A 72,089-nucleotide genomic window follows, 5' to 3' on the forward strand; every position below is an offset into this window, starting at 1 on the left:
CAATGTAAGGAACATTCTTCCCACTGATCACCAATGTAAGGGACATTCTTCCCACTGATCACCAATGTAAGGAGCATTCTTCCCACTGATCCCCAATGTAAGGGACATTCTTCCCACTGATCACCAATGTAAGGGACATTCTTCCCACTGATCACCAATGTAAGGGACATTCTTCCCACTGATCACCAATGTAAGGAGCATTCTTCCCACTGATCACCAATGTAAGGAACATTCTTCCCACTGATCACCAATGTAAGGAACATTCTTCCCACTGATCACCAATGTAAGGAGCATTCTTCTCACTGACCACCAATGTAAGGGACATTCTTCCCACTGATCACCAATGTAAGGGACATTCTTCCCACTGATCACCAATGTAAGGGACATTCTTCCCACTGATCACCAATGTAAGGGACATTCTTCTCACTGATCACCAATGTAAGGGACATTCTTCTCACTGATCACCAATGTAAGGGACATTCTTCCCACTGATCACCAATGTAAGGGACATTCTTCCCACTGACCACCAATGTAAGGAGCATTCTTCCCACTGATCACCAATGTAAGGAGCATTCTTCCCACTGATCACCAATGTAAGGGGCATTTTTTTTCCCACTGACAACCAATGTAAGAAGCACTCTTCCTACTAACCATCAATGCGAGGTACATTCATCCTACTGACCATGAATGTAAGAAGCATTCTTCCCACTGACCACCAATGGCATATGGCATAGGTCCACTTTAAGTTCATTTTTGCTACCACTACATACGTATACACTCACAGATTCTTTCAGGCAAGCTTCCACCTTCCCCTTCCTTCTACCTCCAGGTCATTTACTAGACCAATATAATCTCCTACTACTTCCCAAACCAAAACCCTCCTCCTACCTGCTCTGTGGATAGGCATAACTATGTATGGCCAGCAACATTGTGTCTTTGCAGACATCTATCTGTTGACACATTTCTGGTTGTGTCAGTAGACCCTCTGCAATGGCACCTGAAAGTGGGTGGGATATATCCCCTTGCCAACCACCCTCACGTAGGAGTTTGGCGGAAAAGCGGCTCTCCTGTGCTGGATCATGTATCTAGTATGTGATCCGGCACTTCCAAGTAGGGAGTGGGCATGAGTACCGCGGGGCGCCGACTGTGCTGTGATTAGTCAGCAATAGTCAGTTAAAGTAAGGCAGTGGCAAAAAGCAAAAAATGGCCTGGTCATAAAGGGGGTAAATCTTCCAGAGGTCAACTGGATATTAGTAAGAAAAAATGTTGTCCCCCCTGAAGTCGATGTGTTAAAAGAAGAAAAAATAGGCAAGAGTAAGGCAACGACTTTGACAAGGGCCAAATTGTAATTGCTAGATGACTGGGTCAGAGCAAAACTGCAGCTTGTATGGTATGTTCCCAGTCTGCAGTGGTCAGTGCCAGGTCATGGGTGGCCAAGGCTCATTGCTGCATATGGGGAGCAAAAGCTGGCCTGTGTAGTCCAATCCAACAGAAGAGCTACTGTAGCTCAAGAGGGAAGGGGAAGGTAGAAGCTTGCCTGAAAGAATCTGTGAGTGTATACGTATGTATTGGTAGCAAAAGTGAACTTAAGGTGGACCTATGCCATATGCCATTGGTGGTCAGTGGGAAGAATGCTTAAAAAGTTAATTCCAACAGAAAAGTGTCAGAAAACACAGTACATGGCCGTTTGTTGTGTATGGGGCTATGTAGCTGCAGACCAGTCAGGGTGCCCATGCTGACCCGTGTCCACAGCCAAAAGAACCTAAAAAAAAAGCAACCCGAGCATCAGAACTGGACGACAGATCGATGGAAGAAGGTGGTGTGGTCTAATGAATCCAAGAATGGTTTGAGGAACACAACAACCAGTTTCAGTCTTGACCTCAGCCTCCAAATTCTCCAGATCCAAATCCATCAAGCATCTGTGGGATGTGCTGGAAAAACAAGTCCGATCCATTGAGGCCCCACCTCGTAACTTACTGGACTTAAAGGATCTGATACTGATGGCTTGGTGCTGGATGCCACAGCATGCCGTCAGAGGTCTAGTGGTGTCCCTGCCTCAACAGCTTATGGTGGATGGACTTAATGTTATTGCTGATCGGTCTATGTGTTTATATATGGTAATCATATCCCCCCTTAATTACTTTTTCTCAAGTTCTGCTTTTTGAAACCCAAACTAGGTTTCTTATCGCTGTTTGGACCCAGTTGGTGAGGTTCCACTGCCTGTCCTGATGATGGTTGACTTTTAATACACATTAAGAATATAGGGTAAAGAGCAGTACCCTCTGCCAACCAATGATAGTTCTCTTTTTGCTGGCCCATAAAGATCTGTTCACCATTTTCCCGTAGACTCAGGAATAATTCATGTCCCGTATTAACGCTCTCGTTACACCTGCGGCTCCTGACGATCTCATCAGACACAATCTAACCACTTAAGAATTAAGTTGATTAAGCTCCATTTTTTTGGGGGAGAATATCTGAAATTAAATTACTCTTAATCTCATTGACTGCCATGATTTTAATATAACGCTTATTAACATTACACCTCCTGGAAGGAAAAAAAATATCACCCCATTTGTCTAGTAGGCCCTTATGTTAATTCCTCTTTTAAACTGTATAATACAGGCTTAATTATGGGTCCTGTCTACAGGTGTGCGCTGGAGGGGTGAGCAATGCAATCAGTGTAAATGTGCTACTTTATTTATTTTAATTCTGGTACCGTATCAATAAAATATGAGATTCTTTCAGCTGTCTAAACCTTCACCTGTGCTGATTATTGAGATGTTTTTTTGCAGATTAACCCGTGTGATAGCGAATAGTGAAGATATACCCTGGACATAATTAAAGGGCCACATTTACTACATTGGGGGTGGGGGGGGGGCATCACTAGCACAGCCTTTCTCCTCTTTTTTACCCTAGAGGAACACTTGAAACAATTTTCATATCTCGGGGCACCCCTGATACAACCAATTCATGCGTCACTTGATGCCTCCTACATTGGTGGTCAGTGGGAAGAATGCCCCTCTCCCAGTGGTGGAACTATAGCCCTCCAATGTATGGGACTGAGTTAGCAGCCTGAGAGAGTCCATAGAAGTAGTGAGGGCATCATTGGCTTAGGATGCCTGGGATCCATGAAAAGTAAGTTCAGGGGCAAGGAGTAAGGCGGTGCTTTACTGTACAGGGGCAGTGAGTGTAAACCCCCTGGAGATATTAAAGAAAGGGAAGGGTGACCCCTAGAAGTCGCACATCTATGGTGTCCTGCTGCAGTGAATGGAGTGGCAACCTTGGAGTTCAAGCTGAGGTTGCCACTCCATTCACTGCAGCAGGACACCATAGATGGGTGACTTCCAGGGGTCACACTTCCCTTTCTTGAACCTTTGAAGGAGCCGGAATGGGCTCCATGCCCTGTCAGCACTCTAACAGCAGCTGGGGATGCACTACATACCCCTTCCACATCGAGCCTGAGCAGCCCACACACTTTTCCCAGGCCCCTGGAGATGGTAGCCAGAGGAGATAGTCTGCAGGAACACAAGCCAGATGGATGAAGAATCACAAGTGGAACCAAGCTCCAGGGAATGCCATGTGATGTGTAAAAAGCTGAGAATAAAGTGGGTGCAGGCTTGAGAGGGAAGCCCCAGGGCATTGTGGGCCTGACCCCCTGAGACATGCCACCAGAACCCACCATAAAGACCAGCCAAAGATAAATTGTGGGATCCCTAGAAGCTTCTACACTAGAGAAATCACTAGCAAAAGGGAAAAAGGTTCTCATCGCACTATATTGGAGGTTTAGGTAGTGGCATTGTAATATTGTGGTACCCCTGATAAAACCAATTTATCAGGGGTCAATGGGAAAAATGCCTCTTACATTGGTGGTCAATGGGAAGAATACACTCCTCACAGTGGTGATCAATGGGAAATATGTCTCTTACATTGGCAGCCAGTGGGAAGAATGCCTCTTCCCATTGGTGATCAGAATGCCATCCTTACTTGCGAAAAAGGTCATTGGTGTTGTGCTTCTAGCCATGACAAGCAACTTTGGCCCCAGCAATACACCAACACCATCAAATGGGAGGTTAATCAGCCACAACTGAAGGATTCCCTAGAAGCCTGTAGAGGAACCTTCGAGTTCCACAGACCCTTGGTTAAGAATGGCTACTTTTGAGGGCTAACCAGAAAAAGGAAGGAGGTCTTCATCTCACTATATAGGATTTTTATTTAGACCCAGGGGTATAACAATTGCTATAGCGGCTGAACCTGGGGTAGGAGTGGGGCCCCATTGGCGAGGCTGTTGAGCGAAACTAAACCGTGAAGTTTCTAGCATAGAAGGGGCAGAGTCAGACCTCCGGATCATTGGTGTCCTGCTGCTGGCTATGACAAGTGGTGTTGGTTTTGGAACCATGCAGGCACCATCAAATAGGAGGTCAATTAGCTACAGCCCCCCTACCAACACTCCACGATGCATGTGCAGTAAGATACCCTGCAGCCTTCTGGAATGGGTGACGTGGGTATCCCAGAAGGCTGTGTGAACTGAAACATCATTCTCACCTACATAAGAACCTAAGAAGTAAGGAGAGAATTTCCAAAAAGGAAAAAAATATATATAAGAAAATGCAATTTGCAAATATGAGAGAGGCGGGTGGTAGGGATGAGATAGTGGAAGGTGGCTAAGGAGGCTAAAGGCCAGTTTTAAGGACAATGCAACTTATTGCCACATTTCACCCTGCCAGTAACATCATTGTGTTTGGCCGAACGTTGGAAGAGCATGAGGCCTAATTAGAGAAAGTTTTCCAGCAACTACATGGCGAGGGGTTGAAGCTGTCGTTAGAGAAGTGCCAATTCTACCAGACTTCAGTTACATACCTAGGGCACGTGGTATCTGCCGAAGACATAGAAAATGACCCCCGAAAGCTGGATGTGGTCACTTCTTTGCCTCGTCCAACTACTGTCACCAAATTGAGGTCATTCTTGGGCTTCTGCTCTTACTATAGATGATTTGTGAAGAACCTCTCCCAGATTGCTCGGCCGTTGAATGAGATGTTACAGAAGCAAATGGAGGCGGAACATGAGAAAAGCCAGAAAGGAGGAGCCAGGAAGCCCCGGGAATCTATCTGGAACAATGAGCATTGAAGTGTGAGAGGTCCTTCGAGCGGTTGAAGGAGAGCTTATTTGAAGCACCAGTGCTGGCCTACACTGATCCCTCAAAGCCCTATGAACTACATGCGGATGCCAGCAGAGATGGTAGTGGGAGAGTGTTGTACCAAGAGTCAGAGGGGAGACTTCATCCAATGGCCTATGCCCCCCCCCCCCCCCCCCCCCCGAGAAGAACTATCCTGTGCACAAGTTGGAGTTCTTGGCTCTCAAGTGGGCTGTAGTAGATAAACTACAGGGCTATCTATATGGGGCCACCTTTGTGGTGAAGCCTGATAACAACCCCCTGACTTATTTACTATCCACTGCCAAACTGGACGCCACTGGACATCGGTGGCTAGCTGCCCTGTCTGAGTTCCAATTCAGCTTAAAATATCATCCAGGAGTGGGAAATAGAGACGCTGGCGCTCTTTCTCGAAGACCTCACTTCACCCAGAATGGTCAGAAGAGTTGGGTTCATTTACCCATCAAAGTAGTACAGGCTGTGTGTCAGGGAGTGGAATATAAACATAGAGGAGCCATAGGGGCTGAAGCAGCGGGAGTCAATTCTGCAGGAGTGCCAAAGCACTACTGCAATCTGACCCAAGTACACAGCCAGGAACTGCCTCAATTGACTAAGGAGGACACAAGAAAGGATCAATGGGAAGATCCATTAGGGAATCTAATAAGGAAGTCGTTGTCCACCAAAGACCCTCAGATATTGATGAATAGCCCCTTTGAGATAGCCAAGGTGATTCATAGAGCATAAGAGCGAATAAAGGTGTCCGTTTAGTAAACTTTGATAAGCTGAGATCAGGATGATCTCTGCTTATCTCAGAGCATTGCAGGTTTAATATACCGAGATGAGTGCTGGAGAACTATTTTTTCTCTTCTCATCTCAGTACACAGAACGGCTGCATTGACTGCAACAGAAACGGCATGTTTAGTAAACAGAGATGCCACTTTTTCTCTGTGATTCTCTTTCAAGTTCTCCTTTCTGGCTTCTCCAGCCCAGAGGTGGAGATATCAGGAGATCTCTGCCAGAGAATAGCTTCTTCCTTCTCCCGTGGCCAAAAATGAAAGTAAAAACTTTCTTAACTGCAGTGAAAAATACACCAACAGCAGGTTACAAATACAATAACTATACAATTACACACAGAGATTATATATATATATATATATATGTATATATATATATATACATATATATATATATATACACACACATATACATATATTTATATGTGTATATATATATACATACAGATATATATATATATATATATATATATATATATATATATATATATATATATCTGTGTGTGTATATATTTATATTTGTGTGTGTATATATTTATATTTGTGTGTGTATATATATTTTCAAAAAACTCACGGAACGGATCGTTCCTGGGATCAGAGTCACGGATTGGATCATTTTTCGGATCAGCAAATAATAATTGGCTGAGCATGACTGGGTATTGCTGAGTATGGCTGGGTATTACCGAGTATGGCTGGGTATTGGCAAGTATTGGCTGGGTATGGCAGGGTATGGCAGAGTATTGGCAGGGTATGGTAGAGTATTGGCAGGGTATGGTAGAGTATTGGCAGGGTATGGCAGAGTATTGCAGAGTATTGGCAGGGTATGGCAGGGTATTGGCACGGTATGGCAGTATTGGCAGGGTATGGCAGAGGATTGGCAGAGTATTGGCACGGTATTGGCGGAGTATTGGCACGGTATTGGCAGAGTATTGGCACGGTATTGGCACGGTATTGGCAGAGTATTGACACGGTATTGGCAGAGTATTGGCACGTTATTGGCAGGGTATTGCAGAGTATTGGCAGGGTATTGGCACGGTATGGCAGTATTGGCAGGGTATGGCAGAGTATTGACAGGGTATGGCAGAGTATTGGCACGGTATGGCAGAGTATTGGCAGAGTATTGGCAGAGTATTGGCAGAGTATTGGCATGTTATTGGCAGGGTATTGGCAGGGTATGGCAGTATTGGCATGGTATGGCAGAGTATTGACAGGGTATGGCAGAGTATTGACAGGGTATGGCAGAGTATTGGCACGTTATTGGCAGGGTATTGGCAGGGTATGGCAGTATTGGCAGAGTATGGCAGAGTATTGGCACGGTATTGGCGGAGTATTGGCACGGTATTGGCAGAGTATTGGCACGGTATTGGCAGAGTATTGGCACAGTATTGGCAGAGTATTGGCACGGTATTGGCAGAGTATTGGCACGTTATTGGCAGGGCATGGCAGGGCATTGCAGAGTATTGGCAGGGTATTGGCACGGTATAGCACTATTGGCAGGGTATGGCAGAGTATTGACAGGGTATGGCAGACTATTGACACGGTATTGGCAGGGAATTGCAGAGTATTGGCAGAGTATGGAGGGATGACTGTGACTGCAATTGTTACAGAGCAGCGCTGTGGACACTACAGATCCAGCCCACAGCGCTGCTTCTATCCGATCTCTCCCCTCCACTTTACAGAAGGGAGAGAGGAACCGACGTTTGTTTACAAGTGATCGCTCCATCATTTGACAGAGTGATCAAATCGTAAACGGCTGATGGGTGCACCAAGATAGCTGCCGCTCCAGAGCTAGGCCGAAGCCATGACCTTTCCTAAGGCCGAGACCGCAGATCGCTGCGTGTGCCGATCCGAACAGGGTGACCCATTCGAATCACGGATCAGTGACGATCTGTTGCACCCCTAATATATATATATATATATATATATATATATATATATATATATATATATATACATACACACACACACACACACATACACTCACACAGATATACACATATATATAGGCATATATATAAAGGCAGTGTTGTGGCTACAGAAGTACAACTGATGCTGTAATTTTGACAGCTGTGCAGATGATGCATCGCTGATAACGCAAGGTGGCTGTAAAATTCAGAGCATCAGATGAGTCCAGTACACACTGCGTTTGCATAAGTGTATATGTTAATACGCCGGTATTATTTATTTTTTATATTTATTATTATTATTATTATGTATTTATTTATTATTATTTTAATTGTTAATTTAATATTTTTAATATTAATTAATATTAATATTAATTAATTATATAATATTAATTAATTAATATTTTTATTGTTATGCTTTTTTAAAATTACTTTGAACTATTTAATATATATATTTATTGTTTTTATATGAATGGTGCATATCTGCATGACAAATAGGGTACTATCATTTCAGAATACACCATTCGCATAAATATGCACATATGTTATGTATTAATTAGAATGTTTTACAGTTATGGGGTGTCTGTTTATTGGGTAGGGGGATTATATCTTTATTATTAACTTAATATGTGCAGTGCTTCGTATTTCACTTTGGGATTCTGATACTGAAATCTCCTGAGCTATTGTGAGATTACAGAAACAGGGTTCTCAGAGCGTTTGTAGATCACTTCTATTCTCAGTGGGAGAAGTGATCTACATGATATATTAAACTGCCACATGGGTGAGAACAAATATCTCTGAGAAGAGCAGAGAACTCCAGAGATGTAAAATATCAAAATATACTAAACGGACACCAAAACTGGAAGAGGGAATAATATATCAAAGAGGTCCCTCTGAAGAGGCGGAAGGTGTGAGCCAGCTGTTCCTTCCAGATCGTTTGACTGTGCTAACTGCTCTCCATGATGATCATGGTTATTTAAGCCCAGATAGAACTTTTAAGCTGGTCAGGGATCGATTTTTCTGGCCGTCCATGAGAACGGAGGTGGAAAGCTACTGTGGCTCTTGTGTCAGGTACATCCAGAGAAAAACTTTACCTGACAGGGCAGGCACCATGGGACCTCTACAAAGCCAAGGGCCAATGGAGTTGGTGTGCATTGATTTCTTGTGCCTGGAACCTGATCTGGCCGGAAAGAGTAATGTCCTGGTTGTGACAGATCATTTTGCCCGATATGCTCAGACTTTCCCCACGAGGGATCAACAAGCTAGTACGGTGGCCAAGACACTAGTGGAGAAGTTCTTCGTCCATTACGGGTTGCCTCATTCAGATCAAGGTCGGGACTTTGAGAGCAAACTGATCGGCAGACTATGTGAACTCTTAAACATAAGGAAATCCATGACTACTCCTTACCATCCCCAAAGGTATCCCCAACTTGAGCATTTAAACTGCACTCTGTTGAACATGCTGGGAACCCTCCCATTAGAGAAGAAACAGCATTGGGGAGACCATATCGTGGCAATAGTTCATGCCTACAATATTACCTCAAATGATTCGAACGGATACTCCCCCTACAGCTTGATGTTCGGGAGAGAGGCTCTCTTACCCATAGATCTGGCCTTCGGAACATCAATAGATCACACCTCCCAAGCCTCCTATAGGGGATATGTCGACAGGCTCCGGAAGAATTTAAAGGTGGCTTATGAGAAAGCCAGGGAAGCCTCCACCATGAGAGAACAAAGGAACAAGAAAAACTTTGATCTTAAAGTCAGGGTTCAGAAACTACAACCTGGAGATCAAGTGTTGTTGCATAATTTAGGGGTGCCAGGAAAACATAATCTTGCCAATTGATGGCGTTCCCAATCCTACATTGCTTGCAAACGACTACCTGGACTCCTTGTGTATCAGATTTTGCCTGAAGGGAAGACTGGCCCTCTCAAGACTTGGCATCAAATCCTGGTGAGAGGGCAAATTGCCCGACCTTTATCCATCCTTTGTCACAGTTACAGGGGGACACCTTGCACAGACACCTTCACTCCAGGAATATGTTACTGAACCTTTTGAATATTGTGTTTAAGATAACTCTATCCTTCCACACTACAAGAAATCCACTGTTTCTCACCACACCTAATCGGATTACAATTAACGAGCTCCCACGTACCAGTGAAGAACATCAGATCTGCAACTTGGACTTTATTACCAGTAACGATAAAAGGGCTCAACCTTGTATTATAATTCTTGAAGCTGCTCTCCCTCCTTATGATAGCAGTATAGGCTGGCCAGATTCCATCTCTTTCAGAGTGTCACTACAGTCAGTTAGCTGTAACATCCATTAGGGAGGTAGCCCTATTTCTCAAGGAAGTGTTTATACAGTATTGTCTTTGTTAATATTGTCTTGTGTCTTTTTGGAGGAATTCTTTTGCTTAGTTGGTGCTGTTGCCAAAACTCAGCTGATCTATTACCTCCCCCTCCCTTTTGTAACAACCTTCTTCTTTATTGGTTCCAGTGAAATATTTTTAGAATCGAAATACGCAAAGTGTCTGATTTATTACTCTACAGCATACCAGGATGCCTGAACCCAGAGTGTCAGGTGGGTTGGAACGTTCACTAGGTCACGGCCATGCAGATGAGCAGGAAATTCTATGTAGTCCTCTAAGGGGCCGTGCTACATACACAAAAAAAAGAAGAAAAAAAAGACAGACTCTTAAATCAATGTAAAGTCCCTTTAAATGTTAGGAATCGCTCAGCCTGGGCACTTTTCCTCCCTCCCTCAAAGGAGCACTGTGATTGGTTGCAACTACAGCTGGGAACTATAGCCCAACCCCCCCCCCCCCCCCCCCCGATGCATGGGACTGTCCTAGCAGACTGGGAGAGGCCAGAGAAGGAGTAAGAGCAAGAGACTTTGGCTGCATGGGATCCAAGAAAAGTAGGTTCAGAGGCAAGTAGTATGACAGTACAGTACTGTCCAGGAGGAGCAAGTGTAACCCCCCCGGAAGTAAGAACCAGGGGAGAGAGTCTGCAGGAACACAAGCTAAACAAAGTACCACAAGGGTAACCAAGCTTCAGGGAATGCCATATGATGTGTACAGAAGAAAGGGGTGCAGGCTTGAGGGGGAAGGTCCAGGGCATTGTGGGCCTGACCCCTGGAGATGGGCCACCAGAAGCCATCATAAAGACCAGCCAGAGAGAAAGCATAGCCTACATCTTTTATCCATCACCATCTAGCTAAATTGGCACTGCAAGTGCGACCTACATCTATTTGCCTCCACACAGGCTGCAAGAGTGGCCATTAAGGGACAGAATGTTGGCAAAAGGACGTCTGCATAGCATCGGTGTGGTGAGAAAACTATGGGCCAAATCTGTGTATTTAACTGGTTTGTTCACATTAAAGCATTCCTCTTAGAAGGTGGTATCACCATTTTCTTGCTCTTGGATTATAAGTACCTTCACTTTGAGGATGAGCGCACCAACATGAGAACAAGGGCCCCACCGCCAGCAGACTTGATTGTTATCCTCACTGAACAGTGATTAGATAGGGTATGTACACAGCAGTTAGACAGTACTGTTCATTGAACTGTTTGTATTGTTACTTTATTACATTATTTAAAAAAAAGGGACAAGTGAGGGAATCTATAAAGTACAAGAATGACAAAAGTAAAGAAAATGATTGCATAAAAGCAGTAGTAGTGTATATATTGTGCGTTTCTCCCAAGAATATTATGCATAGGCAGCTCGACAACTTAGAAATGGCTCAGAGGTGGGGGTTATATTTGAAGTGATTTTCTGTATAATCATCTTCATTTGCCAGTAATGTATTTATCATTATACGGCGGCTCTGTGATTCTGCAGGTGTGCTGGGTCATTAATTAGAGGCATAAATCATTCGTTACTAATCAGGGGTTAATGTGAGGAGCCTCTGCTCATGCAGAAAGTCTTCATATGGAGGCTTTTAGTACTGCAGGGCTAATTTACCATAAGGTGGTGTCTTAGGCAGTAGGGTTGTGTAGATACCTATCCAAATTATGTTCAGGTGTATCCAGTGAAGGGTACTGTTAATGCCAAAGCATGCAAAGACATTGTAGAAAATTGTGGTCTTCAATAGTAGATTTGGGCTCTTTTATTATCCTGCATGACTGTGCCCCTCTGCATCTGCACTAAGGCCTGACCTCAACCGTACTGAACATCTTTAGGATGATTTGGAACACGTATGGCCAGCCAGGCCTACTCATCCAATATCATCCAAATACCAGATGATAAAACCCATTTAATATAGTTCAAGTTAAAGCTACCCTCTGTCTGCCTATTCAGATGATCCTCCTACTTGGTAAAACACCAATAGTGGACGTGAGCATCCTTGAGTCTAAGCCCTTGTACACACGGTCGGAGATTCCGTCGGAGCGTTTTGTCGGATATTCCGACTGTGTGTGGTCTGCATCGGACTGTTTCCGTCGGAATATCCGTCGGACCAACTTTTCCAACTTGCCGGAAATATTTTCCGACAAAATGCTCCGATAGGACATACTCCGATCATGTGTAGAGAATTCCGATCGGACAAAGTGCCACGCATGCTCAGATCAAATTCCTACACCAAAGCTATTGGCTACTAGTGTGAACATAGTCCCGTCGTAACGAAATAACGTCATCACGTCAGATTTTCCGATACCTTTGTCCGACCGTGTGTATACAACAGTTTCGGATAAAATCCGTTGGAGAAAATCCGACGGATTTGGTTGTCGGAATCTCCGACCGTGTGTACAAGGGCTTAGGGTTGCCCTATCACCAATAAATAAATTAATTGCTACAAAGATCAGTTTCCTCTGGATTCCTGTATCTCCTTTGTATATAGTCATTTCTCCTCTGCTTAGAGTGAAGTACTCATAACCTAGTGCCTTCTCAAGTTTTCTCTAGGGACAGCCCACAAGGAGCTATGGGTTTCACAAGCTAACACTCTGAGGTCCCAGGTTGCACTGTCCTTCAGTGCTGGGACAAGGTCATCTAGAGTCCAGGGCGAACATGTCAAATTGCACCCCCCGAAGATGAATGAGCATTGTGGGTCAGCAAAAATCCCCCCAAAAAAAAAAAAAAAATCGACCACTATTTTGCATGAATTCTCCCTCCTCCCAATAAAAATCCACCCACTGTTGAAATCCCCTTCCCAGCCTCAATCTTTGCCCCCCCCCACCCCACCAGTTCAAATCCTCTCATTCCCCATATGCTCCAGCATGAATCCACCCCCCCACAAAAAAAATCCCCTCTCCTAGTACAAATCCTCTACCCCTCATATTTCCTCTCTGATCGCAAATCCTCCCCCACCCCCTCCCAGGACAAAATTCTCCCCGATCCCCCATATTAGCACCCCCCCCCCCCCCCCCGGCCACATTCCCTCCAAGCACGAATGCTGCCAATCATCCCTGCTAGCACAAATTCACCCCCCCCAAAAAAAATCCCCTCCTAGCGTTAATCCCCTCCCAACTTTTTATAGCACGAACCCCCCAAAATTCCCCCTTCTAGCACAAATCTCCCTTCCCCCCCCCCACCCCCCTCTCAATGCAGATTCTCTCAAATCACTACTCCTAGCACTCCACCCCAACTTTCCCTCCTTGAACAATTCTTATCCCCTGCCGTCGCCCCAAATTCCCCCCTCCCAACACAAATCCCATACTCCCAAACTCCTTGTGCCCCCCCCCCCCACCTCACATGATAACGCAGTGCCCGGGACAGCCGCCCCTCCTACCCACCCCTTGTCCCGAACCCTGTTGTCCTTAGCCATAATATATTATTAGGCGTGCCTTTTATGTGCTGTAATATATTTTATTATGATTTTAACTGGACAGCTACTGCAAAAGTAACAAATACTCTTCCAAGGTCATCCCCTCTACAGAGGCAGGTAATGCTCAGACAGAGTTATGTAGCACCCCCTGTGTACAGTAGGTAAATTTAGTTGGGCTTCTGCTGTAGCCAGAGGAGCCAGGGTAAATTTCTTGTTGTTAGTTAGGTTGGCAGTGCTCCAAGGGCTGAGTCTCTGCTGCCTCCCCCTGCCTTCTAGAGCTTAGGAAAGTTCTGGAACATAGAAGGCGGAGGGGCAGAGATAAGGCCTGAATATTTATGGAGTCTCCTCCAATCCCTAGGTGAGGAGGATCCAGGAGGTGGAGAGATAGCCCATAAATATTCTGGAGCCTGGCCATGTGGGAGTCCAGGATCCAGGGGCCTGGAGGGAACCCATATGCTGGGGGGCTCTGAAGGGGCCAGAGAGCAAGAGTGCTGAGAGAGAAAGAACAGTGGAGGAAGCCTCACACCCTTCACCTGAGCTAGGCCACCCTGGGAGCCATTGAACCTGTCCAGGAGAAGGCCTGTTCAGTAGTCAATACATGTGCTGCAGGATCTTTCTTACACCCCAGAGGAGAAGCAGCCAGGTTCAATACCCAACTGGCTAACTACAGAGGGGCAGCTCAAAGCTATTTAGCATATTACAGCTACCCTACAACCCTACTTGGGAATCCAAAGTGTGTTTCTTGGTGGTGATAAAGTACCTGAGGTCAGAAGTGGAATTTATCTTTGCCTGTAGGCTGTATAATCTGTCCTGCAAGAACACAGTTTTGTGACATTTCTTGGAAGCCAGAGACAGTTCGTTGCATGTGCTCAAGCCCTACTTTATCACTGTTCTGGGCAACCCATACCACCCCTACCCTATCCAAGTTCATAACCCCTAATAAACTAAAAACATAACAAAGCCCTTGGACTGGTTTATGTCTATGAAATGCGTGCTGAAAATATCTGCTGCCTATCCGTGCATGTAAAGGGGGACCCAAAATCCAGCGGCTCCTGCAGGGGTAGGGCTACAGTTATAAACAAGGCCGAAAAAAAACAAGCTTAACTTACCAACCAGCTCGCAGTAGGGCTACAGTTGTAACACAGAAGGAGGACAGAAACAAATAAACAAACAAAAGAACCTGTGAAGCTAAAGGGCCAGCATGGTAATGATGCACTTACCAAGAACCTTTGGCTCAAGCGTTTTCCTATTTATCTGCTGCTTGATGACATACCTGCATTTTCTATATCAGCCAGCAGATGGCAGTAGTGTTCTACAAGAAGGAGAACATGCTGAAACACCAGGGGAAAAAATCAATGTAAAGGTGGGGGGGCGGGCACCAAATGGCAATTCATTACAATTAGTCTATATTCAATAAAATGGTAGATTGATCTTCCCCTGTATCATTTGTGTTTTGTAGTGGTTTTCAATCAGTTTTTTTGTTTTGTTTTTTGTTTTAAAAATATTTTTTTATCTAAAAAATTTTTGCAAAAAGATATTTAAAGCAGGTCTCCTTCATAGCGATAACTGAGAGCATACTAGATTTCAAATAAGAAATCTCAGCATTTCTTTTCCATTTCTCAAATGGCTAACTAAAAAATATATACAGTAGGTCCACAAGGGTCCATCCAAGGTCCACATGAGCTAGGAAAAATGGAGGTGGGTCCTTCTTCTGACTTGTTTAGATGTGAACAGACCTCAGTAGCAATAGATCAAAAGACATAGGCTATTCACAGCATACCAGTACAATCACTACAGACAGCCTGCAGTCACAACAACTAGTCCAACCTATCACCATTTTAAACAAACAATTGCAGGTAAAAGTACTGAAAGAAAAAACTATTTTAGATGTTTACTTACAGTGTTTTCCCTTTCCATTTGTTTTTTGTTGTTGTTTGTTTTGTTTTGTTTTTCGCTTGTAATGTGCCTTTGAACTTGCTAGCAAATTAGACTACTTCAGGAAGAGTCAATTCCCTAACACAGACTCCCTCCATCCTTGCACCTCATAGCCCTTTCCTCTTCTGGAAGGGTCTAATCACTGTGTGTGCTGGGCCAGCTCCTCGGCTCCCATTGTAATCTTTTATGTAGCTGCCGGGGGGAAGTGTGAAGGGGATACTACAGCGGTCACTTGAGTGGCATCACTGGGGCTTCTGGCATCACTTCATCCAAGATGGTGGCATCCAGCAGCAGATCCAGAGCTTTTGGATGTCTACACAATGGAGGTTTTCACAAGTAAATACCATGGACAAAATACATGAAATGCATATTTAATTTTTATGAGAAGATATATGTTGAAATGAATGGTCTGGTGACAGGGTCTGTCTAAGCACGCACGTGCAACATTTCATATTTTACCTGACTTAATAATATTCAGCTCATAAGAAAAAATATAAGAAAACACTTAACAATGTCTTTAAAGTAAATGTCAAACAGATTACAATGTTATACAAGCTTTAAAATGATGGTGTAGTTACAAAATACATTTTCTATTTTTAAAATCTGCAGTTTTTAATAAAATAATCCCTGATCCTGTTACAGTGCTCTGTCCATGTCTGCCGATTGTGCTCCTGTGTTGTCAGCCTGTCACTATAATTATACACGTCCCCTAGTGGATGCTTCATAGGAATATATGGACGCTCCTCCTAGTGTGGTGATCTCCAAACTGCAGACCTTTGTTTGCCTTTATCCGGCCCTTGAGGCATTTCTCCGGCCACTGACACCAACAATGGGGCATAATTCCTTCCACTGACACCAACAACAGGGGCACAATTCCTTCCACTGACAACAAAAATGGGGCACCATTCCTCCCAAGAACACCAATTAACAACAATTTCTTCCCCTAATACCAAAGATCTGCCATTGTTTACTTCCACTGGGCACAAAACAGCCCACTGAAAGTCTGAAGAACAGTAAACTGGTACTTTCAGTAGAACGTTTTCGAGATGCTATTGCTAGTGGATGTTCCATAGGAATATATGGAAGCTCCCCCTAGTGGATGATCCAAAGGAATATATGGAAGATCCCCTTAGTGCAGTGGTCATCAACCCTGTCCTCAGGGCCCACTAACAGGCCAGGTTTTATGGATTACCTTGGGGAAATGAAGACTAGGAAACTGCAATCACGGAGCAGCAAATGATATCACCTGTCATGTATTTCAGTTATCTTGCAAACCTGGCCTATTAGTGGGCCCTGAGGAAAGGGATGATGACCACTGCCTTAGTGGATGCTCCAAAGGAATATATGGACGCTCCCCCTAGTGGATGAGCCAAAGGAATTTATGGACGCCCCCCTAGTCTAGCGGATGGGACAGTCATTGACGACCTCCACATGGAAGGTAAGTCACAAAAGTTCATTGCTCAAGAAGCTGGATCTAAGCATATTAATGGAAAGTTGACTGGAAGGAAGAAGTGTGGTAGAAAAAGGTGCACAAGCAACAGGGATAACCGCAACCTTGAGAGGATTGTGAAGCAAAGGCCATTCAAGAAATTGGGGGAGATTCACAAGGAGTGGACTACGGCTGGAGTCAGTGCTTCAAGAGTTACCACATACAGATGTATCCAAGGCATGGGCTACAACTGTCATTCATTTTCCAGCAGGACTTGGCACCTGCCCACACTGCCAAAAGTACCAATACTTGGTTTAATGATCATGTTATCACTGTGCTTGATTGGCCAGCAAACTTGCCTGACCTAAACCCCATAGAGAATCTGTGGGGTATTGTCAAGAGGAAGATGAGAGACATCAGACCCAACAATGCAGACGAGCTGAAGGCCGCTATCAAAGCAACCTGGGCTTCCATAACACCTCAGCAGTGCCACGGGCTGATCGCCTACATGCCACACCGCATTGATGCAGTAATTCATGCAAAGGGAGCCCTGACCAAGTATTGAGTGCATACTATAATGTAAAATGGACATACTTTTCAGTAAGCCAACTTTTCTGTATTAAAAATCCTTTTTTTCTTATTGGTCTTATGTAATATTCAAATTTTCTGAGATACTCTACATAATATATGAGTTTTACTTTTTGAATTGAATTAACCACTTGCCTACCGGGCACTGAAACCTTCTTCCTGCCCAGGCCAATTTTCAGCTTACAGCGCTGTCGCACTTTAAATGAAGCTTGCATGGTCATGCAGCACTGTACCCAAATTACATTTTTATAATTTCTTTTCACACAAATAGAGCTTTTTTTTGGGGTGGTATGTAATCACTACTGGGGTTTTTCATATTTTTTCTAAACAAACAAATAAGACCCAGACCAGCTTTCATAGCTTGTTCGAAATTTTTCTCCTTCATTGATTTGCGCTGCTGAGGTGTCACTAATAAGGCGTTACTGATGGGCACTGATGAGGCGGCACTGGTGGGCACTGATAGATGGCACTGATGGGCACTGATAAGGCTTTACTGATGGGAACTGATGAGGCGGCACTGGTGGGCACTGATAGGTGACACTAATAAGTGGCACTGATGGGTGGCACAGAAGCGCACTAATAGGTGGCACTGAAGGGCACAGATAGGTGGCACTTATGGGCGGCACTGATGAGACAGTACTGGTGGCCACTGATAGGTGGAACTAATAAGTGGCACTGATGGGCGTCAGGGAAGCACACTAATAGGTGGCACTGAAGGGCGGTGTTAGGTGGCACTGATGGGTGGCACTGATGAGGCAGCACTGGTGGGCACTGATAGGTGGAGCTAATAAGTGGCACTGATGGGTGGCACTGAAGCGCACTAATAGGTGGCACTAGGTGGCACTGATGGGCACTGGTAGGTACTACTGATAGGCAGCACTGAAGATGAGGCACTGATGGGTACTGTATGGAAGCAATGATCGTCACTGATAGGAGGCACTGGTGGGCATTGCTAGGCGGCACTGGTGGATACTGATAGGGGGCACTAGTGGGCACTCTTTTACACTGGTAGGTGGCACTGGTGGGCACAGATGAGGCGGCGGCTCTCCATGTTCGGGACTGATGCCGGTGATCAGGTTTTTTTTCTCTCCTCACACTGGAGAAAAAATTACCAATTGCCAATTACTGGAATCGGTCCCAAACATGGAGAGCCGCCGCCTCATCTGTGCCCACCAGTGCCACCTTCCAGTACCCACCAGCGCCACCTACCAGTGCCCGCTAGTGCCACCTATCAGTGCCCACCAGTGGGCTCTGTTTACATCACGTAATGAGCTGTCATTGACTGACAGCTGATCCCGTGGTAAGGGGTCAGGGTCAGCCCTTCACTTCGATCTATTTTCAGCCCAGACTCTTTGACTCGCTGATCACAGAGAGCGCCCCGCACATGGAGGCCCTTCTGGCAATTTAGGCCCGCGGGCGTGAAGGAGTTGAAAAATGAAAATGAAATAAATTAACTTTTTGATTCTAATTCTTTGAGCTGCATTTGTATATGGAAGAAGGACGTGTGGCTCACAGCTCTAGAAGAAGATCCTGAGGGTAATGAAGTTTAGGCAGGAATCAACATTCCCCCCACTTCACTAAAAACTATTAAAAAAGAAGAATTCCACTTTAAATCACAAAGGCACCGGCATTTTATCACTTCCATTGCAATTTGATGGAAATTTATTCCAACACAAAGTAATGAAAGGTTTGGGCCCCTGAACGAGCCTCTCTGTAATCAAGCCGCAATACAATCAGGGTGAGAAGAGCAGTATTGATTTTTCCAGCTGCCGTTTTAGCAGTTAAAGTGTGGCGGTCAGTTATCGCCCGTGTTCGGTGATCTCACTCTATTACTCAGCGGCGCGGCTGATAAAAGGGATTGATTGTCACGGCCTCTCTCCCGGAGGACACGGCCACGGTGCGTCACTCGGCTTTGTCTCTATTAACAACGTCTCGGTGGCCTTTCGACCTCACACCAGGCGATCGCTCATTCACCTACATCAGCACAGAGCAGAAAGGTCAGGAGGTGACTTAAAGGAGAACCCCGCTAAGCATGACCTGCCTCTAGACTGATGACAACACAACCTGAAAGCTGGTACTGACACAACCATCAGTGTGAGCGATCGCTGCAATCCACAGATCTCTGGAAGAATTCTTTACCCCGCTTCCTTAACCACTTCAATTCCAACCACTTTCACCCCCTTCCTGCCCAGGCCAATTTTCAGCTTTCAGTGTCACACTTTGCAACACTGTAGCAATAAGACATTTTTATAATTTTGTTCACACAAATAAAGCTTTCTTTTGGTGGTATTTAATCACTACTGTTTTTTTATTTTTTGCTAAATAAACAAAAAAATTACAAAAAAAACACCTTCGCTTCTGTTATAAAATTTTGCAAATAAATAATTGTTCTTCATAATTTTAGGCCAGAATGTATTTATTACATTTATATTTACTATATATTTAATATTTACTATATTTACTATATACAGTGCCTTTAAAAAAGCATTTATACTTCTTGATATTTTTAACATTTTGTCATGTTACAACCAAAAATCGTAAATGTCTTTTATTGGGATTTTATGTGATAGACCAACAAAAAGTAGCAGGAAAATGATAAATGGTTTTCAAAATATTTTACAAATAAATATATGAAAAGTGTGGTGTACATCTGTATGGCGCCCCCCTGAGTCAATACTTTGTAGAACCACCTTTCGCTGCAATTACAGCTGCAAGTCTTTTTGGGGATGTCTCTACCAGCTTATTGTAATGCATTACATTGCTATATGCAAGCATTGTTGTGATTATCTGTGATTGGCCCAGTCTGTACCATCTGGTCACACTGACCAATCACAGCTAGCAACACAATTGTATACAATGGCTGGCTTGAAAGGAAGCCATCAGTTGTGTACAACTGTCATGTGACCTTCTGTGATTGGTCACGGCGGTCACATGGTACCAGCAGCGAGACGGTACACTGATCAGTCATTGGCTGTGTCCCGTGGACCGGCAGGACGTAATTTAATGTCTGCCCGGATCGACAAAAGGTTTCCGCCAGCGCCATTCTGCTATACGCTGGATGGGAACTGGTTAGATCTATTTCACACCTGGTCTTCTTTTATGGGCACTGTACAGACCTTTAACCACATGCCGACCAACGCACGACGATGTATGTTGGCACAATGGCACGGCTGGGCAAATGGGCGTACAGGTACTTCCCCTTTAAATCGCGGCATTGTGGGAGCGCGTGCTGGCCCACTGCCCAATCCATGTCCGGGGGTCCAGCGGACTCGATGTTCGCCGGGTGCTCGCGATCGTATCACGGAGAAGAAGAACGGGGAGATGCTTTTGTACACAAGGCATTTCCCTGTTATGCCTAGTGACAGAAAAGGAGATCTACTGCTTCCAGTGATCAAGAGCAGTGATCGCTGTCATGTCAGTGGTAGTCCATCCCTCCCACAGTTAGAATCACTCCCTAGGACACACTTAACCCATTCATCGCCCCCCTAGTATTTAACCCCTCCCCTGTCAGTGTCATTTACACCGTAATCAGTGCATTTTTTTAGCACTGATCGTTGTATAAATTACAGTGGTCCCAAAATAGTGTCCGATGTGTCCACCATAATGCCGCAGTCACTATAAAAATCGCAGATCGCCGCCATTACTAATAAAAAAATACATTTATAATAAAAATGCAATAAATCTATCCCCTATTTTGTAGACGCTATGACTTTTGCGCAAACCAATGAATATACACTTATTGCGATTTTTTTTTTACTAAGAATATGTAGAAGAATACGTATCGGCCTAAACTGAGAAAGAAATTATTTTTTTTATTTTTTTTGGGGGATATTTATTATAGCAAAAAGTAAAACATATTGCTTTTTTTTCAAAATTGTCGCTCTTTTTTTTTGTTTATAGAGCAAAAAATAAAAACTGCAGAGGTGTTTAAATACCACCAAAAGAAAGCTCTATTTGTGGGAAAAAAAGGACAACAATTTTGTTTGGGTGCAGCGTCGCACGACCGCGCAATGGTCAGTTTAAGCGACGCCGTGCCGTTTCGCAAAAAGTACTCTGGTCGGGAAAGGGGTAAATCCTTCCGGGGCTGAAGTGGGTAAAAATTACAACATCATGTGACCAGTGCTGTGACAAAGTCTTCAAGCACCCAGGGCAAAGATTACAAACTGTGCCCCCCCTCCCAGGGTGGCCAGCAGGGTGGAACGGCTGCGCGAATCGCCGTAGGTGTACGTCAGCCACTTTAAGAGCAATAGCAGGCGCGTGTGACACTGGAGCTGATGCATGGGGTCGGAGGCCGCGATATTCGCAGACGACCCGCGATCGCTCCACAGAGAGCCAGAACGGGGATCTGTCCATGTAAACAAACAGATCTCCGTTCTGTCAGGGGAGTTCAGCGTGATTGTCTGTTCCTAGTGTTCAGGAACAGCGATCTCTCTGTACTCCCTGTCAGTCCCTTCCCCCCCCACAGTTAGAAACACCTCCCTTGATCGGCCCCTAGTGTTAACCCCTCCCCTGCCAGTGACATTTACACATTAATCAGTGGCTATTTTTTGTTCGTCAGATTAGGCGACATCTTGTAACGGGAGTGATGTTCCGTCGCTGCCATCTTCCTACACCCCCCACTCATCCACAGTAAAGATACAGTGAGAAGGCGGCAAGCGGACATCTTTTTACACCCACCGGAGTCTTGCATTTATTTTTAACAGTAAACTCAGCCTATATAGTGAAATTCAGCATTTTGAAATCCGTAAGACTGTTTTGATGTTTCAAGTTCTGTCATATTAGCAAACCTGTGAGATCAGCAGGCTTGCCGCTGCTTTTAAAATTGAACATGTAAACAGGTAGACTGAGTTCTAAATACTGTATTTGACTATATAAACTCAAGTTTACTGTTAAAAACAAGTGTGAAATGCATGACTCCGGTGGGTGTAACAAGATGTCCCCTTGCCCCCTTCTCACTATATCCTTATTGTGGATGAGTGCGGGGTGTAGCAAGATGGCGGTCACAGAACGTCACTTCCATTGCAAAACCTGACGGGTCGCCTAATGTGACTAAACACTATATCGCCAAAAAATGGCCTGGTCATTAAGGGGGGGTAAATCCTTCTGGGGCTGAAGTGGTTAAATGAATTAAAAAAAATTAAAATGTTACCATTTCTATTTGTGATCATTGTTTGATGGTTCCTCCTCTACTCACAGCTCACACTTATCAGCTTGAGAACAACAGGGAGTGCTGAGTGGACATATTGCCACAAGTCTATGTGAAGCGCGCAAAATCTGCATACGTGTATTTGGAGCGAATGGTTATTAGCGTGTCACCGTATCAGTAAAACCCTCTGCAGTGCCCTGCTCCTGATGTTATAAGTAGAATTTTTATGGGCTGAACTTGTACAAAAACTGTATAGAAGCAGGGTTGCCGACCGCAAGTAAATTTACTGACAGTTTGTAAAAATCAATGTTTTTTTCTGGCAGTAAATATCAGGGGCTGATAATTTCATGCTGTGTTGACTTTTTAAGCGTAAATCAAGCAAATGATTTTGTTATCGGTATTGTCAGTGTTTCCATATCATGTTTATACTGTTCAAATATTCACTGTGTTACTTTTCAATAGGAGATCTGCCATTTCTCAGGTTGCCAGTAAAAAAAAATGTGCTCCACCAGTAAATTTCCCATGTTTTGTCAGTAAAAAATGCTGCGGGAGGTTGGCAACCCTGTATAGACGTGTCATGATTTGTGGAGCAGTGAGAGGAGACAGGTCCACTTTAAGTGATTGTTTACGTTGCAGCCATCACTTCCTGCTTCCCTCCGCAGTGTCAGCTGACATGAGGGTCACATGACCAGGCAGGTCTGGGAGAAGCACCATGCCCGTAGTGTATGGAGGAGTGGAGGGGTAAGATCTTCTATTTCCTGATCTATACATGAATTTTCTATTGATTCTTATTATTGTTACTTTGTATCTGAAACATTGGAACAGGAAATCTGCTTCCTACTCTTATCTGGGAATATTAATGATCATAAAATCTGATCATTTCCTTGTGCTCCGCATTCCTCCCATGTAATAACAGGACACAGCGCCTTCCTTCTCTTCTCTCCTTTTATAAGTAACATCCTTCAACAGCTTACCTTATTACCAATAATATTATTAATACTATATTACTATTATTATTATCCCTTTCATGCCTAAGCCTATTTATAACATTTGTTGTTTAAAATTCGTATTTTTTGATAGAAAATTACTTGGTACTTCCAAACATATTATATATATATATATATATATATATATATAGCGTTTGTAAGACCCGCTGTGCAATACCGCTAATCACAGGCAGTGAGACATTGCCCCTATGTGTGGCTGCAGAGATTGGGCAATGTCTCACTGCCTGTGATTAGCGCAGCGCTGCGCCGACTTCCCGGCGGGCTCCGAGCCCTTACTTGAACCCTGGAACTTGACCCGGCAGGGACGTGATGCCTCTCTCTCCACGAGGTCCCGCCTCTTGATTAGATTGATAGCAGTGCAGCCATTGCCTCCCGCTGCTGTCAATCAAATCCAATGATGCGGGGGGCGGGGCCGAGTCATACATTCGGCGGCTATGGGCGCCGAATGCTGGACTCGGGGGGCGCATCCGTAAGTCTCTCACGGCTCCTCCGCACATCAGATAACCTCCCTAGGTGAAGCGCTCTCCTAAGGGGTTATCTGATGTGGGGTGGAGCCTCGAGAGCCGCTGGGGGGACCCCATAAGAGGTGGATCGGGGGGGGGCCCTATAAGAGGTGGATCTGCAAAACAAACTGCACAGTGGAGGTAAGTATGATATGTTTGTTATTTAACCACTTCAGCCCTGGAAGATTTGGCTGCTCAATGACCAGGCCATTTTTTGCGATTCAGCACTGTGTCGTTTTGACAATTGCGCAGTCGTGCAACGTTACACCAAAACAAAATTGACGTCCTTTTTTCCCACAAATAGAGCTTTCTTGGTGGTATTTGATTACCTCTGCGGTTTTTATTTTTTGTGCTACAAACAAAAAAAGAGCAACAATTTTGAAAAAACACAATATTTTGTACTTTTTGCTATAATAAATATCCCCTTTTTTTAAAGCAAACTTTTTCCTCAGTTTAGGCCGATACGTATTCTTCTACATGTTTTTGGTAAAAAAAAAAATTGCAATAAGCGTATATTGATTGGTTTTACACAAAAGTTGTAGCGTCTACAAAGTAGGGGATAGATTTATAGCATTTTTATCATTATTATTTTTTTTTTTTTACTAGTAATGGCGACGATCTGCAATTTTTATCGGTACTGCGACATTGTGGCGGACACATCAGACACTTTTGACACATTTTTTGGGACCATTGTCATTTATACAGCGATCAGTGCTATAAAAATGAACTGATTGCTGTAAAAATGTCACTGGCAGGGAAGGGGCGATCAAGGGTTCAACTGTGTTCCCAGTGTGTGTTTCTAACTGTAGGGGGGAGGGGAGTGACTAGAGGAAGTAACGGATCGTGGTTTCTACTTATTAGGAACGCACGATCTGTCACTCCTCACAGAACAGGAATTTGTGTGTTTACATACGTACACACACACACACACACACACACACACACACACACACACACACGTCCCTGTTGTGCTTCTCGTGCCCGCAATTGTGCGTGGCCGGCGGCCATGAGCACCGGCACCTCCGAATGCAGCCTGTGCGCCTGCTATCCCGATCCCATAAGCCGACGTATAACTACGATGACTCGCGGGATCGTGCTGACCTCCCACAGTATAATGACGGTGGCTGGTTGGCAATCGGTTAAAAAAAAAAAAAGAACCCTTACAATCACTTTAACCTTAAATAAGGACCTGTGCGGTCCAGTGCAGTTTTTGATGCGTTTTACAGCGTTCCTGCTGTCCACTGCAGGAAAAATGCAGCATGTTCTACTGGAACTGCAAGCACTGGTGTGAACTATGCCATTGAAAACCATATAAACTACTTTCCATGCATTGGTGTGAACGGGCCCTAAATAAGGACATATGTGTGCTCCAGTGACTCGCTCCACTTACACCGTGCGTTCCAGAACAAAAAGTAGAACATGCTGCATTTTTTTTCCTGCACTGGACTGCTCTGGAATGCTGTAAAACGCACCAAAAATGCACTGGAACGCAGGTGTCCTTATTTAGGCTTTGTTCACACCTAGGCGTTTTTTGGGCGTTTTTCTGCTCTAAGCCTCAGCAGGAAAGATGCCCAACAAGACAAATCCCATTCATTTCAATGGCCCCTGTTCACATCTGTGCATTCTGTTGTCTAAAGCAAAATGCATTTTGCTCAAAAAAGTACATGAGCTTCTTTTTTTTGGCAGATTGCAAGTGTTTTACTGCTTTTTACATTGGTGACCTGGTCTGTACAAAAACTCTGAAAAAATGTCATTGATGTCATTCTCTTCTCTCTGTGCAGGGGCGGGACTCACTCCAAAGCTGTGCTGATCGCAGAGGATGGGCGGATCCTGTGTGAGACGGAAGGCCCCTGCACCAATCACTGGGTAACAGTTCACCACTTACCTTTTAATACAAATACAGGGGGGTGCAATGTCACACCAGGAGGTTGGTGTTCTCTGGATATGGAGCTTGGATGGGTCCATATATGTTACGGGGAGAGACCGGTCCTCTTTCAGACTTATGTTGAACTTGTATTAAGCTTGTGTGCCATCAACCAATATAAAGGAGGCTTTAGGGGGTACACCTGTAACAGTGTTAGTGTGTAAAGAGTGTAATACTGGGGATCTCTAGCAGTCCCGTGTCATGAGTCTCCAGTCTACGACTGTCTCTGAAAGCATGTCTACAGTCTCTGATCATCTCCGATATCATGTGTGCAGTCTGACCATCTCCCATATAATGCCTACCCTCTCTGACCATCTCCCATATAATGCCTACCCTCTCTGACCATCTCCCATATAATGCCTACCTTCTCTGACCATCTCCGGTATCATGCCCACCCTTCTCTGACCATTTCCCATAGCATGTCTACACTCTCTGACCATCTCCCATAGCATGTCTACACTCTGTGACCATCTCCCATAGCATGTCTACACACTCTGTGACCATCTCCCATAGCATGTCTACACACTCTGTGACCATCTCCCATAGCATGTCTACACACTCTGTGACCATCTCCCATAGCATGTCTACACACTCTGTGACCATCTCCCATAGCATGTCTACACACTCTGTGACCATCTCCCATAGCATGTCTACACACTCTGTGACCATCTCCCATAGCATGTCTACACACTCTGTGACCATCTCCCATAGCATGTCTACACACTCTGTGACCATCTCCCGTAGCATGTCTACACACTCTGTGACCATCTCCCGTAGCATGTCTACACACTCTGTGACCATCTCCCATAGCATGTCTACACACTCTGTGACCATCTCCCATAGCATGTCTACACACTCTGTGACCATCTCCCATAGCATGTCTACACACTCTGTGACCATCTCCCATAGCATGTCTACACACTCTGTGACCATCTCCCATAGCATGTCTACACACTCTGTGACCATCTCCCGTAGCATGTCTACACACTCTGTGACCATCTCCCGTAGCATGTCTACACACTCTGTGACCATCTCCCATAGCATGTCTACACACTCTGTGACCATCTCCCGTAGCAAGCCTACACTCTGTGACCATCTCCCGTAGCAAGCCTACACTCTGTGACCATCTCCCGTAGCAAGCCTACACTCTGTGACCATCTCTCGTAGCAAGCCTACACTCTGTGACCATCTCTCGTAGCAAGCCTACACTCTGTGACCATCTCCCGTAGCAAGCCTACACTCTGTGACCATCTCTCGTAGCAAGCCTACACTCTGTGACCATCTCTCGTAGCATGTCTACTCTCTGACCATCTGCTATACCATGTCTACACTATCCACCCTTCTCTTGTAGCATGCCTACACCTCTCTAACCATCTGCTATAGCATGTCTGCACTATCCACCCTTCTCTTGTAGCATGCCTACACCTCTCTAACCATCTGCTATAGCATGTCTGCACTATCCACCCTTCTCTTGTAGCATGCCTACACCTCTCTAACCATCTGCTATAGCATGTCTGCACTCTCGGACCATCTCATGTAACATGTCTACTCTCTGAGCATCTCTCACTTTCTGTTGCGTCTACAGGACAGGAGTTATAGAAAAAACCTCTTCCATCGCACACAAAATGTAAACCCCTTCCCCCACACTAAAATGGCTTAAAAAAAAAAAAAGATGTGTATGCTGATAATCTGCTCAAAAATTGATTTATTGAAAATTCTTTAAACCTGTACAGTATGTGTAGGTGGCCAGATAGACCTAGGACAGCTCCCCCTTGTGGCGCATTCCTCACCATTTTTTTGTTTTTGTTGTTTTTTTTTTTTAAATGGTAATGACTTTCTCTGCTGGAAACAAAAATGTCAATTTACAAAATACACACAAGATGGCGCCAGGTAATATCAAAACCAATGTCTCAAGGTACATTACAGTGTATCTAAAGCTATTTTTTCAGATTGTGCTAGCCATAGGTGCCATAAGACACCCCCAAATACTGGTATGCACAGCAATATACTGGGTTATAGGCAGACATGTTTAATAGCAGCACCAGGTGCATTGGGCTAATTAAATAAGGCTGATTTTATTTTCTCTCCTTGCAGCTGGTTGGCGCAGACCGATGCATGGAAGCGATCTATACCATGGTCACCGAGGCGAAGGAGAAAGCGGGGCTGGATGCCCAGGTCCCCATCCGATGTCTGGTAAGAATCCTTAGAGACCACTAGAGGGTGCTGAGCATTTTCCAGGAAAAGGATTTGCTGTATGTCAGAGACAGTACATGTCTTGTCACCACCCCCTTCTGTAGTTTTCTACAGGCAGCCTGTAGTGGGTGGAGCCTGCTGGGGCCCCTCCTACAGCTCCGCTGGCTGCACAGGCCAGCGATTGATGTCATTGCTACTTTTACAAGCTAATATCTGGGCTTGCAAAGACAGTTCATGCAGAGGGTGGTACTTACCAGGAAATCTAAAGGTACAATATGGCATCATGCAAGATGAGCCTTAATCCGTCATATAAACAGTACACAGCTAAAAGGCCAATCGATAGGTGATGGGTTAAATAGATGTATTAAAGCAATGCAGTTAAACAATGCATAAACAACTAACTGGCAACCAAAAAAGTTTTAAGATACTGTTCTAAATAAACGAGCACTAGCCTATAGGCTAGCAATAAATTTACCTGTAGCAATACTAAACCACATTATATATCTGGTGCAAACAGGGTAAAGTATTGGCATTAACTAATCCAAGAAATATAGGTCCTTATGTGCACACTATGCATACAGCCCAAATATCAGGTGGGCGTATACGTTCCTGACTAAGGGGTACCCCGGGGGTGCTTGCTAAGTACCTGGCATCTAACTGTCAGTGTTGGCCGGCTTTGGGGCCCTTCTGTAGGTGATGCACATGTAATTGTCCCTTTTAAGGGTGGGCTGCTAATCATGATTGGGGGGTGGGCTCTCTTCAAGTAACTGTGTCAGTGTTGAGATACACAGATGTTTAGCTCACCCATCCAAGTACACAGGAATCCAATCCAGATCACTTGGTGATCTGCAGTCCTCTGAAGTCAGGTCCCAGAAGGCTCAGTCTCTCTGCTCGGATCCTCACAGGTTCCATTCTCTTGGATGTAGGCAGACAGGTACACACAGCAGGTCCTCAATCTCTGTCACTGTCCATTTGGTGTGGCTCTGGCAGATTCCAGTGACAGGTCCTCTTAAGCTCAGCTTCTGCTTGGCAAAAGACCCCAATCGCTCCATAAAAATATTGTGTACCCCCAAACCTGGGCCACCTAATATGCAAGTGATGGCTTCCAGGTCCAGTCAGTGATCAGCAACCCTCTCTGACCATCCTTCAATAAAATCACTTTGCCTCAGGAACTTATAGAGAGGTGTTCACTGCACCCCATCAATGAGGAGAGCAGTTCTTTGCTTATTGTCCATTTTTTACCAATATTAGTGTTATTCCTGTCCTCTGATTCTCCGCAGGGTATGTCTTTGAGTGGCGGGGAGCAGAAAGAAGCCATCGGGGAACTCGTCAAAGAGCTGAATCGGCGCTACCCTCAGCTCAGTGAGAACTACCACATCGCCAATGACACCTTTGGTGCCATGGCAACTGCGACAAAACTAGGTAACGTCTCTCTAATGCTTCTAAAACCATGTCCAGGTTTTTATCTCTAACACATCTGCTGTGCATATATTGCCTCATTGTTCCTGGTAAATTGCAGGGCATGCACAGTGCAGCTTACAGTGGGCTCAGGAGAGAGGTGCTGTTGACTGTGTCACGACTGAGAACCAAGCGATTGGCTTGTGGTTGCCATGCGGCCCCATTCGTTTACATGGGGAGAGTTTGACAATCCAGCTAAAATTGCCATAATGCAAATCATGGCCATGACAATGTGTACTTCTCCAGGTGGGGCTGTCTCCGCTGGTAGGTGGGTGGTCAAAAGAGAGGTAAAAACGCAGATCAGCCAGCTGTTTTGTTTTGTTTTCTTCCCCTGGCCCCCGTGTGAAAGGATCCTAAAACATAGAACCCACCATTGCTGATTTTGCCTTCTGAAAACGTTGGCGGTCCTGTTTCTGAACAATGCCTCCTCTGACCTGGGACCAATATTCCAATCAGTTCTGATTTGCGTTTAGTCACCTGGTCATGAATAAACATGGTGATTCGCGTGAAACGCATCAACCTTTCTTGTGTTTATGCCTGGCTTGGTGACAAATAAAGAACTTGACTTGGTCTGCGGCGTGCCATCATTTCCTTTCTTTCTTCATTAGCATGGCAGCTAGGCAACCGGCATTTTCAGAAAGAGGTCAGTAGGGTAGGCACAAGTTGCTCGGTTTAGGGTTTCCTTCCATAACACCGAAATAAGTGAAATCTGTAAAGTCATATAAGGGACCCATGTGTCAGAAGCCATTGAAAAATAAGATCCATATCTAAAGGTTCCCAAAGTATTTTTCAACTTCATTTAAAGGGAGCGTTCACTTTACTTTGCACCCCTTGTAGTAAATATAAAAAGTGAAAAAATAATTACCTTGCAATTGAATGATGGACTGATCAATGTACCAGGATTGTTCTTATGCTGGTCATCGGGTGGTGTGAGCAGTGCTGACCTGAGCAAACCTCTATTCATGTTATAAGTAATTGATAGAATATGCTAAAGGAAAGTTTCAGTAGACTAGTTTTGGAGGGGGGTGGTATCTTGGGACGAGGATGGGACCCGCTTTCATTTATATGCCGAGGACAACTAACTTCTTAAAGTGGTTGTAAACCCTTACAACACACTTTGACCTACAGGTAAGCCTAGATTAGGCTTACCTGTAGGTCCAAGAAATATCTCCTAAACCTACACGGTTTAGGAGATATTTGCCGAAAGACAGGCACCGTAGACAGCGGCGCGCAGGTGCACTGAGCGCTGCACCCATCAACGGCGATATGCTGCGCGTGGCGGCTCCCGTGCGCATGTGTGGGAGTGACGTCATCGCGGCTTCACTGAACGACAGCGGCGGAGCGGCAAGACCCACCGAGAAGATGGATGCGCCGGACTACAGGGGACAGCGGTGACTTCGCTGGCTCCTGTGTCAGGTAAGTGACACATAATGGGCTACTATGCAATGTATAGTACTCCATTATGCTTTACCTTTGCAGGGAATGAAAGAGGAAGTAAACTCATCAGGGTTTACTTCCTCTTTAAAGTTCACGTATATGTACATATTACACTGTATTATCATGGGATAGGATGCATTTGCTTTGCTGTTTATTTCTCTTTCAGTTGTTCCTGCACCATTGCGTCTTCCTTGGACAAGGAGAGATAGTGAATCGACATGGATAATAATGTTAAAATATCCGTTCCCTTTATTACTGTATGTATTAGATAGATATTTAGGATATAAGGCTAATGTTGATATGTCTCCCTTAACACCACACGTCAAATGGTGTATATATACACAGCCTGTTCTTTATCTACCCTGTGTGAACTACCATTCGCTCATGCATGTGTTACGTGTGTTTACTTTCTGTGATATGATATGTGCATTACTTGTTGTTGTTTATTCCTTTCCTGTTTCCCACCCATCCCAGTTTTTGCCAGGACATTCTCTCTCAGGTTTGAGAGTTTAAATTATTTTTCTGCAAACTCCGAGACATAGTTTTGTAGGCAGGGGGAGGATGTAGCACCCTAATGTTTAAACAGGGTTGCTAGTAAATTTACCTGCCAGGTATAATTGCCTTGGCCAATTGATAGAAGATCAATTGATTCCACCCCAATTCTGGAATTGTTGCACATCTCTCTTCTTTCGCTAGATGGCCAGGGAATCTGGTGGCATTAGATAAGACGAGGGCATTGCAAGGACACATTAGGAATAGGGGTATATCAGCCAATGGGCAGGGATCTTATTGGGTCCCTTGGCCTGCCGGGAGAGCCTATTTATTTGAGTGAGGTCAGGTGATCTGGGTTTTGTGCCACCTGGATGGCTGTCTGGGTGGACGTGTGTTGTGCTGCCCTGGGCTGCTAGGCCAGAGTCTGAGGCCTATCCCAGGGACATCTGGCTGCTAAGGCTGTCTGAGGGCCTATCCAGAAGCAAGAGAGCAGCATAGGGTTGGGATTGCGGCTTGCAGTCCAACCAGAAGTAATGGTTCTGCCGGCCGGAGAACCTGTCGCGGTCGGAGGTATAGGGAAAGCTGTCGCCACTAAGGAACTGACCACCTTATTACCAGGGACCACAGTGAGTAGCTGAAGAAAGTATAAGAGCAGTATTCTCACCAACCGGGGATGGTGAAAAATTGGGATACTTGAGCAGGTGTCAAGCCAGGGACCCGGTCAGCGGAGGTGACGCTTGCAGAGCAGCCTTGTGTGTCAAGCCATGGACCAAGCAGACCAGAGGGGCGACGCTTGAGCAGTATCCTGAATGCCAAGCTTAGAACCTAGCAGAGATGCGGGGTTGACGCTGGAGGAAGATACTCCGTGAGGAGATTGGAAGAGCTCAGGAGATCCGGTGGCAGTGGATCAGCAAGTCTAGTGAGAGAGACTAGGAGCTCAGTTGAGTAAAGATCTACAAGAGGAGATTGTAGAAGAAGTGAAAGAACCTTTTGTAACCTTTGTTAGGAACTGTTCAAGATTGTTGCCATAGGAGACAGTGTGTCTACACATGCAGATGTGCTGGCTGGGTGTCTTTACCTGCATGGCTGTCTACCTATAGAAGTCTCGGAATCTGACAATTAACATTGCAACTACTAAAGGGTGTACTGACCCTAAACCCTCTCTCCCACAGTTCTGTTTAAGAGACAATAAATCTCTTTGCATTCAAGAAGTGTCTGGCGCCCATATATCTACTTTGCACTACACCCACCATGCCTTGTAACCCACTCTACACAGAAGGATGTCAGCTATCCCTAACTCTGGAGGTTCCCATTAGACCAAAGGGGGCCTGGGACCTTGCTACATACCAAATTGAGGACATTGTTTACTTCCACTGACACTGGGACCTTTTCTATTTCTTCTTTCTAGTCCGTTGTTTAGAAAGTTTTGAGACCCCTGCTGCACACCTTCCCTGGGACTTTTTTTGTGTTTTTGAAAGTTGCCTATCATAAGTTACTCTAGTACAAAACAAACTATCATATCTAACCTAGTTGGCATCCAAAGCCTTTAAGCCACAACCTCTAAAACTGCACATCACTTCTATTTGTTTAAGGCATCCTTACTAAATCCTCCTTCTTTCATTCCTCCAGGTGGAGTGGTCCTGATCTCCGGCACTGGTTCCAACTGCAAACTGGTGAACCCTGATGGCACTGTAGCTGGCTGTGGTGGATGGGGTCACCTAATGGGTGACGAAGGGTCAGGTAAGTACTTCTGTGTCAGTAAAAGGCCAGTAATCCAAAGTTCCAATAATGGTACAGTAATTTTAGAAACACTATATGGCCAAAGGGTTGTGGACCACCATATTTACATGAGCATATTTATATGGCATTTAAACCCCCCACCGCTTTCCCACCATCCTGTGGCTAGAACAGACTTGACTCTTCTATAAAGGCATTCAATTGGATTATGGATTGTGCCTGATGGTATGTACCAAAGATCATTTGTGAGGTCAGGTACTGATGTTGGACGAGATTACCTGGTTTATCCCAAAGGTGTTCAGTATGGCTGAGGTCAGGGCAACTCCAGTTTCTCTACACCAAACTCATCATACCATGTCTTTATGGAGTTGGTTTTGTGCATGGAGTACAGTCCTGCGGAAACGGAAAAGGTTCCTTACCCAAACTGTGCAGTTTGTAGGTTGTAGCATTAATAACGACTTCAAGACCACAAAATATATATATATATTGACCACAAGGTTACATGAAAAAAGTGATGTGAAATTTACACTCAGACTAAAGTCCGTGTTCCATCATATAGAGGTTTTTAAACCATGAATACAACAGTCCATGGATAAACATTGAAAATAAACTATATAGCCAAAAAGGGGATTCCACGTGCCGTCCGTACTGGAGTGAAGACACAGGCAATAAAACCACTACCGGTTAGTAAGGAGACTCAAATGGGCATATGCTCAATGAGTTATCATCTGGATGTCTCTGACGAAAAGCGTCAGAACGAGCCCTGCTGATGTCACTGCGTTAACCAAAACCATAATTGTTCAATCGCTTGATCTACGTTCTAAATGTTTCCAACTTTTAATACATTTCTATGTTTATACGGATTCACACTATGTGGAGTATATTTTCTTTTTTGGTTGTGCTATTTTGAGCACTTGAGAGGATTTGGTCTGACAAGTTGGCTACATGTGAGGACTGCTTCTCTGTGATATCTCCTGACCAATTGGACCATGTTCCATCCTGAACTGGAGCCTGGATGTGGAGGTCTTGTGTATTGGTGTTTACACCACATGCCTTGTTGACTCATTGAGCATATGCCCATTTAAGTCTCCTTACTCCGGTAAGCCTCCTCACAAACCGGTGGTGGTTTTATTGTCTTTGTCTTCACTCCAGCATGGATGGCATGTGGAATTCTCTTCCTCATTAAAGCATTCCGCTGCTCGCCAATGCTTCTCGGGGCCTATCATTTTGCAAGAAAATATTCAATATAGCAGCCAGTTGGTAACAGAGGTGATAAAAAAAACAGATCGTCTTTGATCGTCTCTATGGCCTTGGAGGACTGGAGCAACGTCACTTCCAGTCTAGGGTGGAAGCAAACCATCAATTTTTCTTCAATTTTTTTTGTTTTCCCCATGCTTGTGCACAGTTTTAAAGCGTGACATGTTAGGTATCTTATTTACTCGGCGTAACATTATCTTTCACATTCTACAAAAAAATTAGGGTATACATGTGTTTTTTTTTTTTTTTGTTTTTTGTTTTTTTAATTCATTAATCACTTGCCGACTGCCCACTGTCAAATGATGGCTGGGCAGCATGGCTCTCGTTCTAGGTGGACGTCATATGACGGCTTCCCAGAACGACCGCTCTCGCACACCCGCGGGGATGCGCAGTGTGGCGATCGTGGCTGCGCCGTGTTGCTAGGACATGGTGTGACCCCGATCTGTGTAAAGAGCCAGGGCTCTTTAAGTATGTGATCGGCTGAGATGCCGGTAATCAGCTGACACTGACAGAGTGTGAGGAGAGGAGAGCTGATCAGTGGCATCTCCTCACAGGTGACAGCTAGGTATGTAATCGGGGCACTGATCATCAGTGCCCTGATTACAATTAAGTGCTCACCAGTGCCAGCAATGATTTCCCACCACTGCCAGCAGTCTGTGCCCACAAGGGCCAGCAATCAGTGGCCATTAGTGATGCCAGTCAGTGCTGGCTATCAGTGCTCTCCATCAATGCTCATCACTGCTGCCCATCAGTGCCGCCTATCTGTGCCCACCAGTACCGCCTATCTGTACCCAGTGCCACCCATCAGTGCCACATATCAGTGCCCATAAGTGCAGCTTATTCGTGCCACCTCCTTAGCTCCCATCAGTGAAGGAGAAAAATTACTTATTTACAAAATTTACTGACAGAAACTAAGAAAAACGTTTGTTTTTTTTCAAAATTTTAGTCTTAAAAAACAAAACAAAAAAAAAAACACAGGAGTTATTAAATACCACCAAAAGAAAGTTCTATTTCTGTGAAGAAAACGATAACAATTTCACATGGGTACAGTGTAGCATGGCCACGCAATTGTCATTCAAAGTGTGGCAGCGCTGAAAGCTGAAAAATGGCCTGGGCAGGAAGGGGGGTGTAAGTGTCCTGTACTCAGGTGGTTAAAGAGTATATTTTTTTTTTTTTTTCTAAAAAAAATTGCATTTGAAAAACTGCTGTGCAAATACCTTGTGACATAAAAAAAATGCAATAATCACCATTGTATTCCCTAGGGTCCCTGCTAAAATATATATATATATATATATATATATATATATATATATATATATATATATAACAAAAAGTGCCAGAAAAGGCCTGGTCTTCAAGTGGTTAATTGACAGTACCCTTCACTGGAAACACTTGAACCTGAATCATTTGAAAGGGGGGGGGGGGAGAATCACCACATACTTTCAGGCATTTTATTCATTTTAATGGTCAGCTGTTTACAATCATTGGGCCATATAATAAAAAAACACACACACACACACACACACACATATATATATATATATATATATATATATATATATATATATATATATATATATATCTCCTCTGAATAGGAGGAAATAAAAGCCCAGCTCCAGATTTGGTGAGACAAAATATCCAGAGAGGGGGGAAAAAAGCCCCAAGGACAGTAGTGGACATTGGATGGAATAGCCAGATGACGTTGGCATTGGAATGCAGACACCATTGCCATCGGGCAGAAGATAACGCCCTAACTCCAGCCCTGGGTGCTGAAATGAATTATGCAGAATGTCCCGCATCCTTCAGGACTGGAGCCCTGCCTGCATAGAGATGTCAAAATTGCAAGACAGGCCTGCAGGTTTAGGCCACTTGGCAACTATCGCATATACATACATTCAGCTATCTACTGATATGCCAAATCATCCCCCGTCTGCAGTTAGGATTATTCACGTTATCCTTGGCCATTGTTCAATATACATTACTGCTTTTGTTGTCTTCTTGCAGCTTACTGGATTTCCCACCGAGCAATGAAAATTGTGTTTGACGCCATAGACAACCTGGTGCCACCACCTTGCGATATCAGTTATGTACAGGAAGCCATGTTTACTTACTTCCAGGTAGCATTTTTTTTTTTCTATTTCTAATGGCTCACCATACACTATACAATCTGAATGTACAGTGCCTTGAAAAAGTATTCATACCCCTTGAACTTTTCCACATTTTGTCTTGTTACAACCAAAAACGTAAATGTATTTTATGTGATAGACCAACACAAAGTGGCACATAATTTTGAGAAAATGATACATTTTTTTCAGAATTTTCTACGAATATGTGAAAAGTGTGGAGTACATTTGTATGGTGCCCCCCTGAGTCAATACTTTGTAGAACCGCCTTTCTCTGCAATTACATCTACAAGTCTTTTTGGGGATGTCTCTACCAGCTTTGCACATCTAGAGAGTGACATTTTGCCCATTCTTCTTTGCAAAATATCTCAAGCTCTGTCAGATTGGATGGAGCGCGTCTGTGAACAGCAATTTTCAAGTCTTGCCACAGATTCTCAATTGGATTTAGGTCTGGACTTTGACTGGGCCATTCTAACACATGAATATGCTTTGATCTAAACCATTCCATTGTAGCTCTGGCTGTATGTTTAGGGTTGTTGTCCTGCTGGAAGGTGAACCTCCCCCCAATCTTAAGTCTTTTGCAAACTCTAAGATTTCCCTGTATTTGGCTCCATCCATCTTCCCATCAGCTCTGACCAGCTTCCCTGTCCCTGCTGAAGAAGAGTATCCCCACAATATGATGCTGCCACCACCATGTTTCACGGTGGGGATGGTGTGTTCAGAGTGATTTGCAGTGTTAGTTTTCCGCCACAAACAGCATTTTGCTTTTAAGATAAAAAGTTAAATTTTGGTCTCATCTGGCCAGGGCACCTTCTTCCACATATTTACTGTGTCCCCCACATGGCTTCTTGCAAAGTGCAAACGGGACTTTTTATGGCTTTATTTCAACAATGACTTTCTTCTTACCACTCTTCCATAAAGGTCAGATTTGTGGAGAGCACGACTAATAGTTGTCCTGTGGACAGATTCTCCCACCTGAGCTGTGGATCTCTGCAGCTCCTCCAAAGTTACCATGGGCCTCTTGGCTGCTTCTCTGATTAATGCTCTCCTTACTTTGCCAGTCAGTTTAGGTGGACGGTCATGTCTTGCTAGCTTTGCAGTTGTGCCATACTCTTTCCATTTTTGGATGATGGATTTAACAGTGCTCCGTGAGATGTTCAAAGCTTGGGATATTTTAACCTAACCCCGCTTTAAACTTCTCCACAACTTTATCCCTGACCTATTATTTGGTGTGTTCCTTGGCCTCCATGATGCTGTTTGTTCACTAAGGTTCTCTAACAAACCTATGAGGGCTTCACAGAACAGCTGTATTTATACCAGTGGTGGCTGGTGCTCAAAAAAAAAAAGGAAAAATGAAACTGTTAGTAATGAAGGACTGTAAATATCCATTTATCAGGTGAATTTGTATCATTATTGCTAGATAAAATATAGAAAATATTAATGTTTAAGTCAACTGTTAAAGAATACAATAAATGTACCATGAATTAGTGAATCCTTTTTAAAACAAACAAACTCAGAGGCGTAACTAGAATCGTCAGGGCCCCAGTGGAAGAAACCATGAAGGGCCCCCACCAGGGGCGTTGCTAGGTCTACAAAAGATCTCAGGCTAGAGCCTATAGCAGTGAAGTAAAGAAAGTCATACGCTTGGGCGGACATACACATGTATATAATATACATGCGTGTGTATGCATTTTTTAATATATATATTTACAAATCGTTACATCTGAGTGTGGATCCCCCACTTACATTGGGGTCCCCAGAGGGCCTCCCCCTTACATTGGGGTCCCCAGAGGGCCTCCCCCTTACATTGGGGTCCCCAGAGAGCCTCCCCCCTTACATCAGGGGGTCCCCAGAGAACCCCCTGTTACATATAGTTTACATACCCGTGCAAATCTTCGTTTTTTAAATACTCAGACCAGCCCGTCTGGCACCAAAAATGATGCCCCTTTTAAAGTCACCTGAATCTTCTTTCTTTGCCTTTCTGATGCTCAATTTGAAATTCAGTAAGTCATCTTCACCGCGTCTAGATGCCTAAATGTATTGAGTTGCTGCCATGTGATGTTTAGCAATTTGTGTTACCAAGCAATTGAACACGTGTACCTAAAAGTGGCTGGTGAGTTTGTATACAGTTGTGCTCATAAGTTTACACACCCTGGCAGAATTTTATGATTTCTTTGCCATTTTTCAGAGAATATAAATAACACAAAAACATTTCTTTCACTCATGGTTAGTGTTTGGCTGAAGCCATTTATTATCAATCAACTGTGTTTACTCATTTTTTTTTTTTTTTTTTTTTTTTTATCATAATGACAACAGAAACTACCCAAATCACCCTGATCAAAAGTTTACATACCCTGGTGATTTTGGCCTGATAACATGTGCATAAATTGACACAAAGGGGTTTGAATGGCTATGAAAGGTAACCATCCTCATCTGTGATCTGTTGCTTGTAATTAGTGTGTGTGTATAAAAGGTCAATGAGTTTCTGGACTCCTGACAGACCCTTGCATCTTTCATCCAGTGCTGCACTGACGTTTCTGGATTCTTAGTCATGGGGGAAGCAAAAGAATTGTCAAAGGATCTGCGGGAAAAGGTAGTTGAACTGTATAAAACAGGAAAGGGATATAAAAAGATATCCAAGGAATTGAGAATGCCAATCAGCAGTGTTCAAACTCTAATCAAGAAGTGAAAAATGAGGGGTTCTGTTGAAACCAAACAATGATCAGGTAGACCAACTAAAATTTCAGCCACAACTGCCAGGAACATTGTTTGGGATGCAAAGAAAAACCCCAAAATAACTTCAGATGAAATACAGAACTCTGAAAACATGTGGTGTGGCTGTTTCAAGATGCACAATAATGACGTGTACACGTGACCGGACTTTTCAACAGCAAAGGTACGATAGAACAAATCCGTCTGACAATTCGATTGTGTGTGGGCTTCAGCTAACCTTTGCTGTCGAAAAATCAGACTGACTTTAGATTTAGAACATGTTTCACATCTTTCCGACAGACTCGAGTCGAAAAATCTATTCGTCTGTATGCTAGTCTGATCGTACGTCATCACAGTCAAATCCGTCGGACTTTGGTGTGATTGCGTGTGGCCAAGTTCGTTCGTTCAGAAAGTCCATCGGAAGTCCGCCAAAAGTCTGTCGGGAAGACCGTCGGATCTAGTCTGCCATAAAGTCCGGTCGTGTGTTCGCAGCATAAGGATGCACTTGAAGAAAGATGGGCTGCGTGGTCGAGTCGCCAGAAGAAAGCCATTACTATGCAAATGCCACAAAGTATCCCGCTTACAATACGCCAAACAGCACAGAGACGCCTCAAACCTTCTGGCACAAAGTAATTGGGAGTGATGAGACCAAAATTTTGCTTTTTTGGCCACAACCATCAACACTACATTTGGAGAGGAGTCAACAAGGCCTATGATGAAAGGTTCACCATTCCTACTGTGAAACAGGGAGGTGAATCGCTGATGTTTGGGGGGGGAGGGGGGGTGAGCTACTAAGGCACAGAAAATGTGGTCAAAATTGATGGCAAGATGAATACAGTACGTTATCAAAAAATACTGGAGGAACATTCACATTCATCAGCCAGAAAGCTGCGCATAGGATGTACTTGGACATTCCACCATTACAATGATCCAAAACACAAGGCCAAGTCGACCTGTCATTGGCTACAGCAGAATAAAGTGAAGGTTCTGGAGTGGCCATCTCAGTCTCCTGACCTCAATATCATCGAGACACTCTGGGGAGATCTCAAACCTGCAGTTCATGCAAGACAGCCCAAGAATTTACAGGAACTGGAGGCTTTTTCCCCAGAGGAATGGGCAACTTTACCATCTGAGGAGATAAAGAGCCTCATCCACCAATACCACAAAAGACTTCAAGCTGTCATTGATGTTAAAGGGGGCAATACACGGTATTAAGAACTGGGGTATGTAAACTTTTGATCAGTGTCATTTGGGTAGTTTCTGCTGTGATTATGATTTAAAAAGAGTAAACACAGTTGATTGATAATAAATGGCTTCAGCCAAACACTAACTATGAGTGAGAGAAACTTTTGTCATCATTCATATTCTCTGAAAAATGGCCAGGAAATCATAAATTCTGTCAGGGTATGTAAACTTATGTAATCATTTTTAAAATGATATACTATTCTTTACAGCAGGAGTAGACAATCTGGGGCCCTCCAGCTGTTGCAGAACTACAAGTCCCATCATGCCTCTGGGAGTAATTGTAACTGCCAGCCCTTGCAATGCCTCATGGGAAATGTAGTTCCACACCACAGCTGGAGGGCCTCAGGTTGCCTACCCCTGCTTTAGCAGCCAAGGACGCTGCCATCTTAGCCTTTGTTTGATTTGCAGGTATAGTGCTGCACAAACACCAGCCATTTGATGACTTAACTGTTAACAGTTGAGAGCAGAAGCAGCTGTGACAGTTGTCATTCATGGGATACCTTATACTGTATAGAACTGTTTTGAGAAACCATTAATTCAGTGGGTTTAGTTCCACTTTAATTAGGGACACTCCAGCTGTTCATGTTAATATTCTAGTGTAATAATCCCAGTGATATTTGTTCATCTCTCTCATTGCAGGTGTCTAATCGGCTTGGTATTCTCACCCACCTGTACCGGGACTTTGAGAAGTCAAAGATAGCTGGATTCTGCATGAAGTTGGCAGAAGGTATCACGTATCATTTTGCACAGAACAGCTCCTCCTCCTCTCTTCTCCTTTCTCCTCCTCCTCCCTTCTCCTTCTCCTCCTTCCCCCTGGCTCCTTGCCCCTCCTCCTCCATCCCCCTGGGTCCTCCTCCACCTCAGTCCCCCTTGCTCCTCCTCCTTGCTTCTCCATCCCCCTGGCTCCTTGCTCCTACTTTTCCCCTGGTTTCTTGCTCCTCCTCCATTAACCTGGCTCTTTGTTCCTCCTCCATCCCCCTGGCTCCTTCCTCCTCCTCCGGCCCCTTGCTCCTGCTCCTCCTCCGCCCCCCTTGCTCCTGCTCCTCCTCCGTCCCCCTTGCTCCTGCTCCTCCTCCGTCCCCCTTGCTCCTGCTCCTCCTCCGTCCCCCTTGCTCCTGCTCCTCCTCCGTCCCCCTTGCTCCTGCTCCTCCTCCGTCCCCCTTGCTCCTGCTCCTCCTCCGTCCCCCTTGCTCCTGCTCCTCCTCCGCCCCCCTTGCTCCTGCTCCTCCTCCGTCCCCCTTGCTCCTGCTCCTCCTCCGTCCCCCTTGCTCCTGCTCCTCCTCCGTCCCCCTTGCTCCTGCTCCTCCTCCGTCCCCCTTGCTCCTGCTCCTCCTCCGTCCCCCTTGCTCCTGCTCCTCCTCAGTCCCCCTTGCTCCTGCTCCTCTTCCGTCCCCCTTGCTCCTGCTCCTCTTCCGTCCCCCTTGCTCCTGCTCCGTCCCCCTGGCTCCTTGCTCCTGCTCCTCCTCCGTCCCCCTGGCTCCTTGCTCCTCCTTCCCTGCTGAGTGCCCACCATAGCAAGCCACTTAACATGGGGGCACTCATGCGTGCTCGCTCCCAAGCCAGCTCTGTGTGTCCATAGGATGAACAGAGAGCGTGGCTCTGCCCTGCGCCCCCCTCCTCACTGGCTGTGATTGACAGCAGCGGGAGCCAATAGCCCCTGCTGCTTTATCTGATCCAATCAGAAGGGGAGAGCCAGAGCTCTCCTACACATCGCTGGAATGAGATCAGGCTTGGGTAAGTATTAGGGGGGCTTTGAGCAACACACTGAAGGCTTTTTACCTTCATGCATAAAATTCTTCAGGCTTTAGAACCACTTTAACCTCTTGTCTACCGGGCACTTTCACCCCCTTCCTGACCAGGGCAATTTTCAGCTTTCAGCGCTGTCGCACTTTGAATGACAATTGCGTGACACTGTACCTATATGGCATTTTTCTAATTTTCTTCACACAAATAGAGCTTTCTTTTGGTGATATTTAATCGAAAAAAGTTTTTCATCGTTTGTTATAAAATTTTGACAACAGGTAATTTTTCTCCTTCACTAATGGGCTTGTGTTTACATCACGATCAGCTGTCATTGGACACAGCTAATCAAGTGGTAAAGGGTCGCTGTGAATGGCCTTTTACCCTGATCTGTGATCAGCTGAGTCCGAAGGACACACCAATCGCAGAGTGTGCCGCCTGTGTGCAGCAGGGGGCATGTGGGCAGCGGGATCGCGAGAGGACATCATATGACGCCCTCCCGGCAAAGTAAGCCCGCGCTGTAGCCATCTTTCGGGAAGTGGTTAAGATGTATCTAAACCCCAACAAAGAGCTATTCTTCTTTGGTCTCTATTAAAAGATAAGTTGACCTTTTTGGAGAATGTTTCAGCTCTTGCAGCCTTTCCCCTAGATGCTGATCTCGGTGTGACAGAGAGCGGGGAATCTACTCTGCCCCCGCGGCCACTTCATTCAATTCACAGATTCCTGTGAATGAATCAACTACAAGTCCCATCACCCATTGCAGCTGATGGCTTGCAGTTCCAAATTAACTCCAAGGGGCGCTAATGAGTGCTCTGGTAGTTCATTCACAAGCCCCGCAGATTTGAAACTGACGGCTTGTATAAAGGTACGGGCTGAAAGCTGCGGGGCTTGTCTGCAGAATCCTGACATTGTACCCCTTTATCTGCCTGCAGGAAAAATTAATAAATGCATCTTTTTTTTTTTCCTGCAAAAAATGTGCATTTACTTTCGCTTTAAAGTTACCATTGAAGCATTTTGTTATACCGTATGTCTTCGGTAAGTGCAAAAAAGAAAAAAGTACCTGTTGGCCCTGCCAGCAATCTTATGTGCTGATAACAATTTTTGCTTTTTGAGTTGGATACACTTTAATTCACGAGAGAAACAGAATGGATGCACAGTAACCATATTTGCTTATTGTGCATACGCTCTGTTGCTGGACCTATTTGTTCTCATTGATTTGTGTCTAAGGTCTATGCATTTGAAAACCATATACAGTAGTACCTTGGATTCCGAGCATAATTCGTTCCAGAAGCATGCTTGTAATCCAAAGCACTCGTATATCAAAGCAAGTTTCCCCATAGAAATCAATGGAAACTCAGATAATGCGTTCCAGTGTCACTGCTAGTGTATGCAGTACCGCATGTGGCCAGAGGTGGAGGGGGCACCGGAGACCGCTCGGGAACCAAGTGTCTCCGGCGCCCCTCCACCTCTGGCGACATGCGGTACTGCACACCCCAGAGGATTTGAATCCTGCTCGTCTTGTGAGACATAACACTGGCAAATCGAGCCAGAATAAAAAATAAATAGCTTGTATTGCAACACGCTCGTAAACCGCGTTACTTGCAATCTGAGGTTTTACTGTACTTGCACTTTACTGCACTTACTGTACTATACAGCTGATCGCCATAACTCATGTGATCTTTACCTAGGCTATGATGGAGCTCAGAGCTGAGTTTATTAAAGCAGCACTTGCTCAATTCTCGCCTAGGCAAGAATTTCTTCCCACGCCCTGTGAGTGTGCAGATGGTGCCGACGAGTTCTGCCAGAGCCCAAAGCCTAATCAGAGCCAGTGGGCACATCTGTGCATGCGACATGGTGGTAGCTCCCAAAAGGGGTAGGAGGGTGGTGGAGACACCTTGTAGGCGGACTGAAGTTCTTCTTTAACCACTTCAACACCAGAAGGTTTACCCCTTCATGACCAGGCCATTTTTTTGCGATAAGGCACTGCGTTACTGTAACTGACAGTTACACTGTACCCAAATAAAACTGATGTCCTTTTTTTTCCCCACAAATAGAGCTTTTATTTGGTGGTATTTGATCAGCTCTGCGGTTTTTATTTTTGTGCGCTATAAAATAAAAAAAGTGACAATTTAAAAAAAAATAAAAATGATATATATATATATATATATATATATATATATATATATATATATATATATATATATATATATATATATATATTTATATTAAAAAAATCACAATAAGCGTATATTGATTGGTTTGCGCAGAATTATATTTGTCATTATTGTTCCCCTTTGCAGTGTTATTTTTTTTTTATTTTTTTAACAGGTTTACTTTTGAAATTTATAGTAAGTAGTGCTGGACATGTAACCATCACTTATTTCATTTCAGGAGCCAATAAAGGAGATGCTCTGTGCCGCTGGGTTTTTCGGAGCGCTGGTGAGATCCTGGCCAGTCACGTTGTTGCTCTACTTCCCAAAGTTGACAAGGTAACTCTCTTATTCTGTTGTTTATTAACGACTTCAGCCCGGAAGGTTTTACCCCCTTAATGACCAGAGCATTTTTTTCCATACGGCACTGCGTCGCTTTAACTGACAATTGCACGGTCGTGCGACGTTGCACCCAAACAAAATTGATGTCCTTTTTTTTTTTTTTCCCCACAAATAGAACTTTCTTTTGGTGGTATTTGATCACCTCTGCCGTTTTTTTTATTTTTGCGCTATAAACAAAAAAACTAAATTTTTGGAAAAAAATAATTAATTTTTACTTGCTCTATTTTGCGCTATAAACAAAGAGCACAAATTTTGAAAAAAAAAATATTTTTTGCTATATTAAATATCCCACTTAAAAAAAAAAAAAAAAAAAAAAAAAAAATTTCTTCATCAGTTTAGGCCGATATGTATTCTTCTACGTATTTTTGGTATAAAAAAAAAATCTCAATTAGCGTATATTGATTGGTTTTCACTAAAATTATAGCGTGTACAAAATAGGGGATAGGTTTAAGGCATTTGTTTACATTTGTATTTCCCCGTTCTGCCTGTGTACAAGGCAATCACGGGCCACCAGAGGACATTGCGTCGTCCTGACCCGCGGGCATGCTCCTGCAGCAGGAGCGAACGCGCCCCGCCCGCAACTGAGGCTGCGCAAGCCGCTGTAGACCCACGGCGATTCGCGCAGGAGAGCCATTGTGGCCGATATTTAAGTGGTTAAACTTTCATCTAAAAAAGGGTGTTTGATTTGAAAATGGTTTGTTCTTCAGATCTTAAAGGAGAACCCCAAGCACTAAAGTTCTCATAGAAATCTAAGCCTCAAAAGCCACAAAGGATATAAATCCACTTTGTGTTCCTCAAATACCTTTTTGAGAACCCAGATATTACCCGGTAAAAGTAGCAGTGACATCATTGCTGTGCTGTACATAGCCTGTGCAGAGAGCAGAGCTGTGGGCGGGGCCCATCAGGCTCCACACACTACAGGCTGTCTGCAGAAAAATACAAGAGGGGGCGGAGACCAGACTGTTCACCCTGCACAAGGAGAGAGAGCAGAGCTGTGGGATGGATCCATCAGGCTCCACCCACTACAAACTGCCTGCAGATAACTAAAGGAGGGAGGCGGAGAGGAGACGATCACCCTGTACAAGGAGAGAGAGCAGAGCTGTGGGAGGGGTCCAGCTGGATCCACCCACTGCAGGCTGCCTGCAGAAAAGTACAGGAGGGGGAGGAGCCCAAACCGGTCACCCTGCGCAGTCATGCTACACTGTGCTCAAATGAAATTTTTATCATTTTTTCACACAAATGGAGCTTTCTTTTGGTGGTATTTAATCACCACTGGGTTTTTTGCTAAACAAACAAAAAAAAGACAGAAATGGGAAAAAAAAACATTTTTCATATTTGTTATAAAATTTTGCAAACGGTCATTTTTATCCTTCATTGATATTCGCTGATGAGGCGACAATGATGGGCGCTGATGAGGCGCGCTGATGAGGCGCGCTGATGAGGCGCGCTGATGAGGCTGCACTGGTGGGCGCTGATGAGGCTGCACTGGTGGGCGCTGATGAGGCTGCACTGGTGGGCGCTGATGAGGCTGCACTGGTGGGCGCTGATGAGGCTGCACTGGTGGGCGCTGATGAGGCTGCACTGGTGGGCGCTGATGAGGCTGCACTGGTGGGCGCTGATGAGGCTGCACTGGTGGGCGCTGATAAGGCGACACTGGTGAGCACTGATGAGGGGGCACAGATAAGGCGACACTGATGGGCACAGATAAGGCGACACTGATGGGCACTGGTAGGTGGTATTGATAGGCAGCACTGGTGATGAGGCACTTTGGTGACTTTTATAGGTAACACTGTGGGCACTGGTAGGTGGCACAGAAGCCTCTGCAGAGGCTCTCCACGATCGGGACTGATGTCCCTCTCACAGCCACCAGTGATCTGCTTTTCTTTTTTTTTTTTTTTCTCTTCATGCTAACAGCGCGAGGAGAAAAAATAGCCGATTACCAGCTCTGTTTTCATCACATGATCGGCTGTCATTGGCTGACAGCTGATCACGTGGTAAGGTGCCTGGATCGACCTCTTATTTCGATCTGCAATCAGCCGAGTCTCATAGAATCGCTGATCACAGAGCACACCGCGCATGCCCTACAGGGGGCACACAGGCCACTTGGGCACAGAAGGATGTCTGTGGACACCCTCCCGGCAAATTAGGTCCGCGCTGCAGCCATCTTTCGGCTATGGCCTGGATGGGAGATGGTTAAACTACTGCCATAGGGGTTATCTATAAGGATATACATGGCACCTGCATGTATCCTCACCTGTCAAAGGTCTCCCCTCTGTCTGTTATGAGACCCGAAAAACTGTAGATTCTGTGGGTGGGTCTGTTGTCCAGAGCTCGGTGGGTGGAGTCGTGATGTCAGTAGTCTCCCCTTATCAACATGCATTTTCTCCTGTGTATTTCTTACACTGAACTTCTGCTGGTCTTGTGGATTATGCCCCATGATCACTAACATCCAGAAGAAAGGAGGGGATCTGAAGTACACACAATGCCTTTCTCACACTCGTGCATGAGATATGTAAATCACCTGTCACTCACAGCAAGGGGGGAAAATAGACATCTATTTCTCTGTCTGACCGTTTTTATCTCACTGAAAAAAGATAAGAGGACTGCTCAGAGCTGGATTAACTCTTTGTGACAAGACTAGGCACAGATGACATGAAATCCTATACTGTACAAGGTACAAGCCTTAATAAAAAAAAAAAAAAAGAAATTTGGGTTTACATCCACTTTAAGTGTAAGAAAAGTCTAACTATTCTTCCAATTTTTTTCCTCCCCCCCCCCCCCCCCCCTTCATAAAAAGTTTGTGTACTTGTAATCCACTCTGGTCCGTTCCTGTGATCCTACAGCCTCGACTCCCCTGTGTCAGGGTGGCGGCTGCTGGCTGCTGCAGGGGAGAGGAGGGAGCACCAACAATGTCAGGGCTCCTGTAATTCCCAGCTGTTGTGAAGGGTTTCCTGAGCCAGAGCTGCAGGATCACGTGGCCAGACCAGAGCGGATTTAAAATAGGCAAGTACATAGATCTTCTTTTTTTTTTTTTTTTTTTTTATGCAGGTTAGACAGTTCAGGTAGGAGTCAGGGGAGGGAACATTTTTAAAAATAGTTAGACTTTAGCCCATAGATGGATCAAATCGCGGCCAGTAAAGCAAGGGCCAGCCAAGATTTGAACCATCTATGGACATGCTGGTTGTACTCTCATCAATTCATCAGTTGACTTGGGTACAACCAGCCTGTCAGATTTTTGCATGCAATTACTGCTCACAGCTATAGCCACCAGCGGTAATCCTTGTGTTATGCCAGCCGGGAAGCTCCCTGGCCCTCCCACCGCTGGCAGAATGCAATAGCACTGCGGGAGGGATTCCCCCATCAACACCATCAGTGTTGATGGGGGAATCGAGCAATTCCTACCACTTATGGAAGGAAAGAGAATCGAATTGTCCTATGGATTGCTTTTCGTCTAAGGCTTTTCTTCCACTTTAGATACGTTTTTGTAGCCAGAGTTGAGCTTTAACCACTTAAGGACCGGAAGGATTTACCCCCTTAATGACCAGGCCATTTTTTGCAATACGGCACTGCGCCGCTTTAACTGACAATTTGCGATTGTACGACGCTGTACACAAACAAAATTGACGTCCTTTTTTTTCCACAAATAGAAGTTTCTTTTGGTGGTATTTGATCACCTCTGCGGTTTTTACTTTTTGCTCTATAAACAAAGAGCATCCATTTTGAAAAAAGACAAACACATTTTTTATATTTTTGCTATAATATGTATCCAAAAAATAATATATTAAAAAAAAAAAAATTTATTCATCAGTTTAGGCTGATATATATTCTTGTACATATTTTTGGTAAAAAAAAAAATCGCAATAGGCGTATGATTGGTTTGCGCAAAATTGATCGCGTCTACAAACTATGGTATGGATTTAGGGACAAATCTGGCCCCAAATGACACCTTGGGGACCAGTGACATTATTACATTGATCGGTGCTATAAAAATGCACTGATCAATGTAAAAATTACCCTGGCAGGGAAGGGGTTAACACTAGGGGCAATCAAGGGGTTTACTGTGTTCCCTCAGCGTGTTCTAACTGTTGGAGGGATGGGCTGCCAAGCAAATTACAGAGATCTCAGTTCCCGATCACTGGGAACAGTAGTTCTCTCTCATGTCACTAGGCAGAATGGTGAATCGCCTTGTTAACATAGGCAGTTCCCCGTTCTGCCTCTCCTTACCACGATCGCCGGTGGACATCGAGTCCGCCCGATCCACGGGAATGCTCCCGCAGAGGTTTCGAGAGCGTGCTGCCGGTGGTGCAACCCCGCCCGCAACTGCGCCTGCATGAGCTGACATACAATGATGGTGGTTCATGCAGGGGAGCCAACCTGCCGCAATACAACTGCAGCGGGCCGTCCTTAAGAGGTTAAAGTAGAACTAAAGGCAAAACTTTTTTTTCATTTTAGATAGAGTAATGCCCCGTACACACGATCGGAAATTCCGCCAGCAAAAGTCCGATGTGAGCTTTTGGTCGGAAATTTCCAAATGTGTGTATGCTCCATCGGACTTTTGCTGGCAGAATTTCCGCCAGCAAAAGATTTAGAGCAGTTTCTCTATTTTTCCCGACGGAAAAAAGTTCCGATCAGAAATTTCGATCGTCTGTAGCAATTCCAACGAGCAAAATTCCGACGCATGCTCGGAAGCATTGAACTTAATTTTCTCGGCTCGTCGTAGTGTTGTACGTCACAGCGTTCTTGACGGTCAAAAGCTCAGAGAACTTTTGTTTGACCGTGCGTATGCAAGCTGGAATTCTGTTGGAAAAACCATCCAAGATTTTTCCGTTGGAAAATCCGATCGTGTGGCATAAGGCTCAGTTCTCTCTGATGTTGCGTAGGATCCAACTTGTGAGACCCCAAGTTGGATGACATGTGAAATTCAATGTTTCCCTATGAGAGCTGTTTTAACTGATACTACACAAGTCTATCCGACTTTAGAAAAGTTTCCTGCACTACTTCGGTCCGACTTTGACACAACTTTAATGCCACAGAGTGTAAAAAGTCACATCAAAGTCGGATTCCAAAGTTGCACTGTAAGGCACGTGGAGTCGTTGTAGTGTGCACCGAGCCTAAGAGGGTTACACACCCGACTGTTTTTGTTTTCTTTACATTCATATCCCATTGGGGTGATTTTCCCTTCACTTCCTGTCTCATAGTCAAAACAGTAAGTGAACTTCAAAGTGAGGAAATGACCATTGGAGTATTTCCCCTCTATTCTTGTTCTGGTGACAACCCAAATTTTTATTTTTTTTTACTTTTACACTCGGTGCAAACGGTAAACAAGACAAACGGTGAATCTCCTATTACAGGGTCACAGACAGCAATAAAAGCCCGACAGCGGTTCTAATCCCTCTCAACTCTATTCAACACGCAAAAAAAAAATAAAAAAATGTCCCCTTTTATTTATACGTTAAACCTTGTTTTTAGGTGCCCCACTATGGTTTAGATCTGGCCCAAGTGTAAGATCTGGTTCATGATGGGTATTCAGATGGGCAGATCTCTGGTGGCCCATTCTCTTTTTAGATGATCGTTCTCCTCTGTGGCCCTGGGCTGATTGTGTCTTCTTCCTTGTAGGTCTTATTCCAAGGAGAACTGGGTCTACCTGTGCTTGCTGAGGGCTCTGTGTGGAACAGTTGGGACCTCCTGAAAGAGGGTGAGATTATAATTTAAATCCAAAATCACTATATCCTTAGAAACCTCCAACCTACGAGATCTTCTAACCCTACTTTCCAAACAAAAGCTGGAGTTGGGATTTATGTCTTGCATTCTTTCTCAAGCATCTGTCTATACCCACCCACAGGTATGTGCGATGGAAATGATTAGAGTTACATAGCCAAACTTGGCCAACCACCGCTGTCTGTTTTCATGTTCACGGGGGACTGTGTGATTAAAAAAAGAAAAAAAGCTGGATATTTTTTCTGCAGTTCTTGTGGGTCCCGAATCAAAGAACAAGCCTCAGCATGCTGATCAAACATTATGATGTACAGGTCTTGGGTGCACTAACTAGTTTTCCTTCTGCGCAGGTTTTATTCAGGTCCTGGACAAAGCCCGGAGCAGCCAACATGGCAATGATCTGCAGCGGTTCAGCCTCTTGAGGCTCAAGCAGTCATCAGCTGTGGGAGGAGCCTATCTGGGAGCCAAGAACATCGGGCAAGATCTGCCTCTTAACTACCAAGATAACGTGGATATCTTCTACACCCATTCCTTCACATAGACCGCGGGATGTGCTCTACATTGTGATCCTGGTTCTCATGTACTCTACTAATACCTATAATGGAAGGGGTAGGTAGAGGAGAGATATGGTCTACCTCAATCTTCCAGTGATGAAGACTCTTTTTTTATTAAAGCTAAAGAGTGCAAAATTTGGTGCAGCTGCGCATGGTAGCCAATCCGCTTCTAAATTTGGCTTGTTTGGTTAAAGTGGTTGTAAACCCTCATATACCCAGTGACATGAACAGCCTCAGATGATACACAGAGCTGAAACAAATCTCCTTACATAAGTTTTACTTATATATCTGCTGTCTTCCCCTTTCTACGCTCTTTAGAAAGTGCACATCATGTTGTAAATCTTTCTTCCTGTTTCAGCAGTGGGTTGGGAGTCTAGGCTTACAATGTGTGAGGAACAAGAACAGTTTGGGACTTTATATGAGGCGTGACCTGGTAAGATCCAGTGCCTCCATCCCTGTCTAAATGAATGGGGAAAAGGGCGGTGGGACTTTAAATGAAGCACATAGGTATATGAAGATACAATTATTGATGACCATAATAACAGCAATATTCTGATATATAATAGTGATCATAATGCATGATGGAATCAGTACAGTTGAGATATCGAGATATATACACAAATATATTAAAATAAAGACAAATCATCACATAAAATAGGCAGTTGATATCACATAATGCATATATGAAGAGTATGACAAGTAGAGACACAGCATTAAACAGCTCTACGCATTTCATGGATTGATCCAATCTTCAGGAGCAAGCACGTGGCTTGGAGTATGTAATATATGATGGTAGAGGAAATATCTATATGGTCTGACCCTGCCAAGGAAAGGGGATTGGTAATGAAAGGTAGGAATAAAAAATTAAACCCATAAAGGGCCCCACAGTCTAAAATATTTACAGACGTAGCTGTATGATGAAAGTGTGGCACTACAGATTGGAAACCCACTAGGGGCATCACTACTGGGAGCTGAAGTGGTGTGGAATGGCTTATTGCCCAGCAAGGACAAAATCCAGGGAGGTAGATTTCCAAAAGGTGAAAATGGGTCCTGGGTAACCAAGATACTGAAACCAGACACGGACTACTGTGAGAGTAATACAATACATATAGCGTGCAATGTGTCCTCCACTCGGTAGAGGGTAGGACAAATAGTGTTATTATTGTAGTGAGTAGTGTCGGTAAAATCCGAGCAGGTGCAGATAGGTTGCAAGGGTGGTGAAGTATTGAAAGTTATAAAGTAAAATCATGAAAAAGATTAACTAGAAACCAATTACCAAAAAGATCCAATAAAAGGTGATTGGTAATTGAAGGGTGTACAAATTACCTGAGACTAAACCATAAAAAGTTTCCAATCCACAGTGATGCAGTTTGAGCCATAGGGAATATATAAGTAGGACCACCATAGTGAATCAACCTCCCATGAATGAAGCCTATATTGACACGGCTGCCACACGCCCACCAACGTTACGCAGGCGTGCGCTGGGGAAAGGAGGCGCCAACAATTGGACGGCCAAGATTCGTGCCAAATAGATCCCTCCAATCGGCTGCCAGATGGACAAAAAATGTGCTGGCACAATGGCGACACAACTGAATATTGCTGTTATTATTTATCTTCATATACCTATGTGCTTCATTTAAAGTCCCACCGCCCTTTTCCCCCTTACAATGTATGAGAGCTGATTGGAGGAAAGGCACACACCGTTAAGTGTGCACAGCCTATTGCATTAAGGTGTGCACCCTAAAGCATGTATGTGTGTGTGTCTACAAATATATGACCCCAATACATTGATCCTCCTGCCGGCATAGTGAAAGAGCAGGGCATAAACACGTCTCTTATGGCAGAGCCGGTAAGAGGAAGATCTTTCCCATGTTCCTGCTGCTACATAGAGCGATAATATCAATGCGCATGGGTTGATTAGGGTGTGCCTGGACACACCCGGCACGCTCTGTGCACACGCCTATGCACACACCCCCTCTCCACATAGGCAGAGGAACAAAGGCAGAACATAGGCAGAGGAACATGCATAGATGTACTCTGAATAGTCAAGCTCTATGTTTATTTCCCTCTAAGTTCCCTCCCGGCACAAATTTTCAAATGCTGTTATCTCCTGTGTCAGAGAACTTGTCAGAAGTGACTCTCCTGATAACAGAGGAAATGAGCAAAAAAAAAAAAACAGCACTTGGAGCTTTGGAGAGAGATAAGTAAGCACTACAGATATATGTGCTTAGGTCAAATTTAATGAATGGGGTTTACAACCACTTTAAGATTTGAGAAAAAAATCTGGAAGCTCATTGATTTCTGTGCAGAGCTGAAGCAGATTTTGCACCCTCCAGTTTTAGTAAATCTGCCCTTGTGTATTTTGGAGCTGTCATGTTAAAAGTAAACCTATCAATGCTCTGTAACAGTGGTGCCTTTATACTTCCCTCCATCAGCTTTTTCAAACACTCCTCCTTTCCAAAGAATGTGCAACCAAGGCAGACTAAGGTTCCATTCACACTTGTACAACTCCAAAGTCGTGCAACTTTGGAGTGCAACTTTGACACAACTTTGGATGGGTGCGACTTGGATGTGACTTGTTGTCCCTCTGCAAAGTCGGACCCACTGTTGCATGTAAAACATTCAGGTAAGACTTTCATGCAACTTTTGAGGCTTAACATTGAAGTCTACAGCCCTCAATTTGAATGAAAGTCAGTCCAAAGTAGTGCATGAACTACTTTTGAAGTTGCTACGGCTTTACCTCGCACATAAATGAATGGTTATCATTGGAAAACATGGGGTATGACTTGTCATGCAACTTTGATGTCGTATGACAAGTGTGAATGAGCTGTAAACAGCCGTGTTAGGCTCGGTTCACACTCCAGCGACTTAGGATCCAACTTTGAGATTTAAAAGTGCAGGATATGTGAAATGCCATGTATCTTTATGAGAGCCGTTCTAATTGACACTATTGAAGTTGCTGCGACTTCAGAAAAGGTTCCTGTACTTTTTATTCGACACGGCTTTAATGCCAGAGAGTGTAAATTCTAATCAAAGTCAAACTCCAAAGTTGACTGAATGTCACGCAACTTTGGAGTCAGCTAGCATGAACCAAGCCTGACATACGTTTTGACTTTTAGCCAAAATTAGGCAACTTGGCTCCATTTCTTTCTCTACCAGTCTCCCCCACCTGTAAACATATGCAGAAGGAAGCAACACATGACTATCCTAGGAAGGATGGAGCAAGATGAAATGACCAATTAGATCAGCCTTCAACTTTTTTTTTATTAACTCAAAAGGAACCCTTGAAATAGTTTTCTGGACTCCCTTGCTAAAATTAATTTTTCGGATGTCCGTACGAAGAAGACCTCTACCACTGGAAAGGCTGCGACCCTTACAGTGGCAGTCAGAATGCCACCCAGCTACTAAAACAACTGGCATTGGACCCAGAACTATGCTGGAATCACCAGCTGGTAGGTCAGTCAGCCACAGTCCAAGGAACCCTAAGATTCCACAGAATCCTGGTTGAAAATGGCTGCATTAGATTAAAAAAAATGGGACTGGAACCAAGTATTTGTGCACCGGTCATGCTTCCGAGATCAGTTTTCCCCAAATTCCTTTGAGAACCCGCACAGTAGCTGGCAAAAGTAGCAGAGCTGTGTGAGGGGCCCAGCAGGTTCCACTAGAGGCTGCCTGCAGAAAACTAGAGGGGGCGGGAGACGAGACCAGTCACCATGCACAAACAGAGAGAGCAGTTTATAAACTGAACCGTTCCTATATGGCAGAATTTCATCAGGTATTGACTACTCTAGGTCCCATGTCCCAATCTGTTGCTTTCTTGCTTTGGCAGCTTTGGCAGGCTGGCTTGTGGCAGAGTTGGGTGCAATGAGCTCAGCTGTCAATCAAAACCTCAGAGCAGCTTTGTAAACTCAGCCTAGGCCAGTGATGGCGAACCTTGGCACCCCAGATGTTATGGAACTACATTTCCCATGATGCTCAACTACATTGCAGAGTGCATGAGCATCATGGGAAATGAAGTTCCAAAACATCTGGGGTGCCAAGGTTCACCATCACTGTCCTAGACTAACTTGCCAAAATTGCAATGACAACAAATGGAGGCACACAGGCTTGGAGCAAACATGACCCTTCCAAAATGCACCAAGACCTTCATCTGTTAAAAGCACAAAATTCTTCTCATCCTTCACATTTCTTTATCTTTTTTTATGACAGTACTGGGGATCCTTAAAGTGCAACTCCACCTTTTGCTGCCTTGCTGCTACTGTGAAGCTATCTGGCAGGGCGGCCAGCTAATCAGATGTTGCAAGGCATTGTAACCCCACAAAGTGCACTTTATACATTGGAGGCTATTTTATGAGGGACCAGTTTACATAATTGTATGACTCCTTACATTTTGGATCTTGTTCACACATTTGAAATTGTTTTACATTTTTCCCCTGCGTGGGAACTTTGCATCTGTTCTTTTTCTATTTCAATAAAAAAAAACATTGTACCCAACTTTTTAAACATTTTTGGGCTTGAGATATTTGCACATCTTTTAATAGCACTATTAAACAATTTTTAAACAAAATTTTATAAGAAATGCTGTATTTGTTAATGCAAACTACATTAACCATCTGACATAATGTATAACCAGTATCAGAGAAAGTTTGCATTTTTTTTTCAAGCAACACTGGGGCTTTCTAGAAGAGTCGGAATAGAGTCCGGGTCTAGCTGCTATTAGTACAACTTCACTGAATGAATGAATGAATTAAATACTTATATAGCGCACAATGCAAACTGAATCGCCTCTAGATCGTAAAAAAACTGATTGTAAAAAAAAATTTAAATTAGCAGAACTTTGGCAGGAAAAATATTTAAGTGTAATTAGTAGCGGTCACATTCAACTGGACCTGTTCTGTAATGTTAAAGATGGTTTCCTGGCGCTAACATGGCAGCATACATGTGATATAGCGACACACCTATTACCACCCACAGGACCTGTTTAAATCTATAAAAGGAAAGCTAGAGCAATCTTCCCCAATCTCCTTTTTTGTCCTCAAGATCTACAACAAAACCTTGTAATCTTGGAGAGTCGGATCATCCAGAAAACTTACAGTGGGGCCAGGCAAGATCCTCCAGAAGTGATAGAGGCTCATCCAGCTAGGTCCATATTTATGTCTCTAAGTTCAGAGCAGCGCATGCAAAATGTGTATGGAGACATCTTCAATACAGCAGGCTGGTTGGCGCAGTGCACCTGCCTCAGGTGCTGCAGGGAAGATCCAGGGTCTCAAAAATCAATGGACTTCAATATAATGACAGTCCAGGCCTCCATGTCCATTGTAAATTTTAATTATACATTTTAGCCCTTTCTGTATAGCTTGTTGTTTATCACATGTATGCTGCCATGTTGGTATCATGAATACGAAAAATGGTATCAAATACTTACCGCAATTTTCCTTTTTTGCTGAAGCCAGTGCATGGCAGCAAACGAATCATTTTTTTTTTTTACAGAGAATGGGGAGGTTGCAGTAGCTTTTCTTTTATAGATTTAAACAAATACCACAATATAGGGGCAGAGTTATATCACATGTATGCTGCCATGGATTGGCATTAGGAAAGGAAAGTTACGGTAAGTATTTGATATAATTTTCCGTTTTGTAGCGCATCCAAGCTAAATCTTCAGTTCTAATGAGTTTCAGGAAAATGACATCTTCTTGACACAACTGAAAATGGTTTGGAGAAACTACAAAGCATCTTTAACATTGCAGAACAAGTCCATTTGAATGTACCTGTTGACTGCTATCGATACCATGATCTGGATACATGAGAACCTTCAAACACTTTGGTTAATTGTATATCTTTTAAAACAGCAACCAGGTCACTCAATTTCCAGGAATCTGAAAATCACACTTGTTTAATAATAAAAGTAAAAAGAACAAACGTAGTCAAAACATAGCCAAAGTTCAGTAACCGGAATGGATAGTCAGCCAAACCCGAAGTCAGAGATCAATGTAGTGGAACAGCAAGCAGGATCTGGAGCCAGAAGGGATGTCAGAAAAGCAAGTCTTGAACAGAATCGCAGGAGAACGTTTCTGTGATGTTGACCAAGGTGAAGGCAGAGCTCCTCTGGGCTGGACGGTTTAAGTAGCCAGAACTGATGAGTAGAATGTCATCAACAGCTGAGTAACTGTGGAGAGATAGGAGCTGGCAATTAGCCGACAGCTGAGCAGCCAGCTCAAAGAAAGAAGGGCTGAGCCCAGCCCTGATGCTCAAACAATCTCTCTCACTCAGAGTCCTTGAACAATGGAAGAGGCTTGATTCTAATAGCTGGACTAGACTCTTTGAGTTATAGCATCGTTGAGAGGAGCCCCTCGTCCCCCGACATTGGCATTCATGGTTTTTCTTAGTCTTGGCAAGTGCCAAGATTCTGATTGTTGTTCTAATGATCCAGGCTACAATGTACACTGATTGCGGATACCTGACCTTCGTCCCAGTTTGTGCAGAGGAACGTCTAGAGTGGCCTTATGTGTAACTTGCCTGCTGAGCTGCTGGGATTAATGCTCTAGGAGTGGATTTACTAAAACTAGGGAGTGTGCAAAATCTGGTGCAGCTGTGCATGGTAGCCAATCAGCTTCTAACTTCAGGTTGTTCAATTAAGCTTTGACAAAAAATAAAATAAATGGAAGCTCATTGGTTTCTGTGCAGAGCTGCACCAGATTTCGCACTCTCCAGTTTTTATAAATCAACCCCTATGTAAACCCAACCCTGACAATGAACTTCTTCTTTTCACCCTTTTGTGTGGCATGCCAATGGAAGCGTTTTTGTGTTACTGTTTGGGAAGTGCAACAAAAAAAAAAAAAAACAGTTTATTTTGTCAGAAATTCAGAGTTGTCCTGTGTTATCTCAAAAAGCCCTCATAGAAAGAGTCCCTTTCCTTAAAGCAGTAGTAAACCGCTGAAAAAAAAAACCCCTGCAAGACAATAGCATAATGTGGTAGTATGCATCGCATACTACCACATTATGAAATACTTTAGAACAAAGGCCCCCCCCCCCCCCCAAGCACCCAGTCACCGCTGAGGGAGCTGACCTGTTCCCTCAGCGTTTCTTCTGGGTTTGCGAGCTTCAGCGCTGTGAGTGACCAGAGCCGTGATGACGTCACTCCCGTGCATGCACTCAAGAGTCCTCCGTTCTGGCAAGGAGCGCCACTGAGGTCAGCGGCTGCATGCAGGGTGAATATCTCCTAAACTGTGCAAGTTTAGGAGATATTAATTTTACCTTCAGGTAAGGTAGAATGTAAAAGGTAAAAATCACCAAGCAGGGTATATAACCACTTGAATTTCCTGTACTACTTCCAGCAGAAGTGAGAATAATTTTCTCTGAAATCCTCATTTAGAGGATTTAGTTGGCATTGTGGCCGGTATCCCCGCTGGAAGATTCCACCTCTATTTCTGTTGTGACAACATTTTGCATTTCCCCTAACTTTTAACCCAGATGACTGTGGTCCCCAGGACATATAGTAAAAAGTAAATCACTCTATCACAGATGGCTTTAAAGCGTAACTCCACTATTGTTGAGAAAAAACCTTCCCCTCTGGGTGATCGATGTACATTACAGGGATTATAACAAACTTTGTTGCAGATTCCTACATTTTTGTTATTCTGAAGAAATCCCTGTGTGTTCCTCTGTGCTCAGTAAATCTAATGGGAATTGTTTCATAATTATCAACCAGCTGCTGCACCTGCAGGACTCTAATGAGGAAAACTGCTGGGTCTGCATCCCTTTAGACAGGTTCCAATTAAAGTTCAAGTATACCCCCCTATTGTTTTCAGCCAAGAAAGCTGTCATCTTGGCCTCTGTTTAATCTACAACTGCCATGATGCTACACAAGAGATCAGTTTTGACACCAGTTATTGGATGGTTTGACAGTTTGGTTGCGAGCACAACCAATGAGAGTGTTACATTTCCAGCAAGTGCTGGAAATTAAACTGTTTTATGGATGGGTTTACTTCCGTTTTTAAGAGCATCTCACCAAAAGTGACATTTTTGTTGCAGGGGATGCCTGAAATTGGACTTGTATGTTAGTGAAGACTTCTGGAAAAATCAGGGAGCCAATCACACAAGCAGGAAATGATGTTTCTTGGGGGCGTTCTGTACACATTCTGTGTTCAGAACACCTCCAGGTATCCATACTGCAATTTCAGAAAATTACAGAGCTGCAGATTGAAAAGGAAAGGTATTTTTTAATAACATTCAATTACAAAAGTGTCACCATTGTATACGCTATATTTATTTCTTCATTTTGCTATTTTTTTTTTCCCCCACAAAAGTGCAGTTACCCTTTAAGCATTCCTCAAGTTCACGAAAACCTCTGAAGATTTATCATTCCATTTAAAACATTTTTTATTAGGCTACCCTTGTCAGGTTCAAAATCAGTTGCCTGGTAGTTTCTTTAACATGAGAAGAAAATGCTCCCCTTATTTGTTCTGGGGGGAGCAGTGTGAGCAGAAGTGACATCCAGTGGCCCGGTGGTTGCTAGGGCTGGCTTTGAAATACTGCGGACACTTCCTAAGTTCGCTTCAGCCTCCAATTTCTTGTCTCCTTGAAAACTCCCTTGAGAATGTCCTCAAATTAAATCTCCAGTTCCTTTGCCATGCAGAGGAGTGATGTGTCTAGAATGCTGTATTTTCCCAGTGTTTCATATCCTTCCGAGTGAAAGGAAAGCTTTTTTAACCACTTAAGGACCAGGTCTATTCTGACACTTTTTGTAAAAATCAGATTTTTATTTGGTAGAAAATGACTTAGTGTGACGGGAGTCACTTTGGGCGGGGGGCTGGTGGAACCCAGAATCCCTCGGAAAGGGACCCTTGCTTCAGCTCCCCATGCACCACCTATGTCTAGGTTACCCTGTGTCTATTAGGGGCACAGGGTGACCAAGAAAATAATGGACATTAGGAGTGTGGTTTGGATTACTTAAAATGGAACAGTAATATTTATCCACAATATCTCCCAGGACATATACAAAGACTATTCCTGGTTTGTTTGATTATGAACTATACATGTTATTTGAAAGAGCTGACCTTTGGAGCCGCACAGTCTGCTACTGGGGTTTCCTGATATAGTCTGTTGCCTACTAGGCTGAGGAGGGGGGAGATCACTGTTTGTATTGTTAATTGTAATTAGGTCTTCTGCTATTGTTTGAAGGTTTGCTGTGTTTATGCTTATGATAATATGTATTGTCTGCAGTTAGCTTATAGCCGGCAAGGCTGGTCTGCAGTCTGAGTCATCCATGTGGATGGGATTAGCCATGGGTCAGCCCTACTTAGTTAGCTAAACCATTGTGTGATGTTTTGGGTAAATATTTGGGTTATTGTGCATGTGGGGACTGACATACTGCAATGGGAAGCAGAGCAGGGATATTTAGGGAAGACAACGGAATGCTCTCTGAAAGGGATATGACTTTGAGGGCCCTGGATTGCTGTGGGGAGAGCCTTACAGATGGTTTTGTGTTTGGCTATAAAGGGGAACCTACCCTTGAGGACCTGCAAGAATACAGGGAGGCTATGCTTAGTCTTGCAGGGGTCTCAAAGTTTAAACCAGACTTGGAAAATTTGCTAAGGAAAGAACCGCTTCTGGAAAGGGCATACTGGGAACTGCTAGAACAGGTTCAGCAGCATACCCTAGAATTGGCAGTGGAAACTCTGGAGATGGCCATCCCCAAAGCTGAAGTGCTGACAACATATTCTGGGTTCTACAGACAGGAGATGGGGAATCTCTATCCCCAGACACCAGTTCCAGAGACTGGGGATTTAATACACTTCTCTGCTGAGGAAGAACAACCTGGTGAGCCTCCAGCAGAAGAGCAGGAATCAGGGCCAAACATCACTGAGCTCTGCGCAGCAGCTTCAGCCTCCCTGAGAGATGAGGCAGTCGGCCTTTCTCCCACAACACTGACAGAGACGTGACGGAGTGAGCCCAGTCACCCTGTGTTCTCTCCAGTGGCTGAAAGGACTCCAGGGAGAAGGGCCAGTCCATGCTTCTCCCCAGCAGCGCGTATGTTCTACCAGAGAGACGGAGGTTGGGTGGGTGAGTAATGCTCTGTTTGAGACAATTTGTTTGGGGTACTGGGTGGATACTGGCATTGGGGGAATGGAACTACTGACTAATTTCAATGTCAACCCGTCTGCTGTCTCATCCTGTGTTAGTCCCCTGCTGAAAGGAAAGAGAAGTGACGGGAGTCACTTTGGTTGGGGGGCTGGTGGAACACTGCATCAAATTGGTCTGCATGGCTGTTGCCCCAGAATGAAGCCTCTTCTAAAGATGATGCACAAGAAAGCCCGCAGTTTGTTGAAGACAAGCAGACAAAGACATGGATTACTGGAAGATAAACTTATTTGGTTCAGCTGGTATCAAGCATGTGTGAGGAGTAAAAAGAAAGTGTGTCTTACCTACAGTCAAGCAGGGTGGTGGGAGTGTCATGGTCTGGGGCTGCATGAGTGCTGCCGACACTGGGGAGCTACAGTTCATTGAGGGAACCATGAATGCCAACATGTACTGTGTCAAACTGAAGCAGAGCATGATCCCCTCCCTTCAGAGACTGGGCCGCAGGGCAGTATTCCAACATAATGACCCCAAATACACCTCCAAGATGACCACTGCCTTGCTAAAGAAGCTGAGGGTAAAGGTGATGGACTGGCCAAGCATGTCTCCAGACATAAACCTTACTGAGTATCTGTGGGGCATCCACAAATGGAAGGTGATGTCATCATGGAGGAGTGGAAGAGGACTCCAGCGGCAACCTGTGAAGCTCTGGTGATCTCAGAGGGTTAAGGCAGTGCTGGCCACACAAAATATTGACTCTTTGGGCCCAATTTGGACATTTTCACTTAGGGATGTGCTCACTTTTGTTGTCAGCGGTTTAGACATTAATGGCTGTTTGTTGAGTTATTTTGAGGGGACAGCAAATTTACACTGTTATACAAGCTGTACACTCACTACTTTACATTGTAGACAAGTGTTGTCACATGAAAAGATATGATAAAATAAATAAAATATTTACAAAAATGCGAGGGGTGTACTCACTTTTGTGAGATACTGTACATATTTTATAATCAGAAAGACAATGTGGTGTCCTAATATGGTATTTTTCTTATTACTGAAGTCCTACTTTAAATCCTTTGAGACCAGAAAGCTGTATGTTCACAAAATAGATGCCAAATTATGTGAGGACAACTCAAAAGCAGGAGATTCCCACACCACTAGATAATGTGGTCTGTTATAAATAAACATCCGGTATTTAGTAGAAATCAAATGTCACTCTCTATGCAGACAAAGGGGAATCATTTGTGGGCCTTCCACTCTCCATGCTGGCACTGCGATGAGTAAATCTCACGTGGCACTCACACCCTGCTCCAGCAAAGAGATGAGGGCCGGCCAAACTCCACAGATCACAATCCTAATGTCAGCCAAACAATGATGAAATCTCTCCACCCCGTAGTGACATTACTAGTGAGGGAGGGCAAGTTGTGCTGGGAGAACAGCAATGTCTGGGCACAAAGAACACATCTGAATTTTAAATGATACGGCTGGTGCTGTGTGATGGCGCAGCTCGTTATACCCAGAATTGCTGGGAAGACATCCAGTTTGGCAGCCTATATGATGCTTGGACGGGAGCTGCTGCTGAGACATTTAACAGCTGTTGCATCAGGTTCTGTTTATTAAACCAGTGATAAAAAAGAGATCCGTTTATAAGTTTCTAGCAAAAACTGCTTATTATCGTGTGTGTTCTGGAGCTATTGCAAGCCATAAAAGTTAGGACTGGCGCTAAGGTCTTGTTCGCATTGGCTTCAGCTAGTAAAGGAACAGCAAGTACAAGCTTGTGCAAAGCATTTGGCAGGCTTTTAACAGCTTTTTCGAAGGATTAAAAGCCAAGTCCACATTTTGCATGCAAAAAAATAAATAAATGCACATATATTTGCAGAAAAAAAAATATATAAGAGCATTTATTGTTTTAGCAAGTGAGGCTGCAAAGCATTGCAACCGCAATCAATGTATCGTCAGTGCAATGGCAGGCTCCTACAAGACTCTTCCTCCAGCTACCTGTCCATGCCGAGGTATGGACTTTCACTAACTGGGCTTACAGAAGTGTCAATGGACCACTCCAATGGTCCATAAATGGTGATCAGCTGGGTGGCAATCGGGACCTGTAATTCATTTACAGACATGGCTGTGCGGGCCAAACCATGCACATCTTTGTCAACTTCATATCCGACATCTGCTGCAGGGGAGAAGCCCAGCATACTGTCAGAGCAGAGGCTGTTTTGGAGGATGGAGGGATCTTCTTGACCCCATTTTATGTGTCATACCTCAGCTATGCATGTAACATGGTTCTAATCTTATCACAGAATTAAAGCCTGGAAATAAAATAAAGAGAAAATCGCTAGGGATAAAAAAAAAAAAATTCTAGCGTTGAAGAGCCATGTAAAGTCTCTTATTAAAAAGCAAAACATCCTCTCCTGGCAATATATATCTATATATAGATTTTTTTTTTTTTTTTATCCTGTGTACACTGCCAATGGTGCATGTACAGTGCACTCTTGGTAACTGTAAAACACAGAGAATGGAGACTGTGTGCATGCGCTGACTTTACTTTGCCAATGGCCACCCAATGGTCGCATAGTAGGGATGCCAACCTGGAAGAAGCAGCCAAACAAATGGTAGAGGATGGAGCAGTGTCAGCAAGCATGGACCTGCCAGTGCTGGATAAATGTGGGTAATAGATGAGTAGATTTGCACGATATGGCAAAAGTCCACCCACTCTACAGCTCTACTTTAAAGCATCATTCAGTTCCAATAAGGGGAGGTTAAACACGGGTCCTACTGGGACTGCTGGCTGTCGCTGGAAACAAGCTACTAGCAGATTTGTGTTTAACATCACAATACTTGAAGTTACATTTTCTTTAAAGGCTTTAATAAAGTGGCTTAAAGCTTGCAGAACTCTCAGGTTTTGCTGTACACACCACTCTTCTTAAAGCTGAAGCCTGTGTGAACAAGGCCGTAACGTCTATGTAACGTAAGCCTTCAAGTGGACAAAAAGGGAAAAATACCAACATATCTTTAAAATGTTGTCTCCCACTTGCTCTGCACTCAATCCCAACATTTTCTACAAAACTGTAAAATCTATTTTATAGGTTTTCTACATGGTTCCTGTGGCCACAAACCTCTGCCAGGTGTGTCTCGGTACAGTGACAACAACACTGTTATCTATCTTTTTCCCCAGAAGAACCCCTATAATTTTTTTTAAAAATAATTTTAAGGTCTGGTGCACATATGTCAAACACAAAGCCCGTGGGCCAAGTCTATCCAACCAGGCCTTGTAATGTGGTCCTCCCATCCAGATTTACAGCCAGAACGTTGAGGAACTTCATTCCACCACCTCCGGCTCTCACCCTCTGCGCTTTGCTGTCACTTGTAAACCCAGAAGCCTTTTCTGTTTACAAGGGACAGCCTTGCTCTCAGTGGCTCCCTAACAGATCCCCACATGGACTCACAGAGGGGCATGTTGGGGGGCCGATATCCATGTAGCGCCGGTACTCCAGATGAGTACGCGCTATGTATGTAAATTTAGTTTTTGCCCAAAACTGTAGTTGAGTTTTAGGGTTAATTGTGTGAAATTATGCTTTGGCATCAGTTTGGCCGGGCTGTATTAAGGTTCTGCCTGGTCATAGGTGGTGTTTGCACCTGTGAGAGGCATTAGAACGCAGTCTGTTTGAATGCATTGGGTATCAATCTCTCTCTCCAAGCCAAACAGTGGGCGTGTTTGTCTCGCTGTGTATTCCGGGAGAGGGTACTTAAGGTGCTGAAGTTATGTGGTTCTGGGTTCCGGGCCAGAAGTTGTTGCTGACTCCATGGTCCTGGTCCTTCTGACCAGCCCCCAGAGGCCCTCATGGCCTGGGGTACGGATCCTTCCATTTCCGAGCCTCGGAACTGGCTAGTCCGAGGCACAGTAACTGGAAGGAGGATTCTAAGGTGTTCCGGTGCCATCTCTGGTTTGGAGAGGCCCAGCAACTCTACATGCAACCAAGGGAGGACTCTTCAGTAAGAGGGCCATGCACGAGGCTGGCTGCTCGGTAGGAGCCTGGAAGCTGAGCTGTTAAGGACACTAGTTGAATCTGCATTTCTTACGGTATCGCCGGACCGGCTGCAAGATTCTGGTACAGTAAGAAAGTTCCTTCCATTTGCAACTAAGTTCCTGTGAGCATCTAACTTTTCAACCAAGTCTGTGGCAGAGACTTTGCTAAAATAAAATTACTTTTTGGCTGCTAGTATCCATAAACAAGGATTTATCCAACAGTTAAAGAATCCAGTTGCGAGTGGCTATTCCCTGGATTATGTAAAGAGAGACTTGTATTAAAGTCAGCAGTTCCAAAGTACCTGAGCTAAACTTTATCCTTATACCCTCTATTCCCAACTGAGAGACTGAGTTTGTTCAACTGTTTTATGCAAATGAAAAAAAACCCTAAAAAGGAATGCAAGTGTTGGTCTCTGCAGTTACTGGGCCATTAACCCTGGGAACCCCTAGACAAGAACGACGGGTTACGAGCTGAGGAGGTAATCGGTAAGCCCAGAAAATTTCAGCCGCTCCTTCGGGGGTCAGTGCTACATCCAGAATCTGAGAGAGAACAGTTTCCATGCAAGGTGAGGCAGAGCCGCCTACACAGGGTGGGGTTGCACACTGTGCATAGCGCACCCCTAAACCCTGCACTCTGTAGGTAGCGCACATCCCTGAACCCTGCACTCCCTACACAGCGCACCCCTGAACTCTGCACACAAAGCACCCCTGAGCCCTGCACTATAAATAGCGCACCTCAGGTACAACCGGTCTGTTGAGGGCAACCATACTGCTGATGTGGCCTACAATGAAATTGAGTTTGATACCTCTGGTGTAGAGGAACCTCTGCTAAAACTAATTCATGAGGGTTTAGTAGAAAAAATGGTGGCCAATAGGAAGATTGTTCTCCTCACAGCTAAAAATATAATTGGTGCCATGCTGCAGGGTCCTGAAATTATGGAGGCACCATTAGATAGAATGTCAGTCTATGTTCACATCTGTAAGGGCTGCACTTGATGCGTTTTTCAGGTCCGTTTTGCAGTGCTTTTTTAAACCCTTGTTTTTAATGCGTTTTTGCATGCAGTTTTCATGCATTTTGCTTTTTTCTTTAAACACACTGTAAATAGCTGGTTGCTAAGAAGAAGGCTGGGAAGAAGGCCACCGTGTCCTTAACAACTGATGAGTCATCAGCTGACAGCTGAATGTTAAAAAAAAAAAAAAAAATTGGGAAAAAAAACAGCCCCCCCCTCAGGTCCATACTAGGCCCTTCGGGTCTGGTATGGATTTAGAAGGGACACCCCAAGCCAAAATGTATTTTTAAATTGCGTGGGGCCCCCCCCCAAAATCCATACCAGACCCTTATCCGAGCATGCAGCTCGGGAAGGTCAGGAAAGGGAGGGGGCAAAGCCTTTAACACAGGGACCCCCAGATCCCAGCCCCCCCCCCCCCCTGTGAATTCATCAAAAAAAAAAAGTGTAGTGTTTAGTACATTTACACACGTAAATGTAATTGTCTGATGGTACTTGAATCTGCACTCAAACTCCTTACTCACTGCTACTATACACCTCAGCGCTTAAATAATATTTCATGACAGACTCCATGGCAGACTACCTGCGGGTGGGGGGCTTATTGGAATCCGGGAGCCGCGGCATTACTGTTAAATATTGAAAGCGCTGATGACTTGTAATCCACTTTTCATATATATAGGTGTAAGAGTGTTAAAATAAAAGTGGGTGCACCAAAGGACTCTGGGATGGCCAGTGGGTGGTTTCAGTGGGACGACCAGTGGGCGAGCCCTGGGGAATGTTGGAGTCGGGCCCTGGGGGGCCTAAGCCTACAGCTGTGTAAGGGGCCCCAAAATTTCTGATGGCGGCCCTGGTTGTCACCAGGACAGGAAGTGAGGGGGGAATATTACCAACAGAGACCCCAAGACCCACATAGCCGCCAAAACCAAAGGAATGTTTTACAGGGCCCTGCAAGGCAGTAATACCTATCACTATATTACCATTGTTTGGGGGGGGGGGGGGGGGGGGGAGGCACACACACATTCTAAAGACACAGGGAGGGGGTTGGGGATTTAATGTGCCTGGAAAAAGTATTCACACTCCTTTTCCATTTTCTGAATTTTTTGCAGTGTTGGCAGCTCTGCACATGCTCAGTTCTCAGTGAGTTTCTATGCTGAGCATTTCCTTCCTATCACATCTGAGCAGCCCATGTGAGTCACACATGTGGGTGTATATATAATGACACCCCACTCCCTCCCTCCTCCTTCACTCCCACTAACCAGCTAAACACAATGCAGAGGGGGGATATTACATGTAGATTGATGGAGGCTTCACCTCCCTCTTATTCTAAGACAGGCTAAAGGGGTGTGACACAGAAATCCACCCACACCATGTTGTTGCCAATAAACTAATAAACATTTCATTTTAAATATACAGAATATTTGTATGATAATGTAAAACAGTTTATTGATATTACGTGTTTACTTTTTTCCAAAGGTTCCCTGGGTTGCCCTATTCAGGCTCCTTTTTACATGTATTTTGGGAGTGTGGGAAATTACTACTTATCTGGAAAGAACTAGTCTCTATATTTTACAAAAGGACATGTAAAAAAAAAACTTGTTTTAACATATGAACACTGTCTTCTTTTTGATAATATCCCAGAGGTTCCTAAATGCCTCTCAAATCTTAGGCATACTATATGTGTAGGTAGCCATGCACTGGGCCATAGCTCTAAATTGGAAATCTGACACGGTACCGATTCCACAAGTGACTTCTCGAGTTGACCATATTATGCAGATGGCAATTCACACCTTACATGACCCTCTTCTTTTGATGCTAAATGGACACCTTGGTTTCTTTACAGACATCCACACTAATATAATTTCCAATCCTCACTTTTCTTATTTTATATTCCTCTTTTATTTTACATTAACCACTTGCCGACCGCTGCACGCCGATATACATCAGCACAATGGCAGCAGTGGTCAAATGAGCGTACCTGTACGACTTCTTTAAATGGTGGGGCTAGTGGGTGCACGCACTGCGTCCAGCAATCGTGTCACGGAGCCGCAGAACAGGGAGATGCCTATGTAAACAAAGCATTTCCCCATTCTGCCTAGCAACATGACAGAGATCTACTGCTCCCTGTCATCAGAAGCAGTGATCGCTGTCATGTCAGTGGTAGGCCACCCCCCCACAGTTAGAATCACTCCCTAGGACACACTTAACCCCTTGATTGCCCCCTAGTGCTTAACCCCTTCCCTGCCAGTGTCCTTTACACAGTAATCAGTGCATTTTGTTTTAGCACCGATCGCTGTATAAATGACAATGGTCCCAAAATAGTGTCAAAGGTGTCCAATGTGTCCGCCATAATGTTGCAGTCACGATAAAAATCACAAGTCACCGCCATTACTATATATATATATATATATATATATATATATATAAAAATTATGCCACTCTATTCCCTATTTTGTAGACGCTACAACTTTTGCGCAAACTAATCAATATAAGCTTATTACGATTTTTTTTTTTAAACCAAAAATATGTAGAAGAATACATATCGGCCTAAACTGAGGAAAATACATTTTTTTTATATATATATATATATATATATTTTTTTTTTTTTTGGGGATGTTTATTATAGCAAAAAATGTTTCTTTTTTTTCAAAATGTATGCTCTTTATTTGTTTATAGCACAAAAAATAAAAACCGCAGAGGCTATCAAATACCACCAAAAGAAAGCCTATTTGTGGGAATAAAAGGACTTAAATTTTGTTGTGTTGCAACGTCACATGGCCGCACAATTGTCAGTTAAAGCAATGCAGTGCCAAATCGTAAAAAGTGCTCTGGCCAGGAAGGGGGGTAAAATCTTCCGGGGCTGAAGCGGTTATATAGATAATTATATCTTTATATGGATATTTGTAATTTTACTACCTTATTATGATTGTATATCTTCAATATTTGTTCCTTTATATTGTCAATTTATACAATAAAAAGTTTGCAAACAAAAAAACCAAAACACAATAGACGGATTTTGACAAGTCCTTCATTAAAAATCATGTCCTCTTCCTCTTCTCTCTCCAGTGGTTTCTTCTCCCGCTACGGAGATGTCTTCTTCGTCTGCCGCCACCACTGCCAATTAACAAAATTAAAAAAAAAGGATTTTTAAAACAGCTTACCTGTAAAAATCCTTTTCTTTGATGTACATCAGGGGACACAGAGACATAGTACTTACTATATGGGTTATAGGGCCACTGATAGGTGATGGGCACTGGCACGCCCTAAGGCAAGAAGTGTACTCCCTATAGAACCCCTCCCACTACTGGGAGTCCTCAGTTTTGTAGCCAAGCAATACAAGTGTATACCAAGAAGGGAGGGACCTCTGTGTCCCCTGGTGTACATCATAGAAAAGGATTTTACAGGTAAGCTGTTTTAAAAATCCTGTTTTCTTTTCTTACATCGGGGGACACAAAGCCATAGTACTTACTATGTGGGATGTCCCATAGCAATGGCAACTGAAGGGAGGGAGATGCAAAAAAAAAAAAAAAAAAAAAACACAGGAGGCCAGAGGACTCATACTGCAGCCTGCAGTATACTGCACCCAAAGGCAAGACCTTTAATATCGATTTGATAAAATCTGATAAACGTATGAACCGAAGACCAAGTCACGGCCTTACAGATCTGAGCCATAGAGGCCTGATGATGCACCACCCAAGAGGCACTAATCACCCTGGATGAGTGTGCTTTAACATAAGAAGGAAGAAAGAATTTTCTTCTTTAAGCTGAAGCTTGAACAATCACTTGACAAATCCATTTGGAAAATAGTGGATTTGGACGCTGCCTGTCCACATTTTGGACCCTCTGGTAGTACAAACAAAACGTGTTTGCGAACCTGAGCGGTCGCCTTTAAATAGACTCTGATCGCTCTTACTACATCAAGGGAATGTAGTGCCTTCTCTTCCCTAGATTGAGGCTCTGGGAGAAAGGAAGAATAATATCTTGGTTTAAACGAAAACCTGTTACCACTTTTGGTAGGAATTCAGGATGAGGACATAAAACCACCTCATCCTTATGCATGATCAAATAAGGCTCTTTAGAAGACAGAGCCGCTAGTTCTGATACTCTTCTAGCAGAAGAAATGGCAACCAGAAAAATTATCTTTCTTGTCAAAAAGGAGCCAAGGGAAATTCTCGTAAAGGCTCAAACGGCTGATTCTGCGAAGCCGATAAGACCAATTTTTAAATCCCAAGGATTTAGAGATGCCTTGATAGGGGGATTAATCTGTGTTACCCCATGAATAAGCTACGCACCAAGAGTGGGAAGCAAGAGGCCATTGAAAAAAAAAAAAAAAAAAAAAAAAAAAAAACCCACTGACAAGGCCGGGATCTGGCTTTTGATAGAAGTCAAGGCCAGCTTCATTTCAGATACCATAAAGCAGGAAATCAGGGATCCTGCCTATGACATACTTCTTGGGGTGCCAACCCCTGGATCCACACCAAGAAACATATGCCTTCCAGACTCTATAGTAAGTGATTCTGGAAGCCGGGTTCCTGGCATTAAAGCAGACACTACCGCAGGAGATCACCCACGATCTTTTATAAAGTGGGATTTAACAGTCAAATCTGTAAAATTTTTCGTCCATAAGGTAGGATGAAATACCGGACCTTGAGAAGGTCTGGCTATAATGGCAGAGTCCAAAGGACTCCTACTGCCATCTTTATGATCTCAGTAAATCAAGATCTTCTGGGACCCACTGGGGCCACCAGAATCACCTCCTTTTGTTCCTGCTTAATCCTGTGGAGAAGGCGCAGAAGTAGCAGAACTGGAGGAAATGCATAGATCAGTGAAAACTGATCCCATGGGAAGACGAATGCGTCTGTTCCGCCTGCTAGCGGATCCATTGTTCTTGGCACAAGTTGTCGACTTTGTTGTTGAATGTGGACGCAAATTAGTCCATGTCTGGAATATCCCATGTCTGACATATCGCTAGAAAGATGTCGGGGTGAAGAGATCATTCTCCCAGAAATAATTGTTGGCAACAATTTTATATTTCAAAGCGCAGAAATTTCTGGTGAGTGGGAAAATTTGGCACATGGAGATATGCATAATTGATAGATTAAAACCAAAAACTCCCCTCCTTGCAGGATGGACACAACCGATCGGATTGTGCGAAAGGATCGGATGTTTAGGTGCCGATTCAGATCTTACCTCTCCGTTTGGTTCTAGAACCGTAAAAGGTTTGAACCAAACCCTGTGCCCTGTTCCACTAAGGGAACTCTGATATCACCGACTGGGATAATAGATGATCCAGAGGCCAGAAAGAGAGACTTTTTTCTCTGGATCCTTGGGAACATTTTCCCTTAGAGAAAACGAGGAGACAGAAACTCTCAGAACTCTAGTCGTAACCTAGAGGAAAAAAAAAATGCAGAAGCCATCCATCTGTCTTGACATTGTTCCTGCCAGATCTTGAGAATTGCAGGAGCCTTCCCCCCACCCGAACGAGTGGAGGCGCCCCTTCTTGAGGAGGCTTTAGCATTCTGCTTTGTGGGCTTTCTGCCTCAAGATCTCTTCTAGGCTTGTGCAATTCGTTTCGTAACGAATCGAAATTCGGCCGAATTTTGCATCTTTCGGACATTG

The 72,089-nt window shown here is 44.2% G+C and overlaps 1 protein-coding gene across 1 annotated transcript; it reads left to right on the forward strand.

Annotated features, from left to right (window-relative positions):
* Positions 1–23,364: 23,364 nt before the first annotated feature.
* On the forward strand, positions 23,365–55,853 carry NAGK (N-acetylglucosamine kinase). Its single transcript, XM_077478059.1, has 10 exons — positions 23,365–23,451; positions 26,002–26,086; positions 28,239–28,337; positions 29,618–29,759; positions 33,354–33,464; positions 36,723–36,835; positions 41,438–41,525; positions 44,930–45,027; positions 50,707–50,785; positions 51,156–55,853. The coding sequence occupies exons 1-10, from the start codon at positions 23,423–23,425 to the stop codon at positions 51,344–51,346; spliced, it is 1,035 nt and encodes a 344-aa protein (XP_077334185.1). The 5' UTR covers positions 23,365–23,422; the 3' UTR covers positions 51,347–55,853.
* The last annotated feature ends 16,236 nt before the right edge of the window (positions 55,854–72,089 follow it).

This window comes from Lithobates pipiens, unplaced genomic scaffold, assembly GCF_037356315.1.
Source record: "Lithobates pipiens isolate NorthernLeopardFrog02 unplaced genomic scaffold, aLitPip1_a1.2 Scaffold_13, whole genome shotgun sequence".
In the NCBI taxonomy this organism is placed as follows: Eukaryota; Metazoa; Chordata; class Amphibia; order Anura; family Ranidae; genus Lithobates; species Lithobates pipiens.

Excerpts from the sequence above, each read along its gene's own strand:
- NAGK (XM_077478059.1), top strand. The coding sequence starts at position 23,423 with ATGCCCGTAGTGTATGGAGGAGTGGAGGG. Across the intron at positions 26,087-28,238 it reads GCCCCTGCACCAATCACTGG|CTGGTTGGCGCAGACCGATG; the intron begins GTAACAGTTCAC and ends CTCTCCTTGCAG. Across the intron at positions 41,526-44,929 it reads CTGCATGAAGTTGGCAGAAG|GAGCCAATAAAGGAGATGCT; the intron begins GTATCACGTATC and ends ATTTCATTTCAG.